Here is a 60948-nt window from a genome sequence, read left to right on the forward strand (position 1 = left end):
TTTTCAACAATTGTTGCGTCTGGTAACATGGACCTTCAAAACATAAGTTTGTACAAAGACCCCTCTCTTTACAACTCTTTCCAAACAGCATGTGAACCAAGATAAATATGTTAAAAGTACTTACCTTTCTCTGCAGCTCAGAAATCGACTGACTCATCAGATGGTTCTGTAGAAGAGAAAACTCATTAGTGCAACCGGCATAAATCAAGCCGAAACAAGTATATAAAAGTGTAGCATACTTTTCTCGCCCGAATGTGTTTAAGGGCGGTATCAATCTGTTGCTCTAAGTTCTGTAGCTCTTTAAGACTCATGGAGTCTAGATCCTCCCCCAAATAGTTCCTGGTGAGGTTAGAGAATTAACAATTGTTTATGCACCTCAAACATTTTTTAAGAAAAATTCTGAAAAAAATGCAGGCAATCAAGTCAGTACCTATGGTTTCTCTGTAGAAGTTCAACCTTTGCCTTGAGCCTGTTATACTCCAGGGTCCAGTTCCCCTGTGGAGTTAATATTTAAGTCAGTATTGAACTGACTTGCCTACTGAAGCTCGCTTAATGAACATGATTGTTCATTAACCTACCTTAATAATTTTAATTACTCTTTTAATTAGTTCAATTCAAATCAATAGTAGAAATCAAAGTACAGAAATGGAACCTGAGAAAATCACAACTCTAATGAAATTGTAAGGCCCTACCTGTGAATCAAGATCAGTTGTAACTAGTTGCCTCTCTGCATAAGAATATCTCTCGTAGCGTTCAAGTATCTTTTCCATGCTGTTGCACAACAACATGATATTGCTGCTTAGTAAATTTATATAGTGTTTTAATAACTGATGTACGAATTCTCTACAACATTTTGAAAGAGAAAACTTGACAGTATATGAGAAATTAGGAATAACAATTTCCAATTTTTTTTTTCCTGAATCGTATCTATGAAGGAAAAAAAATCAGTTCAACTATTTCTTCCACCATTAATCCATGCATAGTTTGAGATTTGAATAATTAACATATTATGTATATCCATGAAGATTTCGATGCTTATATATCTTCTACCTAAAGATTTGAGCATCATTCTTGTTTCAGATGAACATTCGAGTCACTGGATCCTTGACAAGGACAAACAGTTGACCCAGAATATTGTTTCACATATTGACAAGAGAAAGCTTGCAACTGTCTACATTTTCATTCTACCATAATGATGTTGGATTATGGAAGCTAGTAAACCATCAGCATAGCTGTCTGTAGAAGAATAGCTATGCGGTTCGAGCAAAACAATCTACTATCAAATATGATAGATGTCAAGATTTCACAACCTAGCTAGCTATGGTTATTTATCAAAATCAAAAGAAATGTAAGCAATAACGGCGTCATAACTCATAAGTAACAGGTTTCAAAAAAGCCTGCTTCCAAACACAGAAGGCGTATCAAAGGAAAATAGGGAAAAAAAATTCCCCGAACAAGAAAACCTTGCACAAAAATCAAACAGGCAGAAGCAAGATGTAATGCAACCAACCCCACCGAGATGGTTATGCGATTGCTTGAATTCTGTGGTTTAGAGGCATGTATCATATTTGATTTCATGTTTGACATAATGAAGCCTTGACTTGCAGTTCATCAATCCATGGATTACTATAGGAATCGCCTATAATAGGGTTTCCCCTAAAAAATGCAAGGCAACCTAGTATGATCGGAGATTAGAACTTAACCATTATACAACCTGGCTTTATCTTTACATATGTTGTATTCCTTAACTTGAAATGAGTTTTAGATCATGGTTATATAGTCTACTGATCAGTCCATGATTCTACGTGCAGTATCAAATCTTAAACTGCAAGTAGGGTTAATTATCTCTCTCTGAGATGCTTTCTTTCTTTCTTTTTTAACGTGTCATGAATCGTGTTTTTGGATGATGTAGCAAATGCTAATCCTAAGCCTTCTTGTGACGTCGATGTTAGATCCATTTCTCCATTGGTCACAAAGGGACACCATCCAATTTATTTATATATAATATTTATGTTTCTTAAAACGTGCTTCCTTCCCTCAGAATACAATACACATATCAAACATGATACGTTTGCCCTCATTCATTAGGTTTATAAAATCAGACCTTATACGGGCACAGAGGGAAAAAAAAAAAAACACAGACAAATCAGGCTCTTCAATTCCCTGATCAATATATCCCCCAAGTATGGGCGACTACATATTCAAATTACAGCTGTGGCCCGTAGCTTTTATGTTTAAAGGAAACATCAAGCTGGATATCAGAAAAATAACACTAAAGGAAAAAATACCAAGTAAAAAATAAAGAAGAGTTGAGAAGATTAAGTGACAGCCAGCGTCATAGCTAACCTAATGGCGAAAAATCCCCTAACATGTACGATTTCTCCTTTATAGTTTTTGTTAAAAAAATTCAATCAATTAAAAAGATGACATGTTTTATCCTAGGATGTTGCACCTCCACCTTAAAAACTGTCATAAAGTAGAGGGAGAGGGAGTAGTACTCCTCCAGTCAGATAAGGACACACCACCACCTTACAGCCATCTATATCAATCTGGACAAGACTTGAGAACTCATGAAGCATATGTTTACAGTTACTTTTACGGATGAAGCATCACAACGAGATAACTCTGCATGAAGTGGCTCCATCTCTCTCTCTCTCTCTCTCTCTCGCTCTACACACACACACACGCATATATAGAAGTGAAAATAATAGCACAGTTATTCAGTACATTATATATTACCAAATCCTATCTATATACACCAAAATTGATGCAGGAAGCAGCAAAACCTATGGGTATTTATGGCTTTAGTCTTGGCTTGGCCAAGATAACGTAGAGGAGACATAGATCAAGAGATTCTATGGAAAAACCAGAGAAAAAGAAAATCAGAAGTTAGACAGAGTGGTTATATTATACCAAATCATGTCACAGAAGAAAGAAGAAAAAAAACAAGCAACAAAAGCCCCCGAAGAAACCAGGAAAACGACAGAGAGAGAGAAACCTAATCAGGATATATGCTAACTGTGTGATAAGGTATAAATATACTCTATAGAAGAGAAGAAGAGAGTGAATTTAGTACGTACCAATCATCTGTGGAGTATTCAAAGAGCTTTCCTTTGTGAGAGAAGACAATCAAAGCAACCTCAGCGTCACACAGGACTGAGATTTCATTTGCTTTCTTCAACAATCCAGTTCTCCTTTTGGAAAATGTTACCTGCCGGTTGATCTTGTTCTCTATTCTCTTCAACTGAACCCTACCTCTTCCCATCTCTCTCTCTTTCTCTAAATGCCTTAACCTTTGTTATACCTCAAAATAACCCAACAACCAAGACCCAAGAAAAAAAAACAGACCAAACCTGAACGCAAAGAAAAACAAAAGATAGAAAGAGAAAGGAAATTATAAATGTGAAGAATTTTCCCTGAGAAAAGCATGCACATATGTAGAGTGGAAAAAATGGGATGACCAGATGTTGAATATATAGCGGTGTTCACTGAAATTGGCAGGAATGGGCAAAACCAGAGTGGTTTTTTGAATACGCGTTGTCGAAATGTCATTGGCCCAGGACTGTCCTTGCTAGCCTCAGCAGGCCTACATCATTTTTCCTTTTCCTTTTCTTTTCTTTTACTGGGCGATGTCAAACCTGTTCGGACTTCGGACTCATTGGAATTAGCATTGTTTTGTATCGTTGGCTTCTGTCCACCCTCACATACTCTCCCTTTCGTATTGGCAGCGGCAAGTTTGCTAACACTAATTAAGTAATTATCATATGATTGAGGACCTTCTTGTTTCATGAAATCAGCGACAACTTCCTGGTGGTGGTGATGGGAATTTTAACAGGAATATGATCGATACCGATGGCACAAATGTATCGCCATTTTAGATAATTTGGAAATTCATATTAGTAAACCCCATCTGAAACTTATTTAAATCCGATTCTAACGTTAACGTGTGTGTGTGGGGCAATATATATATATATATATATATATATATATAGAGAGAGAGAGAGAGAGAGAGAGAGAGAATTTATATTGATGAATGGTGACTAACTAAACAAACCATTAAAAAAAAAAAAAAGATATACTATTTATTATAATATTTTTCTTCTTTGTTTTTTAATAAAAAATATTTTTTTATTTTATCTTTAAATATTTAGTTTATAAAAAATAGAGTTTCGTTATTTATTATGATTTGCTTTATATATGTTTATTCTAATCTCTTGACTCGTGTTATGAATTTAGTAGATTGATCTAATTTGTAATTTTTTTAGTTTATTTTATATTAAGCTGTTTTAATTTTATAATCTGGATCGATAATTTTGTGGGTTAACTTGAGTTGAATTTGGTTATTTTATTATGTTCTTTTTTTTATATTAATTTTTTTTAATTTTATTTTCTTCAATACTGAGTTCATTGAGATTTGTGCTTATAATTTATTTTGATTTATTTGATATGGGGTTATCCTAGTTTTATAATCCGAACCGTGGGTTTGATAGTATAATCCTAGTTGACCCAAATTATTTTTTATTTATTTAGATAATGAGTTTGACAAGTTGACTTAAGTTATTGTTTTATCATTTTTTTTCATTGATTTTTTTTATTTTCATCCTTAAATATTAGATTGGTTGGAGATTGAACTTCATAATTTTCTTTAATTCACTTTTTATAGGGTTATCATGGTATTATAACTTTGATCATGAGTTTGACATAATGAATTTGGTCATTTTTTATCTTTTTTTAATTGATTTTTTTAATTTTATTCTTCGACATTGAATTAATTGAGAATTGAAATTTATAATTTATTTTGATTTATTTTATATAAAACTATTATAATTTCATAATTTAGATCATGAACTTGATAAGTTAACTCAAGTTAAAATGGATCAATTTAATATGTTGTTGTTTTAATATTTAAAAAATAATATTTTCTTGAGTTTTTTCTAGTCAGACTATATTTCTATTAGTTGTTCGGATTGCTTTTAGACACATTAAGCCAATTAATTTATATTGGGTCAACTTTTACATGATAAAAGAAATTTCTACTAAAAAAATATTAGCAACATTTAAATATTTATTTATAAATTGTCTAAGGAATTTTTTTTGGATTCGAGAAAACTTTATTTACTAAAAAATATATTTTATAAATTTAGGTAAGCAAGTAAAATTCCAGCTATTTCAGATTCTTACAAAAAAAAACATATACCCTGACATTTTTTTTTATATGCCGAAAAAAACCAGTCAAAATTAAAATGCTGGGAAAAAATTACTACGAGGTTGAAGGGAATCCTAAAAAATTTATCATGGTAGGTGAATGGCAAAAAATATATTTTTATAACTTTATAACATATATGGGTTGAAGTTGAACTGCATTGAAGTTAATCCAAATATTTTTTTATACAATTAATCTTAGTTTTGGGTTTCATTTTGTATATATCTGAATCTAACTTATGTAAAAATCGGACTTCCTATTTTTCTAATTCATTTTTATTTAACTGTTTTCCTTTAAAATGGAAATAAAATAATACTGTTCAATGGAAATCATACTATATAATCAAATCTATGCCAAAAAAAAAACAAAGTTTCCAAAAAAAGTCAAGGTTCAGCAGTGCATGGGCAAGTAGAAATTTTAATAAATCCAAGAATTAAAGGAACTAAAAATTAGCTACTAAAGCATTCATATTGTGAACTGATCATTATATGTAGCGACAACCACCAGGGCGAATAGAAAAACCTTCTTTGACCCGCGTCTAGTATCCGGATGTAAATCAGATACTTACCAGAAGAGGATACAAGGGGAAGGGGAAGCAAGAAAGAGAGAAAGCACTACAAGTCTCCAACACTGGACATAGTATTTCCAAGTTTTGCATGGTTTCTTGTTCTTTTTCTGCATTTTGTCTGCAGATTGCTTTGCCTTCTCTTTCGCCATTCTGTACCTGAATATTTCGGTGTTTATTAATGATATTATGGTTTATAAAAAGGAAAAAACTGAACTTAAATCGAACATAATTTGGAAAGCTTCTTTATTTTGATTATCTTGGAGTTTTATCATTCAATTGGGAAATGTTCCTCTTACATTACATTCTTCTTGCCTAGCCTTGAACTAATCCTAACCATCTGCACAGCTGGGGATAAACTCTCCATTTCATGGAGAACCAATTCAAGAGAAATTAAAGTCTGCAGTTTTCAGGACAGAATTGCTTGCTAGCTTTGTCTTTTCTCCTTGACCCTTAACCCCCCATTCCCTGGAATGATTTAAATACGGCTGGTAAAGACGGTGCAAAAGCAGCCAGGAGACTGGAAGAACTGCAATATGTTGTGGAATTTAACCATGAGACAAAACACAAACACACACTTTCCTTCCAGGACAAAAAATTGATTTGTGATCTCCTGCCTAAATATTTATATGGTGATATTCCAAGATGCACGAGACCTAAATTTCTTTTTATGTAATGAAACCGAGGAAATTCATATATATATATATATATATATATATATATATATATATATATATATATATATATATATATATATATATATATATATATATATATATATATATATAATTACTTGCACTAGTTCTCAAAAAACAAACTAACTCTCTACAAACAAAAAACGAACAGCTAAAACTTTTCGATCCCTTGAAAATAGGCAAAAAAGAATTCTTCTAATGACTCGAGATCTCCATGAAATAGACATCTAGATCAGTATCTCGACATATAATGAATGCATAGAGAACAAACATCTTCCACTAATTAATAAAGACCGCCAATTATATTCCTAATTAAAAAGCACACCTTGAAGAACAATTCATATTTAAATCATCCAAAGTTTAAATGTCACTTTGTCCATTTACGTTGTTCTTTATCCTCTTCAGCTCTACTCTTCCACTTCCCAAACTTGTTTTAACAATTCTTTATTTTGCTTTGATATTTTTGTGACTTAATTACTACTATTTAAAAAAAACCTAAATCTACAACAGTGCTATTCTTATAATGATGTAATTATAAATTTACTATTTAAAAAAAAAACTCATTGAACTAGGTGGTAGGAGAAAATTATCTTTTTATCATGACATAATTATTTTTAACTTATTATATGGAGTTCGATCTGTCATTTTCTTTTTTTGTTTTTACTTGGTAAAATTATTACTTTGGCCTTTGAATAAAAAAATCTAATGTCTTTTGACTAAGGGTGTTTTGATATTTTTATTTTTGTTAAATAGTACAATTACTTTGATGCTTATATGAAAAAAAAAATATAACTTTCTCATAAGATTTTTTTGGTCATTTCACATTGGTTTTGTTGTGAAAAAATCCAATCTCATTTTTTTTGCTATATTTTTTATTTTTACAAGTTTTTTATTAATATTTTTTCACTAATTTTATACTTTAAAATTAAACTAATTAAAAATTAATTTTTTTTTATTGAACTCCGGTCCAAGATTTTGCACGCCGTAAGTTTTAGATATTAAATCAGATTTAAGATTTTCATCTAAATTTATTTTATTATTTTTAAATGATTTTTTCTTTTATTATTATTTTTATATATATATTATTTATTATAGATTTGTTTTTTATTGAGTTTATCATGTTAGTAAGCTTAGCAAAATATCCGTTCAGGCTGAGCTGGCCAGGGGGGTCATGAGAACGTGAAAAGGAGAATTCTTGTAGATTGTGAGATATGAGATTCAAACCAAAGTCTCACGAGTTCTTATCACGTTTCTCAAACAGTAAGCCACTTTGGTCTGGATCTGGCTTTCCATGGTCAAATTAATTTGGGGTAGTGTGGAGGTTGTGGCTTCGGCTTTAATGATGGCACCCATAAACAATAGTGGAGCTTGTATAGGTTAGGGCCTGCTTGCTAGGGGGGTCGCAGGCTCGCAGCTGTGGCGAGTGAAAGTGTTAAAAGTGGTAGTGTGAAGGTCACCGAGGAGAGTGAGTTCTTGATGAGGAGGGTTTTTGTACGTATATTTACACCGACGATCGAAATCGTTTGATGTAACTAGAATTTGTACTGGTTTTCACTTCTTCGAAGGAAACTCCAAACACATCGGTGATGGAAATCCAGGCAATGGCCTTGACGCGGCAGGGTGTATAAATTTATATTGGATCCATGCTAGATTGGCTTTTATAATATGTTTTAATATTTACAAACAATCGAGTATTTTTACAAAGATGATACATCTTACTTTTTAAAAATACTAAACAACAAAATATGAAACTTGGAGATTCTTTCTTTACGTTTTGAAGGAATTTTCCATCTAATTTGTTCTTCTATTTTCTCTCTTCTTCCTTTTGAATTCGTTGTTTCCCTCCTCAAATAGAAAATTAACGGGTTCTGGATAGCAGTAGCAGTGGCGGATGATGACCAAAATATTTAGGAAAGCAATATCAATAGTGTATATAGTATTGTTTATAAATACAATATTTTATTTAAAAATAAATCAATTTTATTTAAATCACATGTACATATAATTTGAACAAAATAAATCTTTTTATTCAAATTGAACAAATACTTTACATGTCTGAGATTTTATTTTTAAAAACCAAGGTTTAATATATAATTCGAATATTTACTCAAGTTATGTAATTAAATAACCTTGTTTAATATTAAAAATGAAATTATAATTTTTAAAAGCACGTAAATCAAAATGTAATATTATTCAAAAACCGGGAGAGACGACTACCCTTCTATGTCTTTTTAAGGATCCGTTAACTAGGGCATACTCTAAATATGATAGATGATGGAACTAATGTTCATTTAATTATAGTTATCAAATTCAGCCTTACCTTAAGTTTCAAAACTTGTCTGGAATATGTGAATTGAATTTAATTTAACAGTTAGATGAATTATGTTGTTTGAACTCTTTTGAAAATAAAATTCAAATCATAAAAAAAAAACGTATAAAAGAAAATCAGAAAGTATTCTGATTTGCTAAAACTTTAATAAATTAATAATTGAATCAAAATTTACTTGTTAATTGAATTCAATTTGATATAGAATTTGATTTCAAACAAGTGCAGAATATTCAACTTGACTTGGGTAAAGTTGAGAGTTGAATTAATCATGTTTTTAACTCAACAACCATTTGACTTTACTATATTTTTTAAAGGCGTTCATAAATATAGTTAAGTTGGGTTTGAACCTATAATTATATCAATTCTAACCTCTAATATTTTATAAGTTCAAAACCTGATCCATTTAATTTTTTTAAAAGAATATAGCAGCATATATATAAATTCAAAAGATAAACAATAAAGGGATTGTTAAAATTAAAAAATTAAAGTGTAGGGCGAGAGATTTGACATGAGAGAGAATTTACTGTTAGGATTTTTATTTAAAATTAAATTAAATGGTACAGTAGAGGTTTCTTGAAATCAAGTTGAGACTTTTGATTATAAAAATAAAAGGAAAGGATTGGTAATTTTAATTTATTAAAATATTAGGCGCATGAAAGAAATTATCATTTAAATTTAGGGTTATACGAATTGAGTGAATTTCAAGAGAAAAAAAAAAAGAAAAAGAGAGAAAAAGATATTTATACTAAATGAGCAATATAAATTATAAAAATTCTGACTTATTATCTAACTTGTGAAATTCATATTTCATATTTTTTAATTTATTATTATATATTATTTTATATTATTTAATTTTAACAAGTTAAGTAAAATTAGATAATATAAATATTATCAACTAGGTAAATATTTCTTTTAACACCCTTAAAATTTATAATGTAACGAACCAGTCGCTTTCGAGTTTAAAAAAATCTTAACAGAGCATGATTTTACACGTGTACTTCATTAACCAAAGTCAAAGGTCATAGAAAAAGAAAAGAAAGAAATTACCACGATCCTCGCTGCCACTCAATCTTCTCCCTCATTCGCCACTCACCAATAAAAATATGGTTTAATCAGAAAAAACACCCATTCTCCGACTGGGTCCCCGTCCGATCAATCATTTATCGTCCAGATAACGGAGCTGAAATGGTCTGCCAGCGAGTCTGCATTGGTGGGAGGGCGGGCGGGTGAATACCAGGAGAGAGCAAGGGAAGGTTTCTTTTGCATTCTTAGAGGTGAAAGACGGATCGTTTCCAGACAACCTTCATGTTATCGTGGATACTGGTGTAGCACATGTGAGCACGATTGTACAGACTGGGACTTGCATGTTCGTAGAGGGCTAGCTTAAGGTCCCCCCCTGAAGGTACAAAGCAGAAGATTGGCTTAGCCGTTCGCTTGATGTGACATCGCTTTACTGTAATCTGCATAATCTTGCTCTACTAACATTGCCCATTTCATTTCTAAGAAAAGCAAGGTGAATGTAGTCAGGAAGGGACCTACTTGTGTTGTTGTGGTTAAAAAACGAAGAGAAATATCAATAGTTGAAGTTCACGAGTAGATATTGATGAGTAGTGTTTTGCAAAATGTCGATTGCATAAATGGTTTAAGCATGCTGGTGTTTAGTCAAATGAGTTTTTAGGTCTCTGGAGCTTTGTTTTTTTGGATAATCATCCAGAGTATATTAAAAAGTCATAAAACTAATAATTAAAATGAAATACAAGTATACAAAAAAATAAAAATAAAAAGACTTAGAAAAAAATTTGATTTACTATAGCAAACAACAAAGAAACTATTTAAGATTTTTTATTACATCATAATTTGATACCATCAGAAAATTTTAAGAGGTTATTTCTTATATAAGTAAAGTTTAAATTCAGATTATACAACCAAATAGCAACCTGATGAAAAATTATGAAGAAATAATCAAACAAACTTATAGTTTCCTTCTCAAAAACAATTTTGTTCCTCAAGAATCAAATACCCAAGTAGTACTACTGAAAATTAGTTTCCAAGCTGATCTTTGGAATTTACCTTGCACCATTTCGGCTCATTGTAGAAGCAGCGAGTCAAGTGTTCTTATTAAATAACATTTGATACTCCACCAATCCAAAACTTTCATCCAAACATTCTAGAAAAGTTATAGTGTATAAAAAGATGCTCTGAGGTTTCCAAATCTGAGTTTCAAAAAACACATGAAGCTTGTAAAGCAAGCAAAACATTTCGATGATGGAGAAAAGCTCTTATACTAACTTTGTCCTAAACAGTCAACCAGAGAAACACCTGAACTTTCAGAGAGAACTCTTTAATCCAAACATTAATTTCAAAAACTCTATCATTCGCAGAGGAGGTATTATTAATTAGGATGTAACAGAATTTAACTAATAAACTTTTATCAAAATTATATGACCATATAAGTTTATCATCTTTTTGGCTCATCGCCAATGATAGATGCATTGTTGCTTGGAGCTTGAGAAGATGTCTTTGGAGCTTTTTGAATAAGCATTGTGTCAAAGAACAATTTCAGACCAATAGTTTAAGCTGTTAAGTAAGATTTTAAGAAATAATTTATATCATTCCTTAACAGACTCCCTCATGTGAAAACTTTTTGGGTTTGAAACTTACATGAGTTCACATTACTTTATATTTGATTTTTATCAAATAAATGAGAATGGTGATATTTAAACTCGTAAAAACTTGGTTATTAGAGTTTTGATATCATATTAAAAAATCATCTCAATTTAATAATGAAAATTATTAAGTAAGATCTCAAAAAATGATTTATATCATTTTCTAATATATATATTGGTGCTGGTTATTAAATTAAACTACTGACGTTGAACGTTCTATGGTGCACAGATTATGGCTGGTACAGTGTTCTTCCTGCTAGCTATTTGTTGCATTCAATGCCTTATTTTAATTTCTCCCCTTCTTAGGAAGGAAATTTGTGAATATTTGTTTACTGGTGCTTATTCTGTATTGATAAGCACAATGATTTGTAAGGATTACAGACACCACCTATCTCCACATTAGTATGATATTGTCCACTTTGGACCTAAGCCCTCATGGATTTGTTCTTGGGTTACACCCAAAAGGCCTCAAACCAATGGAGATATTTGTCCATCTTTATATACCCTTGATCCTCCTCATTTTTAATCAATGTGGGACTTTGGTCGCATACCCAACATGATTTAATTATCCGGCGCTCTACATGTTGTTGGAGATGACAATGGACAATGAGAAAGGCTTCGATTCATTGACTACAATTATCCGGCGCTCTACGTGTTGTTGGAGATGACAGTGGGCAATGAGAAAGGCTTCGATTCATTGACTACTGGTTGTAAGACTCGTGCCTCGAAAGAGAAGTTGGGTGTGATTGAACTAGTAACTCGGTTTTTTTGGTATGATTTTCCTGATTGGATACGATAACCATGCATTTAACACTACATGTGCTCTTACGTCTTGTCCAAGGTAATTGGGATGCGACAAGGATCGATGGGAGGAATGCTTGTATCCCCAGGCACTGCCCGCACCATATATATTTTGCCATTCAAAGGGATGATGCTTTTTAAAAGATATTACTATCATTCAACATTTAGCCCAACTTTGAGCCTGGTTGTCATAAATTCTCGTATCAAGTGATGACCTCGGTCTTGGACTGGGCTCAATCCACACCCTATTTTTTCCAAGAAAAATATATAATAAATAAAAAGGTGCAAGATTTAAATTTAGTTGTTTTATATTCATAGTTCACGCATGGCATAAAGCACAGGGAGGCCTATCAGTTCTGTTGATTAGACCTCAACTCATACTATTTCATCATGGCTTCCATTTTGGAGACACAGCACCGTGGAATCGAATATTATGGAGATAGCAAGTACAAAGAACCTCAATTCTTATCCTACGCCTCACAAGATGAATTTGGTCCAGCCTTTAGATTATCAGTTGCATAATGTTCCCATGTATATGATGCTTTTACATGTGCTCAAGATAAATGGTGGACAATATCGATATCCACTATCTACGATTTTTCGGTGATTGATTTACGTATAGCTGTATGAAATATCTAATGTATTTGCAGAAGACAGGAGGAAACTAAGAAAAGCAATTTTGTCTCTGGAAAATCAAGTTTTCATAGATAAGCCAAGACACATAATTAGGATGGTATCATTTTAGAGATAAGGATAAGATGCCTATGTTCTATGGTTACAGTGACGGAGCTGTGAATTTAGAGTTGCAGGCCGCATGATCTGTGAGGATGAAAAGAAAAAAAAAATAAACCTTTTTTTAATGGTCTTATGGTGATTACACTATGTGTGTAGCTAGTACAACCACGCTTATGTTCTTGTGGATGACAGTTTTGCCGATCATTTTTCTTCTTCTTCTTCTTGTTTTTTGAACGACAAACATCTGGGTTGCACAAGAGATCATCATACAATAAGAAAAGGGTTTTGGTAGTCGTCCATCATTTATTGAAAAACTAAAGCTCATCCTCATGTGTCCCTATCGCCACATCATCTTCCTGTCTTATCTTTTTCTAATTTCCTGTAAGGAATTTGGACTGCTTATAAAGTTACAAGTACCAACGAATTAAAATTAAGTGCAGCAATTGGAGTTTGCAAGCCAGCGATCTGACTAGTATTCGCTGTGTGGGTGAGCTCAGAAGACAAGACATGTCCACCTTGTCCCCATATTGTCGCAGCTACAAGCACAGAACTGGGTTTTAGGGGACCTCCGATTGGGCCTTTGCCTCCTAATTCAGGACTTCTGATGGGCTAAAATGAGCCTAAGTTTAGTTAGGAAGGGCGTCCCTGGACAGTACTTGAGCAAAAACTTCGATTAAGAACCACTCGGGGGATATTATAACCCATCGTTTCCGATCAAATTAGGAAGTCCACAGCGCACCAGATTCTTGTATCATATTTTCGTTCATGCAAAGTTATTTGCAGGTGAAAAGGTGCAAGACCTTTAGTTTACAGGGCAAGAGACGAGATGGGACTCATGAAAGAATCATGGCCATGGAAGGTAACTTTTGGAATGCATGGTGCATAACAAAAGAAAGCAAGGAAACATCAACATGAATCTATCCAAGATTGTTTAGCAGTTGGCAAGGGGGATGAGGATGTTCGGCTAAGGTGAGTAGCGACAAGCATTCAGTGGCCCTGGGCAGGGCAGCATTGATATTGTAAGAAATTAATGGCCTAACGGCCCAAGTACATGTGGACGCTGTCCAATCAGTTTTATGCGCCTTCCTTGGTGTTATATCCTTTCTTTTTTTCTTTTTTCTTTTTATTAACAAATGTACTCAAGTCTCTTTATATATATCTCAACTACTTTTATAAATTCTAAAATTAATATAAATTTTTAGTGATTTAGAAAGAATTTAAACTTATAATTATTACAAAACAAATTCAAAACTTAACAAATTAACTTACCTTTAAAGTTTTTTAATGTTATACTTTGATTTAGGGCACAGATAATTTACATCAACATTGCCAACAAATATATATATATATGCTTTCCGGCTCAGTGTTCTTTGATTTTTTAGGCCTTTTTTACTTGCTTTAGGGATCATTGTCTAGGTAATTGACTAATTAGTTTTCCGGTAATTGCTTTAATAAATTCAAGTCCCCAACTACCTTATTTATTTTTTTATAAAAAAAAGTCAAGTGTCTCTGTTCACGTAATTTATTTATTTTTTTATAAAAAAAAAGTCAAGTGTCTCTGTTCACGTATGTGACTTAATTAACTGGATATCATAATTCTAACTGCCAAATCTAAATAGTATTTAAAACTTAGTGTGTACCCGAGCTACACGTGGGGGCAAACTAATTTGTTTTGCTTAAAAATGATGCTCATGTTACAAAAACGCATTTTTAAAAAACAATTCACGACTAAATTAATTTTGTTTTAATAAAATAATAAAAAAATAAATAATGATAGAAAATAAACTAATTTTTTAAGAAAAAATCACGATAACTTAGAAACAAATATTTTTTTAAAGAAGACAAATGATGTAGCATCTTATTTAGAAAAATCATCAATCTCAATTCTCAATCAATTAAATATTAAAAAATAAAATTAAAAAAATAATTTAATTATACAAAAAAATTAAAATTAAAATTAAAATAATAAGGATTAAAATTAAAATACAAAATAAATTATATATTTAATTGAAGGGTGAAATTAAAAAGAAAGAATAATTTAATAAAAAAAAACAAAAAAAAGAGAGAATGAAGATAAAAATTGACATGAATAATAAAAATAGATATAAAAGGGCCAAAAAAATAAAAAAAGCAAAAGAATAAGGATGAAATTGAAGAAAAAACATATATATCAAAGTAGAATTGAATGATGAAATTGAAAATAAATAAAAATTTTATATGAGGATCATGAAAAAAAATTTAAATTAAAAGAATAAGGATTGAAATTGAAATATTATAAAAAAAACAAAACCAAGCTGTAATTTTCAGGAAGAAAAAAGAAAAGAAAAAACAAATAACTTATATATGATAAATTACCCACCAGTCATCAACACGCATCATTTTAAATAAAAAAATACAACAACATTTCAAACAACATGATGAAAAATAATTTTTAATCATCAACAAGCATCGCATAAAGACCACAAACATTTCCTATACATTAGCTCATGTTACACATCATGCTATTTATTTTTTATTTATTTTTTATTGTTTTTATATAATTAGATTAAATTGATTTTCAAACTATATGATAAGCAGACATCATTTTCAAGAGATGATGAGGTCTTTTTTATCTTTTTTAAATCATGTGTATATATATATATATTCTTGATTAATTCTTGAACAATTAATATATTTTAAATACCCTAAATACTAAGATATTTAATTATTATTTTTTGAAGAAAGGGCAAAGATATCATTGTCTTCAATTCCCAAGCTTTTGCTAAATTGATAGTTATTCTAGGTCATTGTCTTCAATTCCCAATAAGCTTTTGCTAAATTGATAGTTATTCTAGGATTTGGTGCCGAAGCCTTAGATGGATTCGAGTGGTCGACCCAAAAATTTGTAATTTCTCTCTACGAAAGTCTTCATTTTGGAATAGCCATCTCTATACCAATTCTTGGTCCCAGGCCTAGCTATAACTACAAGCCACCGGCCTATTTGACGCCCAGGGTCATGAAGGGATATTTGAGAATTAGTCAATTTTACGAAGTATAAAACACGGTCTACGTAGTGCTTGGTATTATGACCTCAAACTATAACTGTCATGATCATCTGAGCTCAAATGGCCCCGTCTTGTTTTGGGGTGATAGATGACAATTGACATCTATAATATGTGCACGTCATGTTTGCTACTTTCTGTGGCTATCTGCACACGTATGTACTCGTTCCCAGAAGCATGCCCTCAACACTGAGATACGGGTTCTCACGGCTAAGAAATAGACCAAATCTGCAATGGGCTAACCCAGTATCTTGAAAGAACGAAAGCTGTTTGCATATCTAGTTCTTTACACTTAAAAATGTCACCCCACATTTTTCATTTTCCTCATTTTTTGATAACTAAAGCTCATCCTCATGTGTCCACATCGCCAAACCATGTTCTTATCTTATCTTTTCTAATTTTCTGTAAGGAACTTGGACTGCTTATAAAGTTACAAGTATCATCAAATAAAAATTGACTACAGCAATTGGAGTTTGCAAGCCAGCGATCTGACTAATATTCACTGTGTGGATGAGCTCAGAAGACAGCCTTGTCCACCTTGTCCCCGTGTTGTCACAGCTACATGCACAGAGATGGGTTATAGGGGACCCCCCGATTCGGCCTTTGCCTCCAAATTCAGGACTCTGGTGGGCTAAAATGAGCCTAAATTTGGTTATGAAGGGCGTCCCTGGACAGTGATGGTTCAGTACTTGAACAAAAACTTTGATTAAGAACAGCTCGGGGGATATTACCTGTCGTTTCCAATCAGATTAAGAAGTCCAGACCGCACCAGATTCTTGGATCATATTTTCGTTCATGCCAAGTCGTTGCAGGTGAAAAAGGTGCAAGGCCTTCAATGTATAGGGCAAGAGACTAGATGGGCCTGATGAAAGAATCATGACCATGGAATGTAACTTTTGGAATGCATGGTGCATAACAAAAGAAAGCAACGAAACATCAATATGAATCTATCCAAGATTTCTTAGCAGTTTGCAAGAGGGGATGAAGATGTCTGGATAAGGTGAGTAGCGACAAGTATTCAGTGGCCCTGGGCAGAGCAACATTGATAATGTAAGAAATGGCCTAACGGGCCACATACATCCGTTCAATCAGGATTATGCAGTTTCCTTGGTGTTGCTCTGGACCTGATCGCAATATCCACACAGGGTAACAGATGATTTATATGAACATCGACATAAAATATCAAATGTATGTGCTCGCTAGCTCATTGATCTTTGATTTTTGATACATTCTCGAGCTTGGTTCAGGGATGACGGTTTAGGTAATCGACTATGTAGTCATCAATCACTTTATTTATTTGTTTATTTCTTATAGAAAAATAAGTTAAGTGTTTCTGTTTGCGTATATAATTCAATTGCAAATCATGATTCTAACTGCCGAATTTAAGTAGTATTTAAAATTTGATGTGCCGAAGCATCAGATGGACTCGATTGGTCGACCAAAAAATCTGGAATTTCTCTCTAAAAGAGTCTTTAATGTTTGAAATCGCCATCTCTATTCCAGTTCTTGGTCCCAGGCCTGGCTATAACTAGAAGCCACTGGCCCATGTGACACCCAGAGTCATTGGAGGAAATTTGAAAACTTATCAATTGGAGGAAGCATCTACAACGGTACTAGAAAAGCAACAATATGTTGCCCTCCCAGCAAACGCGTGGTGTGATCTAAATCAAAAACCTTGCAAGTTGTAGAACTTGACTCTGAGATTGCTACAGGTTGTGTAATGGATAAAAACTATGGAGCAAGAATCACATTCTCAAAGGGTGGATTAAGAAAAAGGGAGCGTCCTATTTTTTTCCCTTAATATGTTTCAATATCTAAAAATTGACTGCAGCTTATGACCTCGAACTAGAACTCAAATGGCCCAGAGTTGTTTGGGTTGATAGATGACAATTGACGTCTATATTATATGCACCCCCCTTGTGTGCAGACTTCGGTTGGCTCTCTGCACACGGTCGTTCCCACAAGCATGCCCCTCGTATTCAACACTGGGTAATGGGTTCACGGCAAAGAAAAGGACCAAATCTGCATGGACTCACCCAGTATCTTGAAAGAATGAAAGTTGTTTACACTTCATATGATGATATCCAGCTCTTTACACTTGAAAAGGTCACTCCCATTTTTCATTTTCCTCGATGGTGGGACTGGAACTCGACAGAATTAGATTATTGTTCGGATTTTTTAAATCCTCAACTGTATAGAATGCATGATAAAGAAAGGGCATGGATGGATAATAAAGGAAACTTGTGTTTTCCTTTCAAGTGGCTGGACAGAAATATTTCTATCTTGACTGTGATCCACCAATGGATGTCTACTACAGGGATTATCATTCATCAAATTATGTCTTGATTAAAAGATGGGGTTTCCTTCTCTTCATGACCTAATAAATGATCAGAAACATGGTCGGTCAGTAGGCTTGCTTGCTTAAATCACAGGGGAGAAGGTAGAGAGAGTGACTAGTTCCTATATGACACTTGTCTACTATTCGAGGCACGATGTGATACAGACCCAAGCTTGCTTCCTTTCATGTTATTCTTCAACATCTTACAAGCTAGCCCCTTGAGGCTCTGTTCATCTTCTTACTGATATTTTTGCATTGCATTTGCATCCCACCGTGCATCATGTGATCTAGGAATTGATTTGCAAACCTCGATCACCCAATTTTCCCTCTCTCCATTATCTTACCCATATAAATATTAATTCCACCTTTTTTGTTCTTAACTTGCAGGAGTGTACTGATTAGTTAGGGCATTGTCAAAGGAGCACCTGAATCCCAAAGCGACAAATAAGAAAGTAATGAAGGAGACATCATCTTTTTGGCCACAGAACCCAGGGCCAGCAGGCACTCATGCCCCGGAATTGGAGCCACTAGGTCAGGGATGTGTACGGCCCCTCTGTTAAAAGACTCAAACCTCAACTCTCACAAAGAAGAGGCAAACTAGATATTGCGCTGGGCCATATAGTTGATTAAACTTACACCAGTCAAAAATGTCTTAGCCTCTTAGTTAAAGAGATTAATTAGTGTTCATATGATGTAATATTCCGAATAATTATGGAGTGACTTCCAAGCTCTCAAAAGAAGTGTGGGATCTACCGAATTCTCCAAATCTATAATGATGATATTCAGTTGAAGTGCATGGTCATGTATAACACCATAGCCAACATACTTGAAAGCCAATCCCCACTAAAACAGGTTAAAACCCTAGAATCCAAGGAAACACAGCTCTTTGCTCCCCACCATCCCCAACCAAACCTCTAGTTTTCACAGTAAGAGAAGGATAAAAGCATGTTTCTTTACTACGTACCCCAGCTCACTTCTATAAAGCACAAAATTCACATCAATATGGGTCTCTTCCAAAAACACTCTTCATCATGTAATGTTATAGACAGTGGCAAAGTGATTGATTGTTATAAATCTATACCCCCTACCACTACTCTGAGTCATCTCAAACCCATTCTCTCTATTCTACAATCACACATACCATACTCCCTTCTCCCGTAATTCTCCTCCCATAAATACCTTTCCATATCCTGTAACATTAACTTCCAAAATCAACTTTCACACCACATGTTCGAAAACTTCCAATAGTTCTCAAAAATGTCCATCACAGGACTCTCATCAGACCCTAGTAAGCCTTACAAGAAGTCCTTGCATCGGAGAAACAATTCTGATGAGCTTGATGTGTTTGAGGCAGCACGGTATTTCTCAGGATACAATGAAGCAGGTGCGGGGTATAATGGTGCAACTTACACACAGAGAATCATGAGAGAAGATCATAAGAATTCTTGGAGGGGAGGAAGAATGAGCCTAGATGTACCAATGAGAAATCCGCTACCTCATCATCTCCATCAACAGCCTCATACAGTGGAGAAGCAAATACTGAAAGAGAAGAAATACAAGCAACCAAGCTCTCCCGGTGGTAGACTTGCCAGCTTCTTGAATTCTCTCTTTAATCAAACAAGCTCTAAAAAGAAGAAATCGAAGTCCACCACACAATCAATGAAAGATGATGATGAGAGCCCCAGTGGAAGGAGGAAAAGGAGGAGCAGCATTAGTCACTTTAGAAGCTCAAGCACAACTGATACAAAGTCTTTGTATTCTTCTTCAAGCTCTGGTTTTAGGACACCCTCTCCTTATACACACCCTCCAACAAAGGGCTGCAAGGAGTCCAGAAGCTATTCAGATCACAAGCAAATAGTTTCCTTGTCAAAGCAGAATGGGACTGTGAAGTCCACAACTTTCCAAAATGAGATATCGGATGATAAAAAGAAGTCAGGTTTCTCTTGGCTGGAGGAGAGATACAAATTCGTCAATGATGGGTTTTCAGATCAGAAAACAACCAAGAATCGCGGTAACCAATATTTGGAGAAAGACAGGACTTGGGTTGATGAACATTATCTATCAGAGGAAAACGAGTTTAGGAAGTTCAATGAGGTGGATGATGGAGCTGAGAGTGATTCAAGCTCTGATTTGTTTGAACTGCAAAACTGTGACTTGGGTATCTACTCAAATGGTCTGCCCGTGTATGAAACAACACATATGGATAGCATCAAAAGAGGAGCAGTTCCAATTTCAAATGGCACCCTATGAAAGACAGAATTATATTTTGTGCATTTCCCTTTGTTGAACGGTTATTAATTGATGATATTACTATAAGAAGCTGTGAGAAGAATATTATTGCCATATTGTCATGTCTTAGATCTTGCTTTTCAATTTTTTTCCTCCTTCCTGTTTCAATTCCTTTCTTTCTTTTCATGTCTGTATGTACAGTGTGGAATGTTTATTTGTCTTTCTTTTTCTCTCTTTCTTTCGTGTAAAGACCACCATAGTAGTGGCTTCCTTAGATTGTGCCATGATCAGTGATTTTCCACTAAATTGATGGAGAAACAAAGCATGCATTATCAACCCACGTGGACTATATCTTTTAGCCTTTTGACTTAGGACTTAGGAGTTTGGACATGGAGCAATAATTGATAAAAGCATAATCCTGCCCCCTTTTAACCTCTTGTGTTTTAGGAAAGCAAAGGAAATTGATTACCGGTGAAAATGGCCATTCATCCAAGGCATGTCCTGCAAGCATCAAATGATAGTAGCCATCCAACTAACAGTTTGTCTTGGAGCTTCATAACTAAGTTCAACCATGCAGTCTATTTTGTCATACAGTGCATCGATCTCTCTAGCTTCATCACATCAGGAAATTATAGATTAGAAAGAGTACTGAATTAGGAACAAGGATTCTATCTGAATCCAAAGGATTTGGAATTTTGTAGCGTAATTAGGTTCTATATATGTGATCTGGAAGGACCTTTTATCAAATATGGGATCAGGAACATATAATTGATCAGATCGCCATATGTTTGCACTGCTAGCTACCATAATTTTAACTTTTGGACATCAATGGTAATTAAGTTTATAACTCAACTGCTGTCATTCATCATGTTTTCTCTCTTCTTTAAAAAAAGAAGAAGAAGAAGAAGAAAGAAAGAAAGAAAGAAAGAAAGAAAGAAAGAAGAACGTCTGTGCCTAGTTAAAGTAAGAGCTTGGTTGAGCTAGCAGCTTGGAGAGGGAAAGAGTACACAGCTGTGCAGTACGGAAGCAATAAATCCTCCCAATATCGTGCTTTATATAAACTGAACTCGAATTATTAGGAGATTGATAGATATAGGTTATATATTTCTGTCTAATCATCAAATGATCAGCAAGGAAAGGCATGTTTAGAGTGTTTCTATTAATTCTTTTTTGTAGCATTAGTGACAGAATCGAGACAAAAAAAGCCAGGCCCATTTAAGATTACAAGATTAATTTAGTATAAACTGGTCTCAACTTTTAACGCTACATTGATTAAGGAAAGCAAAAGGGAAAAACGTCATGAGGTGATCGCATATGTGTTAATCGAGCATGCATGCCAAGGCGTCGTCGAAAAAAACAAATAAATAAAAGGGCATGCCAAGGGAATATAGCACAGATTTTAATTACTCATGATCTGCATTAAGATGCGGGCAGATAATTAAACAAACAGAGAAACGTACGTATCATAAGAAAAAATACAGAGAAATTTCATGAGACTAAATAGATAAAGGGTATGTAGTTTATCAATTAAATTGAATCATATATTTATCGACAGCTATCTAGTTACTCATTAAATTGTTCTTGTTATTCAAGAGCAGATTGTCTTGCTGAAATAAAAAATTATTTATTTATTTTTTAAGTGCTTATCGAGTTGAAAAGCGAGGGTGTGTGTTCATGCATGCGCGTCCGAATATATAGGGCACAAGCTTGGCACTAGAGTGTAGAGGATGATGATGAATACTGAGGATAGCCTTTAGAAAGAATGATGCAGAGGAATGATGTCTAGGAGGCACCAAAGGATTAAAGCTCATAAGAAGGCATTATAGGCAGGAGTTAATGATGCATTGAGCATTGATGGGCCAGGTCATGGTCATGCAAAGCAGGTCACTAGCTAGCTAGTGGATGGAGGGGCCGAGAACGTACGTGCGATTTTCCTAAAGGATCGACAGGCATATAGTAATTAATTACAAAGTTGATGCACACACAAATCAAGATCGATAAAGCTAACAGAAACTGCTCAGTTTTCTTGCGGACAATCAAATCTGTTATCCTTTTTCGAAGTTCGGAGGGAAAAGAGCTTTCTCTTAGAGGTACCGACTACTGGCTCTGCTAATGATTTCGGTTTTAATTATACCTGAAATATGATATAGTGCGGTGATTTAACTTGATCTGTAGACGAACCAAGTTCCGAATGCCTACACCGTAGAATTAAAAAAGAGAAGAGAGGAGAGGAGAGGAGAGGATATACATATAGCTAGTGATAATATTCCTGAAGAAATATTGATCTACCCATTTGCTGTGTGATGATGAAATTCAAGTCACACTTACTAAGTTTGATGTTTGGCCATTGGTATGATAAAAGCTACAGGACCGCCAGATTATTTAGTGCACTGCAGAATCCAGTTATACATGAGATCAGCAGCAACTGCATCCTTTTGCATCAACATCCTATACAGAGAAAACCCTTTAGCCGCCAGGGACAAGCCGAAAAGCTTGACAGCAAATTTATCCTTCAACTTGTAAATGCCTTTTGAACATAACACCTGCAGCCAACAAAAAATGAAATGCTAGTCGGCATCATTTTGCACAAGTATCCCAGCAGCAAAGTACTCTTCAGAAGACGCTCCGCAATTCAATGTCTCTTCAGAAGACACCAATTGCATGTTCGGGCACTAGTTTTTCTAAGCATCGGTAAGCTGGGACTCTTATTCTCTTCACAGGTTAAAAGATGTTTTCTATAAATTTACATTAATTATATATTGATTTCTACATTGCCAAAGACTACCATTATTTTCCACCGTCCATGTCCATGAACAGCATTCACGTATATGCTGCATAGATGACCAGCGTAAGCCTCATAACTCCATTCGTCCTTTAATGGAGAGGCATGGTGATAGCAGTTTCTAACCCAACTCGGGGGTCCTTATTTTACAATAGAAGCCCGGCATTGAATTGGGCTAGCCCGTTAAAAAAGGGCTTTCTTTTCCCTTCTCTGCCACGCACGCTTGATGCCACAATTCGAAACATATCCAAAATGCTTTGATGTCGATGTCTTTTCTTAATGACTTGTAAGTACAAGCACAGATAGGGATAGGTGTCCATGACAGACGGGGCTCAACGGTGGTGGTGGCGACATGTTTTCCTTAAAAGCAGGTCCCCAGCTTTTTATCCCCTCGCAAAAGCTTTCAGACCTCGAGAGTGCATGCCGTTGAAGCCTTTAAGGGCACTTTGTTGCTTTAAACCCATTATTTCACATGAAAAGCAACTGGATGGTGTTGTTGGGATCGGGTCAAATTTGGTTCTTTCAGTCCACCTATGAAGTTTTCCCTGCAAACAGACCCATGGTATGCACCCGGTGCAGTCTCATTCAGTGCTAAATATGGTTCCCAACCATCTCATCAGACCCTCGAAAATTCAAAATGAAACGACACTTTTTTTTATAGTATATACGGTTAAAAATAAATTAAAGTTAAATTAGAATTAAAACATACAAACTCGGTTGTGTGAATTTTTATTTAGAATGAGAATTGGAATTGTTATTTATTTACAGTTTCACAGTAAAAAGTAGTTAATTAATTATGATTTTGTCTATGCTGGTTCTTTAAAAATAATTTACCAACAATCCCATATATGAAATCCCAATTCCACTAGAAGGGGCCATGTTTAGCCCAATTCTAATAAAATAATAGCATAAGATAAGATGCGGATCGTGTTTTTATGACATAACAGGGCCCGTTGTGAAATGATATGCTATAGTTTAGGGACGAACAATGACATCGAACCAAGTTCTCGGTCATGGTAAGGACCTGTGCAAGTTAATGATGAGAATTTAGTGTTATTTTTTTGGTTTTTAAAACATTAAAAAAACATGCTAGTGAAATAACGTAGTTCCAAAAAAAATAATTTAAAAATATTAAATAAGTACAATAAAAAAAAGGAGAAAAATAAGAAAAGAAATCTCAATGTCACGCTAAAATTTTATTTATAACACAACTGTACCATCAACGAAAACTATTCCGAGAGAGAGAGAGAGAGAGAGAGATTAGCCTTCGCTTTCATCGGTGCGCGCGCACACAGAGTATGAGGAGGATTTTGTCGGCACCCCATCTATGGCTTTCACAGCCCCTCTGGCAGTATCTGTCAATTTTATCTCGCCATTAATTGTCTCCATCACTTACGATCCCAGAATAATTACCTGATGTATTAAAGTTTAACGCCCTCGTCAGTTTTACCTCGGGTCACTCCCGTTGTAGATAAGTTTAGTTTCCTTGTTACCACTACAGGTTTGAATCAAAGGAAGGGATGAAATTTCTTGGGCCTGCCGAATGGAGACGAAATATCTGCATTGATGCCGGCAAACTAATTTGAAAACATTAAAAAAATCTGATTTTGAATATTTTAAATTTAGATATCGACACTGTTACAACGGGATCGTTATAGATATTTCTAGGCATGGGAGGAACAGTATTCTCTATCATTCTGGTAACCAGTATATTGTAAATTCCAGGGCGGCACACATGTATGCCGTTTGATGCATTTCGTCCCCTACGTTTCGATTTTATAACAAGAAAACTCAGTCAGCATCGTACAAGCTCGACTAGAAAAATGCAAATAATATCGGCGACGGCAGAAAAGTGTGTGTTTTGATCAGGGAAATACCCAATAGAATTCTGGCCTTTAATTCTTCGTAGCCAGTACATGAAATGTAGTGTCTGATCTCGCATGCTCGCGTATATATTCGAGGGCAGTTTGCAGAGAATGGACAAAAGATGGTAGTGGAGGGGAACTGGGAAGGGGTGGATGGCTGGGTGGCATTCAGGCAATGGTCCTTTGTAAAGTAGGAGTTGGTGGTTCCTGTCAGCAGAGGATAGAGAGCAAGGCTGGGTCACTCTCCGGCTCTCCGTCCCATTCCCAAATCTAACCCCACATCGGGTCTTCCTTTTGCAACTGGGACACGTGTAAGTTTAACTGAGGTACAAGTGGCGTACAGGGGTCTTGTCACACCTTCAACAACCAATCAAATATTTAAATCATAGTTGATTGTCCATCAAGGGGTGCACAATTCTGCAATTGCCCTTGCCTACCACTTTCTTGAACCAATGGCTTAAATATATGTATCTATATCTGTGTGTGTGTGTGTGTGTGTGGAGGTAGTGGAGGCAGCCGTCACTGCCAGCATGATACGTTCTTTCTTTTCTTTTTTTATCTTTTTCATTTTCAGTTATCGTGTACTAGTATTTTACAACCTTGTTTCGAAGGTATCTAGGTAATGGTTGAAGTTCAATAATTTTTTATTTAAAAATTATTTTTAATATTAGTATATTAAAATAATTTAAAAATATAAAATATAAAAAACTAATTTTAAATAAAAAAATTAAATTTTTAAAAAACATGATTTCAACTATGTTTTCAAACATTATCTTTATAACTTATTGGATAGGTGATTCATTCTATATGGTGAGCAAATTTAAATTTTTTACTAGTATATATCTTTTTTTTAATACTTAAAAAAATAACATAGTATATAAAATATTTGAAAAAGTTGCACAGTTTAGAAAGTCATAAGTGATATCCGTGACTCGTGAATCTCTCCAAAGTTAAAAATAGACCCACACGATTTACAATAATAAGAGACGAGAGGAGAAAAGAGAGAAAAACAATTAAAAAAAATCTTGGAGACACTGAAACTCTAATGACAACCCTACAAATATTGTTGAAAAGATATAAATGAGAAGAATCTAACGATACAAAGGAAGGTTGCAATGATGATCTGACGAGCCGTCCAAATATGTTAGGGCTTACTTGTCTTTCAAATAACTCGTGTGACATACCCTTGTGACCACTGGTGACCTTCCTTGATATTATTGAATTTGTCTTATCAAGATCTTTTCAACGGTACCAATGATGTTATTATCATAACTTGACATGACTCTGAGGTTTTTTATTTATTTTTTCTCTCTCATCTCTCCTTCTTGAATTTTATGAAGGAAGAGGAGAGAAAAAAATTGAAGACACACTAAAGCTCTAGTGACGACATCACCAATACTATTGGGAAAATCTGGATGAGACTAATCCAACGATACCAAAAAAGATCACCAATAATGATCAAAGTGTGTAACACAAGCCGTCTGAAGAAAAATGAGCCTTGACACATTTGGACAGCTTGTGTGACCTACTCTAGTCACTATTTGTAACCTTTCTTGGCATCATTGCATTCTTCTCATCTTTTCAATGATACCAGTAGTGTCGTTATCAGAGTTTCGGCGTGTCTCTGAGATTTTTTTTATTTCTTCCTTTATTCATCTCTTTCTCCTATCTTTTCATTGTAAATTGTGTCCACCTATTTTTTATTTTGGAGATAGCCTCGAAAGACATTTGTGACTCGCAAGTCGCTTGGTAACTCTCTAAACCATGTTATTTTTCTAAATATTTTTTATACTGTGTTATTTTATCTCTTATTTTAATGCCAAAGTACAAAAACACTCTTTTCAAATGAACAAGAAAAATCCAAAACATGACTCTTAATAACATGAATTTAAAATATATATGTACGACAAACAGAAAAAATAGTAAAAATTAACTATAAAAAAATAAGTTATTAGCACCATACTTAAGAGGAAAAGAAGAAGAAGAAAAGATTGATAGAGACTCATTTATTGCTTCTCTGTGTATACCACCCCACTACAAAAAAGTCATTGAAATAGTTTTAACATCATTGTAAAACATTGCACGATGAAACCAAAAACAGCTGCACACGTTGTTAAAACAATGACCCGAAAAACAAATCAAATAAAATATTATGAAGTTAATATTTCATGTTTATATTTTATTATTTAATCTAATTTAATTTAAATATAAAGTTTCGTTTGATAAACCTAGATTTGACAAAGAATAGGAAGTAAAAAACATGAGATAATTCTAGTCATTTTCAAAACTAGTAAAAAAACTATAGAAAACAAACAAAAAATAGCGGAGCCCGGTTTTCAATAAAATAAACATTGAATGATGAAACTGAAAAAAATAAGATTAAAAAAGTAAACTCGAATGAATCCCCTAAACATATGTTAATATCTCAAACTCGTAACCCATGAAATTTAAATTTTAACTCAATTAAAAAACTTAATTTCCAATTAATTTTATATTAAATAATAAAATAAAAAATATATATTAATTTAAGAATATTGCATTGAAATCCCGAGTAATGCCTTGAGATGAAGGGTCTATTTCAATGATTTTCTAAAAGCCACTAATTAACTAGAGAGCAACGTCTCAGGCACCTCTTAAATGATGTGAATGTCTCTCACTCACACGTGACAATTATTTTTTTAATATAATATTTTATATTTATTAAATATTGCCTCCATTCAACTTAATTTTTTTAAAAAAAACATGTTGAAATTATGAAATCATCCTAACAGCAGGTATTGTTTTTTAAAAGATAGCTAAGATATTGCATTGTGCTAAAAAAAATAAAAAAAGCTTATGAATATCAAGCAATTAAGTTATTTTAATATATTTAAAAGATATAAAAATATTTATTTATTCCAAATCAATCTGAAAATGTGCAAAATAGCATAACAAGTTAATTGATTTTATAATAACATAATAGTTATTTTATGATTTTAATTCACACTATGCTGTATCAAAGTTTTCAAAAAACCATTTTATTTGATTTTTAAAATTTTAACAATTATATATAAAAATAAAATATCAAATATTTTAATTAAATTACACAAACTGACCCAAACATATATAATAATAATGATAGAAAAAAAGAACCAAATGTCCCCGCGATTTCTTAGATGAATCCAATCCAGTGGCACTGAAGGAGCGGAACATGCATGCGACCCCACAGTCGCAGTGCACAGGGTGCATTTATTTCTCCTCTGAACAGCCCCGTATTGACACGGGGAATTAAGCTCGTATTTGAGCTGTAGCTTGCCAGTCAGACATGGATTAATTTGACGAATTAAGAGCATTTTTGGGAATGAAATCGTAATTCTTAAAATTTTGAATTTTTTATTTTTAAATTATTTTAATGTATTGTTATTAAAAATAATATTTTTAAAAAATATATTATTTTAATATATTTTTAAATAAAAAAATTTTTAAATCACATCTGCTGATGTAATCCTAAATAATTTTTAAATAGCTCATTCATGTTAACGGAAGATTTGAACTGCTGGGCTTCGAGGAACTGCACAATTAAGATGCTTGTATCATTTGATGATTAATTAAACAGCGGTCATAGCCAAACAACAAGAATCTATTAAAAATGAGTAAAAAATTTAAAATATTAATTAAATTAAAAAAACTAAACAGTAAAAAAACTGATTAAAATTTAAAAAAATAATCAATTTTATTTGATTTTAATTTTATAATTTTGAAATTAAAAAAATTAAACAGAACCAAATTCAAACAGAAAAAACTTAGAAAAAAATAGAACTAAATAAAAAAATCAGAAAAATTAAGTCAAATTGGTTTGAATGTATTTTTTTCATAAAAACTAAATAAAATCAAACCAAATTTAGTTAGTTTGAATTGATTTCGGTTCAGTTTCAGTTTTTTAAATTTTAATTTAATTAATTTTTACTAAAAACCAAATAAAAAATAAGGATCCCAATAATCTATGGAATTAAATAGCAAAACAACATTAATTTTGAAACAAGAGGCCCAGCTATAATACTCTCCTGATCAAAATAATACCTGAAAAGACAACGGAAGCACCATTGTATCTATCCCTTCGTCATCATAATCATATATACTTATATATGAAAAATCTTGGCAACAATTATTCTGTCGTAACTACAGATTTCTTTTGTTTTCTTTTCCATTATTTTTTTCTTGCTGAAAGAAATGCTTGCTGCTGCATGCTTCAAAGAGAAACAGCAAAGCAGCGTAGGGGCTTCCAATTAAAAATATATTTCCCATTTATTGCTTCGTTCGTGTGGTGAAGAAAAAATGCAATACCTCGTAGAAGGGCCATTCGCCCAAAATTTTATTTAATTTTATTTTTGTGTTTTTAAATTATTTTAATATGTTGATGTTAAAATTATTTTTTTAAAAAATATATAATATTTTAATATATTTTCAAGAAAAAAATACTTTAAAAATAAAAAACCAAAACAGTACAGCACAGGAAGCAGCTAATTAGCACATGGATCAGATAAAAAATAAAAGGATTAACATTAGACACTGCAATTAATTAGCAGTTAACTAAGCAGTGATAGTAGTTAACAAAAAGCGAAAACAAGAAGTGGGAATAAAATGAAAAGAAGGTGGACAAAAAGGGAATAACAAAGAGGGTCTCAAAGGCTACAATAGACCTTCACATGCCTCAGAGACCAGAAAGACAGTGAGTGTAGTGGTAGCGGTTGTGAAATCATGTTGACTCACAGTGATGGCGCATTTGCTCCAGCCTCTCCGTTATTTCTTTGAAAGAAAGAAAATTATACGTCTCACTCCCAATTCTATTCCTCAGCTGGTAAGTAAGAAAAAAGGCTACTTACTCGTTTATGTTAGCCCCTTAACCCTTTGCCCCCCTCTGTTTCTCTGTTCATGTCAAGAGGCAACTGTTGCAAAAGAGAGAAATTTGGAATCCGGCAACACCCCATTTCCTAAAGTTCTTCAAATGGGAATTTCCATGTCTTATTCTTTTTCTATTTTTATTTGAAAGCCGAAGTTGACCCCCCCCCTTCTTGCCCAGTTTCTTTTGCTATTTTTAACTTGAAAGCTGTTGAAATTTTCGGTTAGTTTAAGGGTGAGCTTTAAAGATTGATAAGGGATATATGTCGTTTTTTTTTTGGATTGCCGAGAAAGGTGAAAGGAAAAATAAAATTCGAGGAAGAAAGGTAAAAGAAATAAAAGAAACAGAAATCTCTGGCCTGATTCTCGAGATGGTTTTTATGTAGTTATGTTCCCGTACAAGAAACGGAAACCATAGGCATTAAGTTTCCTCTTTCTTATCTCCCCTTTTAAGTTCCGTTGTCAGTAACATCACTGCTATGTATTTATTTTTTCTTCTAATGATGAGAGACGTTCATTCTAGGAAGCTCAGTTATTGGGTTGCGTTTCCATTTATGTCTAATGCAATATGTTCTTATGCTTAAATGTTATTGCTCACATGTTTTTTCTGCTACTTCTTTTTTCCTGAAACAGACGCGCAAAATAAATTATAAGCTTGTCTGCTGGTTTCGTGAGTTTTGGAAAATTGAACTGAACTCGTTTTTCTTCTTGTTGTTTTTTATTATTCCCTTGATGCAGATGTTTAATAAATGTTCCTTATTGAGTTTTTAAATTAATCATTTTCCATTTGTACATACTGTCTGCAGTTATACATTTGTTCTCCTGATGGACTTCTGGAGTTATGCTTCAGAAGGAAAAGGCCTTCTGTTCTCTGATGAAATAGATTTATCAGCTGATGCATTTACAAGAAGTAGAAAAGCATCCATAGGATGTGATACTGAAGCGCTTGAGAGTGCAGAGTCTTTAGATCTTGGTTTCTCTGAAATCCCAAGAAAACCCTTTCATGGTAGCAAAACGGGTGCGGGGATGTTTGTTGGTAGCTGTGTTGGTATTGATTCAAGTAAACTAGTAGTAGGCTCTGCTAATTGTATGATTGCCTCCAATTCGTCAATGGAATCTAGGTCCAATCATTCGAATTCTCTCATGGAATCTAATAGTCAGGATTCATCACTATTTGATTTGAAGCTAGGGAGATTGGCTGATTGCAAAGATGCACAGAATAGTAGGTTTTCGAAAGAGAGATTATTGTTATCTTCAGCAAGTCCAACTGCTCAGGCAAAGCGTGCTCCAGTGGCGAGTTTGCGCCCCCGGATTTCCTTTTGCCAGGTCTATGATTGTAACAAGGATCTTAGTTCCTCCAAGGATTACCACAAGAGGCATAAAGTTTGTGAGGTTCATACGAAAACTCCTCGAGTTATTGTTAATGGCAATGAACAGAGGTTTTGTCAGCAGTGTAGCAGGTTGGTTTATTTATAGTTTTTTTTTTTTCCCGATCAATCATGGTCTTTATCTCAGTTCTTAGTCAAGACCATATTGTTAGTGTCGCTTTGCTTATAGGGTCACCAATAAGGTAATTTATGAACTTAATATGGCAATTCTACATGAATAATTATGGATGATTGTTGGTTTACTGGAAAGGGAAATAACACCACAAAATGGAATAAAAGTAGGATATTAGTTCACGCTTTGAGTTTCACAAGGCGATGGGGTTTTGGATTTTCAGTGCATATGTCGGTTAAACTGCCATGACAACTATGCATCAAGTATGATAAAAAAAGAAGAAGACACTTATGCATCAAGTATATGGCAGGTTTATTAGTATCCTCCTGTGTCTAATGTCATGAAAAATTTGACCCGATTCATGGCATAACATATGTTACCTATCTAATATGAACAATGAAGGAGCCCCCCTCCCCCCCCCCCCCTTTTTCGTGAGTAAGCTCAATGTCTTACTAATATGAATCCTGATATCTTGGATTATTCAGGTTTCACTTGCTGGTTGAGTTTGATGATGGTAAGCGCAGTTGTCGTAAACGCCTGGCAGGCCACAATGAACGTAGACGAAAGCCTCAATTTGGTACCCTCTCTGTCAAACCTCATAAGCTACTGCATCCATATCAAAGTATTTACAGCTCGTACTCTTGAATCAATCTACTTAGGAAACGTAATTCAATTTTACATTGAGGCCAAATGAACAGACATGAGCTTCTCTGCTTCCAATGGAAAAGTAGAAAAAACCAATTTTCTTTAACTTCATATGATGCTTCTTAAAGGTCTATGACCTTGAGAGTGGACATTTTTGCCCTATAATAATTTTTCAAATTTGCTAATAATCACTAAATATGCATATTCTTGAAAGTATTTTATTGGGACCATCTTTTCATTATTCCTCTGACATGTTTCTTTGATGGTTGATCTAATTCTTTGAACTATTTTATCCGTCACAGATAAAATTAAGGCTAGGTCATCTCTTAATGCTTGTCTTGTTTCACAAAAACTGTAAAAGGGCCTGTTTCAAAATCCAGGTTTATGTTTCATTGTTTCATGTATTTTTTCAGTTATCCTAGCAGAATCCGACACTTATTGTTGTTTGGTTTTTTAAATGACGTCTTAGTTCAATGACTAAGTAATCCGACTGTACAAATAATTCAAATAAGTGTAGATATGCAATTTTTATTTGTATAAAGATATTCTGAGGCTAATCTTTTTACTAATGTAACTATTGCTTCAAAAACATTATGCTTGCCTAACTGTTGAATTTCATTCAAATTTAAGAGATATGTTATCGTGTTTCTGACAATAATATGGATTGAGCAGGCACCAAATTTCTGGGGACTTCCTTGCCAAAGAGAACATCCTTTCTTTTTCCAAACATGCTTCCAGGAGGTACTTTTTGTCCACAAAGTTATGAAGAAGATAATTGGCGTAAGCATGTTAAATTGCAAGAGAATTCAATTTACAGCTCTCCATCGGCAATACCCATAAGAAGTGGGCAGTTGGTGCCAAAGTCATTCCTCCATTTGCATGGCAACAGGATACAAAAGACTTGTGGAATTTCTCCACTGGACATTGAGGACCTCACTATTTCTAACACAGCAACAGCTATTCATGAGTTAGCTGGGCTGTCGCACTCTAGCTGTGCTCTCTCTCTTCTGTCAGCAGCTGAATCACAGGACTTGAGCCATTCTGCAGGAAATATAATGGTCAGGCCCTTGGCCAGTCAAGCGGGTGGTGCTTGTCAGACCTTGGGTATTGCTAACAAATCTTTAGGGATAGGCTTTTCAGAAAAGTACGTGCCAATTGGAATTAATTCATTTGGAATGAATTTCATTGAAGTTGACAATATGGGGCCATTTGGGGTTTCTGGTTCTGGTCATGCTGCCGACCTTAAAGTTGAAACAGATGGATTTCTACATCAGTCAGATTTCTTGAACGCCAAGCATTGTGTTTCTCCAGAAAATGAATCTACTGTGGATTGGCTTCAACTGTCATCTCATCTTCAGAGGGTGGAGCAACAGAGGAACTCCATGAAAGTGAAGCATGAAAATGAAGATTTCTGCAGTTTTGGTGCCACTTATAGGGTGTGAGAGTAAATAACTTGGGCTCTCCTTTGTGACTTTCCAAGGTAAACAACGTAAGATGTGGTGGGAGATAGCAATGAATTGCAAGGATAATGTAGATGTGTGTTTTTTCTCTCTTTGGACCAAGTGTACTCCTCTCCTTCTTGATGAGAAAGTGATAAATCCAGCGTTGATGCAGAGGAGAGACTTGGTGGCATACAAGCATCAAATATAATCACTAACTTCATTGATGCAATAGACAATGAGCCCTTAGAGACTTCAGTTAGCGTTTGCAAGTACATTACTTAAAAGGTATATATAACACGAACAGTGTATGGATTTTCAATTATTGTGAGGGGATGCAAGTTTGATGTTGCTGGTTGCTCTAGAGATTACATATTTCGACTTTCATTTGCAAATACTATGCTGGTCGAGAAATTAATTGCTAAATTATGCACAACTAAGTATATCATTGAAGAATTGTCCACTGTTCATTGACCCCTTGCATTTTGAAGGGGCAAATGTGAAGCGACAGAAAGGGCTGCTGATATTTTAATTAGAAGAGATCATACACTTGATCCACTAATGTCTTTGTTCTTTATTTAATTAAATATCCTCCTCCTTTGGTGATGGGGATGGAATATCAGTTTGGTCAATGATAACTCCTGCAATTCTTTAGTCATGTGAATTGAATAAAAAAAACTATCCCCAAGCTCAGGGTTGCAACTTGTTCTCGAAAGTAGGATGACCTTTAGATGCAGCATGTCTTCGTTGTAAATGAATATTATGTTCAGGAACTTAAAAAACCGTTGTCTTACAGCATGTGTCCAGACAATTGAGGCCAACTTGTGTTGCCATTGTGTACAAGGTGGTCTCTGATCTAATGATGTCCCTAATGACGCATGCTAATGGCACTTGATAACTACTTATTAGTTCCATATTTTAATCTACTTGAATAATTAACACTATTCAGTCTTGGCTTAATCTTCTATACTGTGCGTCCATCGCGCTGTTAAGATTCGATTTCCAGAACATGTCCGCAGAGGTGTTTCTGGGTGTAAAATATATAGATAGCTTGCGTCTACTGATTCGGAACAAGGTGGATTGCGGATCCAATTAACAAATTTTTTGTTTCTTTTTTAACGTGACGAATGGGAACGTGTATCATTTGCCACGAATTTTGGACAGCAATCTAAAAGGTAGCTCAGTCCAAATAAGCAGCCAGTGCGTTCATGTGCATGGGTTCTGTATTTTAGGTCCAAGGTTTACCAGATTGAGCTAGCTCTCCTGCGCGAGCGCTTGCCAAAATATAAAATAATAACCTTCAGGGGGAGTGTGTTAAGCCAATTGGTAGGGTCTCGAACGGTCCAGCTCCGGCGTGGTTTCTCGAAAAGCCTTAAACAGACGGTCACCCACTAGGTCTAAGGACCGGCTGACGGTCTATGCATGTTGATATAGTTATCAGACTAGGTTTATAATCTAAGTTATAGGCTTATCAGTTTTACTTGTGGGTTAGAGGATATCTATTCCAAATTAATGTGATTTTAATTTTAAAAAACTAAAATAAAATTATTTTAAATAAAAAATATTTTAAAATTCATTCATTTAGGTCTCACTTGAGTTTAGTTCTATCAATTAGATGATAGATTGATTTTTTAGGTTACTTAGACAATAACCAAGTTAAATTCTAAAATATTTTTTTTAAAAATAAAATCAACATCATGTTTTATGTTTTGTATCAAATCCAACAAGACAGACACATATCGATAGCCAAGGACTGCAATATCTGATTATTTTCTAGTAGAAATTTGTACCCAAAAACAACTTATAAATTACTAGCCACATTAAAATATTCTAGGGAAATCACCTCTTTACACACAATGAAGCAAGTCCCTCTTTTATTGTTATTACTTCAGTTTTTTCAATTATTGTTTTTTAATTTTATTATTTAATAATTAATTTATTTTAAATTTATTTTAAAAATTTATTTTAATTTAATTTATATAAAGTTATTTCAATTTTAAATAAATATTTTTGTATTTGGTTGATGCTTAAATTTATAAATATTTATTTTTATTATTATATAACTAAGTAAAAGATTGTTTAAAAAATACATTTATTAAATTCAGTGAATTCCATAAACAGAGTTGCAAACTTGATAAGTTAAGTTATGAAATTTGAGTCAACATGTTATTATCTTTTTAATAATAATAATAAAAATATATCATTTTTATTTTTTTAAAACCTTCCCATATTTTTACTGGTAATCCTATTTATGTTTGAATATACAAAATCAATTAAATTATGTCAAGTGAAAAAATAATTTGAAAAGAAAAAACTCATAACCCTAGAGAAATTCATGAAACCGGTTGGGGGTTAAAATATGATGCCAATTTGATTTAATATATTATATTTTTAATATCAAAATAAGATATTTTCTTAAACTTTTTAAAATACAACTATATTTTTATTAATAATTCAAATTAACTTTAAAATCAAACATATCACATTGTTTAACGTTGTTAATGTCTCAAAGAGACAACAGCCTATCACTTTTTTTTTTATATCTTTCTTTTTAGAGGGAACTATTGACTCTTCAGTGATCATAATATTTGGGACACATTATCTTCCAGGAAAATTTGTTAAATTTCTATAACCAAATTTTATTTTATTTTCATCGATCACATAATAATAACAACCTCTTTTTATAATGGGCTGAAGCACTTTGTAGTTGGTCGTGGCCGTAATGGCACCAATTACATTAGCATAATAGTAACAATCGCGACGACTATATTGTACACCTTTTCTTAATATTTGTATAATATTACATGCTTCATCACTTTATAATTAGCATCTTCATATTATTAATTCTACATAATTAATTATCAATCTTTATGGAGTTCATTACACTGTTGGATTTATAAACATGCACTATTTCAAAAAAAATAATAAAATTGATTGCAATTTAAAACCATTTCCTCTCACCCACAGAAAACACTAAATTGAAATGACTTTTACCTTTTGCATGTATTTTGTTTTTATATCTCGAGGGCTTTAATATAATATTGCTCAGATTATATAAAAATATCAATTAATAATGAAACCACTTAAAATAATGTCGTAATATGCAGTGCAAGCTTAATTTTCTCAAATGATATTGCTGAAAACTGACTCCTATCTAACAATATTGGGAGTTGAGGACGTTTGCAAATAGGGTTTGTGATTAAGAAAATTATCCTCCTCCTATTTACTACCGTGACTGATGTTATTAAATAGATAATCAATTAATGATTTGAAGAAATGCATGATTGTTTTCATAATTGAAGCTATTAGCCTCCATGCTTCATGAAAATCAAAGTACTTGAAGTCAATACAGAGAGATTAGACAGCCAGTACTTCATGTAATTATTGTTACTACTACATATGACTCCATCTAGATCGAATTCTCAGGCAGAGGTTCTTTTAAGGACAACATTCCAGCAAACAACACAAAATAAAACGACAAGGTTAGAAAGTATGAGGCATGAAGCTAAACCAAGGACCTAGTTAACGAACTGCTCTCTAGATCCCTCTTGATCACGCCTCAGATTTCCTTTTCACATCTATCCCTCGATCGATTCCTGCAAAATATAAGCCCTAATTAAAAAAAAACCAACCTTGCAGCCAAACAATCCTAATTAATTAAGCAGCGTAGGAAAAACACATATTTTTCTATGTATTTATATAAAAGATCAGGAAAGAGATATTAATATCGTTTAATATTTATATTACCTGAATTAATTAATTCTTGCTGCCTCCAGATCCAGCACCCGTGTTTGGAAGGTACCTAGCCCACTATAGCAAAACAAATTTTTTTTTCAGAGTGCCAACAAAGATAGATCCGTCGGAGCAGCGATACTAACTTGTAGCAAATTAAAGAGAAGCTTACATTCTTAGCTGCAGTGCTAAAAGCTTCTCTGTGTGGTATCTCAGGATTGGCAGCTTTGATGCGCTGTATCTCCTCCCTGGTACGAAGGCAAGGATACTTATTTATTGTAATACTAACAAACATGTTGAAAAATATTTGTGTGCACTGTGTTTTCCCAAAACTGATAATGAAATTAATTGGGTGTATATATATATATATATATATAACATTTCCATCGTCAAAACAGTGAAGGCTCGCAGGAGGCTTAATCTAGCAACACACACACACACAATAATTTGCAGAAACATGTGTTCAAAAAGAAAAATATCTTCTCTCTCTTACTTCATAAACCTATTGTAAGTAGATGGAAGTCGGTGTTTCTTCTCAGGCGCTGCAAAAAATGAATAAAAATTAGAAAGACAGAAAATCCATATAAATTTATGGGGAGAAGTAGCAAATGTAAACTAAATGAATCTATTGTTATACATTCAAATCAAATCCAAATTAAGTTGGGGTTCCTACGCTTTACTACGAAGGGTACTTTGGGCACCAGAGGTTCGCTAGAGGTCGAAGAGGAGGATGAGTATTCGCCTTTTCTGAAATCAGTGGAAAACCCTTGCGTCTCCTTGAATAGCAACTTTTCATTACTAGAAACTCCCTTCGCTGTACACTATCATACACGTAATTGTTAGAGGAACTGTTTGGGAATGGAAATAAATAAAGATTTAGCTTAAAAGTGTGAAAACACTCTATAAACCTTTTAAATTGATGAAAGAATAAAAAAATAATGAAAAAAAGGTTATAAACTTGAAATATATTATGATTGCTAATAAACTATATAATTGTTGACGAAACAATTATATTTTGAATTAAATTAAATAATTATTAATCAAATAAACTCAAAATAAAATTACCTTTATTAACATATCAAGTTTCAAGTAGTATTTTTTATGTATAAATATTCATATAATAGTATTAAAAAGTGTACTAGACAGTCGATCTTTCATAACTTTCATCTAATTTATTGCATAATAAAACCCTAGAATGATATACACCTAAGAGAAGGGGATATAAATCATTTCCTTCTCTATTTAATTACTTACAAACTACAGTAATTAAATATATTCATTTTAAGATGGCACGATTGCATGTTGTAAAGTTTTACCGCAGAGATCTAGCATGTAATTTACGTCAGGTACGATCATCCAAGAGAAAGAAGAAGGCGATTACCGATTTATCATGAGTATTTTATTTATAATGGATAGAAAAAAAAAAAAGAGTTTTAACATTCAACTTTATGATGGTGATGGGATCGTGTATTCAATTTAAACATCGCATATGTCATATAAATCTACCTGAACACTCAGATGGTGATCAATATCGAGGAAGTTCCCTAGGTTGGGAGGTCTGGTGCTGAGAAACGAGAGATTATTGCAATGACCACATTTGACCGTCACAGTGTCCAGCATCCTCTTGCATGGAATCCGGACCTGAACAATTGAACAATATTGGTAAAGAAAACTTCAAATTAAATTTGAGGGGGTACGTATGGCGCCGGTGCCACCAACAATCTAGCTATTATTAGGCTGCAAATGTTCAATCACCCATGAAATGAACTAGAACTTGTTGTGTAGAGTATACATGTAATAGAAACGTAGAGCCACATTTTGCTTTCAATGCATGTGGAAAGTTATTTGAGGTCATGAGGTAATTGAGAAGAATAGATGTAAAATGATACCGCAAGAACAGTGTTGCAGAAGTTGCAACGGACATAGGAAAGATGATCAGATGATAGAACATCTGTGTCGATCACTTTCTCTTCTAGGTTCATTGTCAGCCAAGAAGAAAGAACAAGATTGCAAAGTAGAGATGGTTGATTGCAGCGGAGGGTTTCTTGAGAGGCAGCAACAAGAAGTCTGTGGCTAGGGTTTGTGAGTATATAATAAGAAGTGGGGTGCTTCAAGAATGGGAAAAGAAATGGCTAAGCGTCAAAAAGAAAATCTATTGCTACTAATTGTAGTCACAGGCTGATGATAGTACAATTACCAAATCAATTAACCTCAGATTTAGGTAGATTTGGTCGCTGGCAAAGTATTCTTTCATTTTTAAATTAAAATCTTAAAGTTATTACTCATAAAAACTTATATCATGAGCTAGTATCCATAAAAATTAACCATCCTTGATATATCATAGCTATTTACAGAGCCGACGAAAAAAATAATTAACAAATACCAAATCAACAATTTCGTTTATATAAATATATCGTTTTATTAATGTTTTTTGATAATATATCGTTGTATTAATGTTGGTGCGGTTTTCCATGATGTTGTCGAACCAGTTCTCCACTCACTCTCCTGCCTCTTGGTTTCGCAAAAAATCAACACCACCGTCCACCATGACATAATTGAAAATTTATTTGCAGTAGTTTCTTGTATTGTGAAAGTCGGTGAATTTTAAGTGTTACAGGGTGTCATAATAATTATATTTTAAGGTATTTTTATTTAAAAATATATTAAAATAATATTTTTTTTAAAAATAATTTTTAACATCAGTATATTAAAAATATTAATTTTAAAAAATAATTTTTTTAAATATTTTTTAAATAAAAAAATAAATAAAACTCACGAATTCAAGAATGTATCTATCCTACCTCAAGCAAGAGCTCAAAATTTTTAAAGTAAGCATAATGGAGCATCAACTCAGGCATTCACGCTTAGCCTGAGGGTTATCGAAAATGGATCGATAAGGAAAAAGTTTTTTAGCTCATATATCGTGCACTAATCAATGATTAACTCTGGAAGAAAATCATGATGTTGGAGATTATTCTCTGTTATCGTTCATATTATTATCCCATTTCCTCTCTTGATGTCAATAATAACACATTTGTCCCCCATGAGGCACCCCTAGACATAATGCCAGTCTTGTAAAATTGAAAATTGAGATATCAATGATAACATATATTATTTTCTTTTTAGGGAAAAAATTAATCGTATTTTAATTACTCGTTACATGAATAAAATATCTCTCATGCTTAAAATCTTAGAAATAAAAACTGAGATTTCATACATATACAATTTTGACACGGGACTTCTTAATTAGAAAATATCTTTGTCTTTAATTATTATTTATTTTGCAACTTTTTGAAAATATATTTAAGTTCCAAAAATCCTAACCCCTTTTCTAAGTTTGGTGGTTAATTTAAGTTAGAACTCATAAATTAAGTGGTGTGGTATTTTTTTTTCAAATATATTATTGGAGATAGTTTTGGAAGACTTAAATTAATCACCAAACTACATCCCGTATCCTAAGTAAAATTTCAAGAAAATAAATTTTAAATTGGATCTCCAACGCATTAACTATTAAATTTGCATCCTTTTGTACGGGTCTATTTTCTCTTGAAATGCTGTCAAAATAAGAGTCCCAAGAAGGTGTGAAAGATGCAATATTTTACAATGTGTGGTCAATCTATTTATCTATTATAATATTGCCATTTATTAACATAATTAATAAAAAAGGTATGGTCACAGTTATAAAAATGTTAGTGCTCTATTTGATTTCTTTACTGCTTTCTTTCATGATTAATGTTTGGGTATTTAACCTTTTAATCAATAAGGTTTTCTTACAAAAACAACGCCTAGCATTATTTTATATATATATCATTTTTGTGTACTGCAACATGTAATTTAAATAATCGAAGGAATTCCAGATCGAAAAGATATACATATATGGCTGAAATCCTTCAAGTTTCAAATATTTGAATGGTGTTTAATTTTTTTCAAGTTCTTAATTGCTGTCAAGTTGTGTGATGTAAAATTCTAGTTTTGCTCAAGGATATCTCGAGTAAGTCAAAATTAAGTGGCCGAGTACACATAACCTGGCATATTATCAGTGGAGGAAGGATCTTGCGTAACTCCGCTGAGCGAAGTACGCTGTTGTCAAGATAGTACAAAATTAAGGCGGTGTCCATCCAAGAAGCATGAAGAGAAGCGTGATGGAGTGAAAAAGATAGTGAAGAGAGGGTAACCTGCATGGCTTCCATCTCTTGTGGGTGCAGTGCTGAACAAGGAAATCTGAAAGAGACAGATGCTAGAGCTCCTGTCACCCTCGCCCTAATAAATCAAAATAGGAGATGGGTTTTGTGTCTTTTTGTATGTGATGGGACGATTCCTCAATTTCCAAACTGGGAAACAAAGTTATAGGGACACTTGGTATCCTCGCCTTTCTCTGCTGGTATAAACTGGGTTTCTTCGTCTAGCTCTAGGTGTCTATTGCCCTCAAGATCTCTCCTTAGACCGATGTATAGTTATTCATTTCCTTGGTTAGGTTTTTGATTACCGTTGCAGTCTGATCGATACAGATCTTCGTGGGATGGCGTTGGTTCCATTCAACGAGATTCCCATGTCTTCCTTTGATTTCTTTAACCAGATTACTAGACCAGTTCACCCATATAGTTCTGTTCATTAACGGATTTAGCCACGAACATTTGATCTATTGCCACCCTCTCTCTCGTCCCTTCAAGGAAATTCAGATTAGACTTCTCCATTTCCATGTTGATCGTCTGATATGATCTCTCCTTTCCAAACCTCTGTCTCCTTTTCATTTCAAAAGTAGTTTACTCTTTTGAACAGGTCTGCATCTTTTTCAAATATTTTTTTAGCAATCGTTTTTTCTCATATCTAACATTAACTGTCCTGTAATTTATTTATTTTTCACTTTCTAGCACTGCTTTAGTTTTTAGGCAGTTAATTCGAAGTTCTCAAATTTGTATCTCATGTGCATTCCTCTCACAGTACGATCCAAGAGCGAGCAAGTGCATAATTTTTTAAGTAATTTTCTCATTAGGTGGTTTTAACAAAGAATATTTTTTTAGAGTCTTTTTTATACAGTTCTATCCTATTCGTTGTTATTATATTGTTTTCGGAGCATAGATTGATCCTTGATTTTACAAGTTTCTTGTTTCTTTTTTTTTAAAACAATAGATTCTATCGTATTCCGTTCATGTTAAATCAGGCTTTCCCCTTATCTTAGAGTATGATTAAGTTTCCATCGTCTAGTTTGCTATACCTCCTCTTGATGAGTCTTACTTAACCTACTATATCCCGTATATGTTTGAGCTATTTCCTAGAAAAAACACTAAAGGGCGTGTCTTTTTTCTATTTTATTGTAGATGGACATTGTTTATGAATAACATAATTATATAATTATGATCGTTTTATATTTTAAAAAATAATTTTTAGTACAAATAATTTTTTATATTATTTTTAAGTTTAGTTAGAGCAAAAAAAGAAAAAAGGGTTATTGAATTCCAATAATGAAAAAGAAGTTTACTGTTCAAGTCATTTTTAGCAACTAAAATGAGTTTTTTTTTTCATGGGTTTTGTGTGATGATATAGGTTTGATCATGGTATTTTGAAGTCTTAATATTTCATAAAAAAACATAAAAAACTAATCTAAATGGAGAGAAATAAATTTAATCTGGTTTCATTTTGGATTTTTGGACTCTATTTTGATTAATGAGTTAGTTTGTAAGTATTTAAAAAATATTGATAAGATTTTTAAGTTGAAATAACTTAAAATTAAATTTTTATAGTAAAAGACACAATACCTTTTTTTTGGTCGTAATAATAGTGGCTGAAGTTTAAACTTGTAAATGACACATTATTTATATGTTTTTTAATAAAAAATATTGTTTTTCCTTTTAAAAAATAAATCTAGGCACATAGGGCTGGGCTTTAAAGCCCACCCACGTGCCTATGCTTTTCCTTGCAAATGCCCAGGCATGATGGGCTATAAATCTTTATGCCTAGCTTCTTTTAGTTCTTTTATATATATACACTTGCATGCAATTGGAGGAAAATAATTTAAATTAGGCCGAGTTCATTATTTCACAAGTGAAGTCATAATACTTGGATTATTATTTTTTATTTTATTTTTTTAATTGATAATTTTTTAATAATATGTATTTTTTAAAAATAAATGTAAAATTAATGTTTCAGTTAATATCACTTATATATGATTTTTGTTTTTTTTATTTAATTTTTTTGGATATATATTTTTAAAAATTATTTTTTGTGCATTTAAATTTTAATATATATTTTTTAATTCATATAAAATTTATTTTTTGATATTTTATATAGATGAACTTTATTTTTAAAAATAAAAAAATATTTTCAAATAATATTTCTAACACGTACAACCTTGTATAATATTTTTTTCTATTTTATCTTATTTAATAAATTTAACATGTATATCTATTTTTATTATCATTTGATTGAATAAAAAAATTTATTTTAATAAACAATCTTAACAAATACAATTGGATAAATATCTCGTCACACAAAATTGAATATCTTGATTTTTTTAGTTTTATTTTTATTTATTATTAATAATATTATTTTTATTTACTAACATACATAATCATCTCTATTACATATAAGAATAAATTTTCTATATGTAACTAGATTTTTATTTTAACTATAAATATACGTTGAAAAAGCTTGCACATTACAACTTTTTTTGTTAGAGAAAAAAATATTTAACTAAGGCAGGTCATAGCACGGATAAAATAACTAATTTACTCCATTCCATGTACAGTTACTCTTTTCGCCTAACATGATAAGATTCTCGATTACATTCGTTCGAGAAAAGAAATTTTAAATTTCCATGGTCTTAGAGTTCTATTATATATAGAACCGATAGTTAATTATTTTAGTTTGTTTTTTGACATTGTATTGATAATGTCTATCAATCTCGGTCCATAAGAGACCATGTAAAACAACATTGATTTTTTTTTTTTAATGGATCAGCAATATTAACTTCTTATTATATAGTCCCTGTTCTCACTTTGATCACGGTGTTAATTAAGTCGTGTCAAGTATATATGTAGAGACAGGCAGAGCACGTTTATTGTCTCGTAAATTAATAAAAAGAGAGTATAAACGACTATCAGAGTGTCAAGAAGTCTACTGATTTGGATAAAATGTCGTGCTATATTTATTATAGTGAGGGTTTTTAGAAGGACAATTTGATTATTAAGGGTACTGGGAGGTAAAATTACAAATATAAACGAGAAGGTTAGGCCTTTGATTATTTATTTTTTGATACAAATTAATGCAGCACAGGGACTTCCAGGCAACGAGGAGGTCAATTTACTCCCTGGCGTACGTAAAGAAAAAGGAGGCTGATTGATAGAGGCACCAAATTAAGATGCCGCAACATCACTCTTCCTTACTGCACGTGCTCCCATCACCATTTGCTGCTGGGCACAATTTTTCAATTAATTAACTTCGACTGTATGTCACCAACAAACCGCAAGCTCTCAAGCCAGCTGTTGCGAAACCATTCACCAAAATAACTTGTCATAGAATCACATCGATTTAAAAGTTTTTATATTAGATAAATAGATATTAGTTGAACAGACATTCAACAAGGTCGTTGTAGTATAGTGGTGAGTATTCCCGCCTGTCACGCGGGTGACCCGGGTTCGATCCCCGGCAACGGCGATGTTTTATCTTATTATAATTAATTTTTTTTGTTTCGGAAAAGTTATCTAGCTAGCCAGTGGAGGGAACTTGTGATTTTCACTCCCGCCACTAAAACCCTCTCTCTTCCTTTGCGTCAAAATAATTTCGCGTTTGACTTGGCGAAATCTAAAGCAAAAGGAGTGGAAGAGGATCAAAAGGAGGAGGAGGTCTTTGATTAATTTCAATCGTATCTCTCTATAACGGTGCCTCCGGGGACAAGAAGCACTAGAGCTCTTCTAGGGTTCGTTCCTTTTTCTGCAGATTACTTCAACTGATGGATATTCATGTTCCGATCAAATTCCTGATATTGGGTGGCAGAAATTTCAAAAGAATTGTTGCCGTCACACAAAGACTTGGCATGGAAAAAGATTTTCATGCAAGATAGATGGCATATATGTAAGTGAATCTGGTTCCTTCCTTGGAAAAAGATTTTCATGCAAGATAGATGTAAGTGAACCTGGTTCCTTCCTCAAATCAGTTCAATTTTGAATTTGCATTTGTTGCAAATAATTATTGCTGTAGCAACGCCTTTATCATGTTCTGATATTCATCTTGCGGAAACTTGAATAAGCTTGGCTCACATCAAATACAAGTCTCTAACCCTAGTAGCTAAAATGCTTTAACGCTCACGCTAGTTACATTTGGCGGTATTGGATGTTACAAAAATCCAACTTCATAACCTCAATTTTCAGTAAGCTGGCATCTCAGTGGCTCGTGTTGTTCTTCTGCTTTCAACTCGTGAAATTATTGACTCTTCCTGATTACTTCGTTATTGTAACTAGAATTTGTTTATACCTTCTTGATTGCTGGGAAAGATACAGAAAGGTTACGCTTATTTTTAAAAACTTCCTTCTCTTGTGCATGAGAAATGTAGGTTTTTGGTTTCAAAAATACATTTGTCTAGAGGTTAATTCGAGAACTGGTGGCAAGTATAAATGAAATTGCAGAACAGAACCCATTATCCCCAAGCTTCCGCAATGGGGCCTCTAGAACAGAGCAAAATAACCGATCCCCAGAAGCGTGCACACATCCAGATCTACTACCCTACTTGCCAAGATCACAGGTTAAGGGAAAGGGACGAGAAATTGCAAACAAGTTCTTTGCAGTAGCTAACATCTTTATACAACACTGCTTATTAGCATTTATTTTCTGCTAATCTATTCTTTGCAGTAGTTCGCTTTTCCAAATAAATTCTGTATGGTATAATTTTTTTAAAAAAATTAATCAGTCTGGTGAAGTCTTAACCTCCAGAGATTGAAGATTTGAAGTATTTTTTTATACAATACTGCTTGTTAGCATTTATTTTCTGTTAATGGAACCAGATATTATAGTGGTAGTTTTAAATTAGTGCCTCCTTTCACGATCGTGAGAGGACATGGTTTGGATGTAGTAATTGCAAAATCAAAAACTTATGATCGACCTGAAAAACCAAAAATGCAAGAAAAACGTTACAAACAGAGAAGCAGATATGATCGACCAACCAGGTCCAAGCCTTTCTTCAGCCGAATCGATGTATTTTTCCTGAGTTTTGAATTGATAAAAATCCCCTTAGGCCGCTTTTAGGATGACCCAAAATCTGTTTGTGCAAAGTCTTTGAAGCATGCTCACTTGTGTTTTCTCCTAAAATTAGAGGACAGCATCACATACACAGTGACCTTTGAAGCCCTGGTGCAGGTCCCTCAAAATATGAAGTAAAGAATGCACTTTTGCAGTGTAGAAAAGCCATCGCTTTTTTCTTTCTTGTGTACACGCAAAGAATCTCAATTTGATTGCCTGTTAGTGCGCTCTTGTTCACAGGAAACTTCTGCCTCTCCAGGCCTGGCGCTCTCAACACGCAGTTTTGGTATTTTTTATTTTTTAAAAACTATTTTTAATATAATCATATCAAAATACAAAAAAATATTAATTTAAAATAAAAATAATTTTTTTTTTTGAAAAACACTTTAAAACATAAAAAAATTCTATAAAACTATTGTTTCCAAGGGTCCAAACGAAATCAGATCCTTGATAGCTGGTAAAAACGCCAGCCTGGGCCATGATTAACTAGTGGGGCTCCAAGTTCTTGAAATTGTTCAGGCACGCGGGCCCAACTCCAAAACCAGGTCATTATTTTCACCTAACGAAACAACTGGTTAAAGTCCGAATGCCCTTCTGTCGAGTTTCAATTCAAATTAATTCTGCCCAAAAATCTCATCATCTCAAAATTTAAATTCATAAGGAGGAAACAAATTGTTGGCCCACCATCGAGTTTTAAAACTCGCCAGTCATCACAATCATTCTCCAAACAAGTGTAGAGTCATTGCTAAAAATTCAATTTCAAATCTGATATCATCTAAAGCTGATAGCAATGTAGCAGAAAAGGTTACACCCAGCTAAGCACTAGGAATGCTCTCAAACTTCAACTCAAAAGGGTAAGAAAATTTTGCAATAAATAATAATGATGGACTACGACTAGACCATCATGATAAAGGTACAATGAAGCAGCTACCAGATTTAGTACTAAAAAGGCAGACAACACGGTTTTGAATACTCTACTTTGAGGTACTCTTTGAAGATTTTTCCCCTGAAGAATTGAGTTCATCCCAAGCTTCAATCCAAGTGACCATGGCATCAGCTAGCTTAATGAAGTAGGGATCGACCTTGCCAAGTTTCTCCTTGACCTGCTTGGCGAGTTCAATGTAGCATTGTTGAACAGTGACGCATTCCTTGGGAAGAACTGCAGACTGGAAGAATGGGATCAGGTCTTCCTGCCAGTAGATACCCTTGTACTCCTTTTTTAGGTTAACGAACGGGTTGCTTGCTTTGCTGTGCCAGATGTAGGGCAAACCAGTCTTGACTCCCCATCCCATGTGGTCACATATGACCTACAAATTAAGTAAATACAGTACATGTGAGTTTAACCATTCAGAAAATATTTCTGTATCCATAATACATAGAATGCCACCATTGTAGATAGCAACCTGTGTGGAATTAGGGTAATAAAAATGTAATCATTCTCAGAGCATAGAAGCCTCTGATCTATAGGACTTCTTTCATGGCTTTGTATTCAATGAATAGAAGAATGATTCAAGTTTCAGTTCAGCACTAAGGAATCTTCATTTTCTTGAGATACCCAGAAGTTCAGAACAAAGTCTAATATTAGCATTTCCTCACTCACAGGACATTGTGAAAAGTAGTTTGGATGAGATTGCGATCAACAAGACCTTGATAAAAAACAAGTCATGATATGAGATAGAAATTTCATAGAAATTGCACCTTCATGCACCAGCCAGCCCACATGTCGTCATAGCGTCCAATTGGCTGGCCATCACCCATGAGCCCAAAATACATCGCAGGTCCAATCAATTCACGGTTGAATCCCAGATTCATACCGCACATCGGGAAAAGGGTTCCCTTAGGTACTGTCAGAACAGCATCAACATATCTGAAATGTAAAAGGAAATGAATAAATAAGGTAAAATCCCCAACACTGTTAATCACATGAAAAGAAGTATGTAACCATTTTAACTTCCAGTTGACATCTAAATACCGTGTATTTCTCTCACGAGGCTTCACAAGCTGGGTGGGAGCATCATAATCGGGGATATTAAGCCAGAGGCCATGAGAAACAGCAGTGGGAGCACCTTCTCGAAAACTGAAAGGATATCCACGAACAAAGTCTGCACCTTCTCTGTACGGATCATAAAGAGTGTTAAAGAAATATGGAGTGGATGGGCTCAGAAGGTTTTTGATGTGCTGCTCGAGTGCATTAATCAGTTCACCCGATGGATTTTTGGCAACCTGCATATAAACATAGAAAATAAGAAAAGCATGAGATATTTCACAAGAAAAATAGGTTAATCAAAATAACATGTTCATGGACTTCATCAAGCTATTTACTCGTTCTCTTTTGTTGTGATCACATTTGTATTCATTCATTTTTCTTAATGCTAGCTACCAGAAGATAGATTAAACATGCCATCAGCATTGTACTCTATTGACAAGAAAAATGATGAGCCATGTGGGCATCATAGCGAGCCAAGTGCTTGTAAAGACAAAAGCACTGGCTTTCTGAGATGCCATTTTGCTATCAGATCCTCTATCATGCATAGAGACAATATCCAGTCTTTTATTTAGGATGCAAAAAGCATGGCATTGTCTGAAGAGGACCTTGTGACCAGATTTGCATCATGCAGTCAAAATATTCTTCTTTTGGATTTCAACAAGGCCTAAATTGAAGAACTCATTACCAATGGTTTCATATCTTGCAGCATGACCTCAAATTCTAACCTTTCTATGTGAACGGACGGATAGTCAATGAAGATCTAGCTCAGTGTTGAAGATTTAAATAAACAAGCAGCATTTTATGCTTTTAGCTAAAGAAGCAAGAGGACCGATATCAATATGGCAAAGCGATTCTTGTACGTTTAAACTGCAAATGCTGCGGTTGAAAGCAATCAAGATTTATAAAATGGGCCCACTTAACATTCAACAAGACACAAACAACACCCAGCGGGGGAAAAAATCACCATAAAGTTCAAGATCCAGACTTTCAAACCGGAAGTACAATACTCCACCAACACCACAAAATCCCATCAACACTCCTATATCTCTTCTCCAAATATAGCTCACAGGAACACAGAATCCCATGAAAAAGAGGATCCAAAAATTCCAAATCTACCATTATATTACAAGCTCCATAACCCATAGATCAAATAAAAGGAATGAATAAAAAGTCTTTCATAATTCAGGACACCACAAAAACTGAAACAGATACTACTGAACTAAACCTTCCAGAGCCACCTGGCCGAAATTGAGTCAACTTAAGCAAAAACCGACACTAGATCTAAAACCCTTCATTAAGCAGATAATTCAGTAGAGGGTATTCAAATATGAAAGAAAAATGGGGGGGCGGCGGCTTACAAAGCAATCATCATCTATGGTGTAGATATACTTCTTCTTGGAGACCATGTAACCAAAGCAGCGACAAGCAGAATCCTTGAATGAGATGCAAGAAGCCTTGGGACCCAGAATCCTATTAATATCATTCCTATTGTAGAGCTCATAGTCAAAACCATCAGGGACCTTGATGATCTTTGATGGATCACCATCTTGTACTATAATCAAGTGATATTGCTCAAAAAAAGGCCTCCACATCTCCAAGAAATCAAGGTTTCTAATAGTGGGTATCACTATATCTAGCTCATCTTTCAAAAGGGGAGTGGGTTTGACAGAAGATCCTGCCATTTTGTGCACGGACTACAGAGAGAGAAACGGGCTAGAAGCAAAAGACTAGAGCGCAAATGGACTTCAACAAGAAAAGCGGTATCGCGCCTAAGGTTGTCTCCGATATATATGGAGAGAGGTTCTGAAGGACAACGGGTAAAAACGTAAAAAGCTCTGTTGCTCATGTAGAATATCTTTACATTTAGGTCCCTGGTCTTTAGGAATATTTTGGAGACGGTTCAGGTTCTTTTGACCTGATAAAATATTAAGTATCCAGTGTAAAATTAAAAGGCCTGAGTTTTTAATTATGCATGATTTCATTGTTCATCTTTTTATGGATGGATTTTGTAAAAAAATTTATTTTTTAAATTTAATATTTATTATTTTTTTGTGATTGAGTTCTTAATTAAAAACCAATTAATTTTGATTTTTTATAAAATAATGGGATTAAAAGAAGAGGGACCTAAAAAATTTAAAATAAAAGTATTATTATTTTTCAAAAACATGTTTACACAAAAAAAAAAGGGAGCTTGAGTTGCTGGAGGCGTAGGGGTTCTTCTTTTCATATGTGTAGAATATAAATGGCAAAGTCACTCAAACATTTTTTTTTTTAATGGAAAAAGTAAGTGAAAATCAGTTAAATATACAAACAATTTGTGAATATATATATCTTATAAATCGGGATGGTGTTGAATTAGTATTATACATTTTACAAATGCTGCATGGTTTGTAAAAGAGCTCGGTTTTTACTTGCAAATAGTTACTCTTTGACTTTAATCCGAATGCAGTACCAGGAAAAGAAAAAGGAACAAAAAGAAAAAATCCTGCAGGCTGCAGATTCAAGGAACGGAGAGTGAGTGGTGGCAGTCGTCTTCTTTAAACCAATCCTGTCGGCTTGAACCCCACCATCAATGCGCTCGTCAACATATAGTACCAAAACACGGAGGCAATCAATGTCCATGAGGACAAAGCTTGGATTCACATCATAGGTAATGTTGCCGTAGTCACCGGCGGCGGACCCTGGGTTTATAACAACGCCCCCCTCGTGTTTGTAAGCCGTGAATTGATGGGCATGACCGGTCACAAGAATGTCCACATCCAGCTGCCTCTGGAGCTTTGCTCGTGAGTTTCCATTTCCATTTCCTTAAACTTGACCACAAGGATTGGCTATACTTAATGCGCCCATCAGCTAACTAATCTACGATTACAGTAATGAGGCCGTCAGCGTGCTGGGCTTCAGCTTCATTACTAATCTACAATTGCAGTAATGGGGCCGTCTCAGAAAAAAAGTGCCATGGGCTGGTTTATTAAATTAATTAATCTCTCTATTCGGAGGATTATGCATGCTATTTAAACTCTTGGGCTGTTAATGGTCTATTTAGTCCATTTACTTTATATGCAGTACAGATGAAACACGAGCGGAAACTGCAGGCCCATAACAGTACAGTCTTCATTTTCATTTTCCTTTTGTTTTGCAACCTACATTGCAAAGTTTGAGGGTGTTTTTTTTTTTAATTTTTTTTAAAATTAATTATATTTTATATTTTTATATTATATTCTTTAATGGGCTGGTATAAAAAATAAATTTAAAAAATAAAAAAATATTATTTTAATATTTTTAAAAGTAAAAAACACTTTCTAAAGATAAATAAAAACATGTATTTCTAATCAATATCATAGCAGTTTCACCTTCACGCATGTTAAGATGAAACCACATGCTTTGCTTATTCAATGTGTCACCTGCAATATGTGTTCTTTTTTATCTTCCTCTTTTCGGGCCTTCAATACTTTGACACCCTTATGGGCAGTCCATTACGTGCTTCAACCCTAGGAAATTTCACAATCTCTATTCCCTCGGATTCCTCCCATCTGCAACCAGAAAAAAAGAGATCTCATTAACTATAACAATAACAATAATAATAATAATAATAAAGAAGGTAAGAGAGCAATGAAGGAATTTATCGGTCGAGAGCTGAGCAATAGAATTAAACTGCTAAAACAAGGTAAGCCAACCTGTATTGTGTGACGAAGTAGTGAAGGAATGTTGCGATTTTAACCATGCCCAGTTCCTTTCCAGGACATAGCCTGGTTCCTCCTCCAAAAATAAAGCAGTAGTTGTGATTCTCCAAGCCATTATCCTGCCATTGCATTTGACTGAAATTTTCATTCAATTTGCACGGAGCGTCACATAGGAGGGAAAAGAACTAGAGAATACTTCTTACCATCCATCTCCATGGATTGAAGGTTGAAGGCTCTGGATAGAGGATTGGATCGAAGTTGATCTCTCTCAAGGAAACATACAATCTCCATCCTTTTGGAACAAGGAACCCTGAAGATTTCCGTGTACTAACATTACTTTACGGACATACAAGAGCGTGTATTAATGCTGGTAGGAAACAAGGACTCATCAATCAAACGTATACCGTTCAGTTCGATATCCTGATTTGTCTTCCTCAGTAGACCATTGACAACTGCAGCCAGCCTCGAGGTTTCAAAAATCACCTGCACCGAAGGAGACCATAAAAAGCTCAGACAAAAATTTTGTGCATTCAAATTCCAAGTAGTAGGGTGGTGCTGCTCATTATATTCAAATTGCTTACAGCGCGAGTAAACCTCATGCCCTTGTAGTCATCCCAGTCAATTGGATCCTCTGGCTTTCGTCTTGCTCGAATGGCTAAATGTTCTTCCTGGCTGAATTAATCAAATCAAAGAATTCTCATGACCAAGTACGATGATGACATAATTTTGAAGCCTGATCAATGTTAAAATATCGGGCTCACTCTTAGTTCTTGGAGAGCTTTGGGGTTATCATGGACATACTTAAGGGCCATCATTATAGTAGTTGAGACAGTTTCATAACCCGAGTACAACATTGTTATAATTTGATCGATCATCTCATCATCGCTCAAATGGTATTTTTGATTTTCACAGCTCATGATTTGGCCAAGAATATCACTGTGGACTACTGAAGAACCTCTTCTCTCTTTAATGAACTGTCTCAACATTTTGACAACCCTTGTTCTTCCCTGTAAAGACAACAGTTCCAACATGTAAAAGTTAATTCTGCTGTAACCTGGGGAAAAAAAATCGGTGACAGGATGGGATTAAGTCTTCAATAATGAACCTGCAATCCAGAATGATATGCAGTGCCTGGAATGTTGATGGCCAGTGAAATTGTCCCTGCTGCTAGCTTATCAAACTCTGATTTGAAATTGTCATAAATCACACTCGATTGACTGTCAACGATCAGCTTGAAGGCAATGACGAATGCGAACTGAAAAAAGAATCAAAAAACAGAAAAAAGAATCAATACACCTCGATCTATTTATCAAAATCAGAAGTAGTGTCATGCAATACTGGCAATATTTTATAAAAAATCGCCTGAACTTCAACTATTGACCAGATCTCAATGTAAGAGAGTTGGTTTTGCCGTCATCAATTGAAGATTGAAATTCTTACATTACAGTGGAGAGTAACATATATACCAAAACATTAAAGCTTGCATACACAAACCTCAACGGTTCTGTCCTGGAGATCAATTGTTTTGCCTTCCCAGTTGGCAAGAAAGGATCTAACAGGCTCATCGATGTTTAGCAAAAGATGGTCTTTGATCATGGTAGGGTTAACAAGGGAAAGTAGCGACCCTCTTAGGTATTTATGAGCAGAACCAGTCACAACACCAACGTTGTATTTTCCTAGAATATCCTGCGAAGACCGAGGATAGCCAGGAACTAACCCTCTGGTTTCATTAAGAAGGATATATCTGTTGAGCTCTGGATCCGTGCAAATAACGGTAGGGAAGGCCAAAACATGTGTCCTAAATAAATTTCCGTACCTGTCGAGACAAAAGAGTGTCAGCTAGATAAAATTCCTCCATAATTAAATAATAAATCCCAACATTTAATAAAACTTAAACGTTGCAAGAACGAAACTCTTAGCAGATGAACTTTTTTTATTCCAGAAAGAGATTTGCAACCTCATATTCAGCAGAATATATCACTACAATAGTTCATTTATATATATATATATATATAAAACAAGTTTTATTAGACGAAGTCTGCCGAACGTGTGATGAATGATGACTAATCAAATTTCAAAATTAAATTTTGTTAAGCTCCAAAACACTCTAGAGAAATTACCAGGGCGATCAGTTTCTGAATGGAATAACAGTTAAAAGGGGTTTCCATTCAGGGAAAAAAATGGACCCTTAAGAGTTTGAAATTGTTTTAAAATATTAAAATGTTTTACGGTGAGATAGTGGTGGTGGTTACCTAAAAGAAAAAATAATAGGCGGTGATAAGATGAAAATGATAATAAAAATAGTTAGATGATTAGTTATAAAATATTTTATGTAACTTCATGAGTTGAAAATATTTATAATAAATAAACTAAATTTAAAAATTTATATTGATAAATTTTTTTATAAAATATTTTAGGAGAAAAATTACATATGAATTTTTTTTTTTTAAAAACACATTCCGGAAAAATCTAGAAACATTTCCCTTAAAATATTTTATGCAAAACTAACAAACCCTAAATGGAATAATTCATCTAACGGTCTGACTCCCTTACTCGTCATCATCCAATTTCTTGAAAATGAAGATATAAAAAAAGAAGAAAACTTTAAATTATTAAATAACAAAATAACGAAGTAAATCAGTGAAGGTACTCTGCTCGCTACAGGCTACTTCTGACGTGATAGAATTACTATAAAACACTGGGTTTTTAGTTGCAATGAAATTTTTGCGTGTGGATCATCAAAAAGGAAGACAACTTCATGATTGAACTCTCTGTCTAATATCCCAACAAGAAATTTTGGACAGGGAAAATCACACCTTGCTCTCTGTTTTTTCATGAAATCAGGTCCATGCTTTAGAAATTCTGCGGTCTCACCAAAAAGTGGCCACCCCATTGTCCCTGGTGGCAACCCTTTCCTTGCATACCATATCTCATTCCATTTCAAGGCAAAGTAAAAGCAGACAGATAATCCTACAAAAAACCAAGAAGCCAGAACCAATAGCACTGCCATTGATGCTCCCAGGAAAGTCTCAAACACAATCAAGAGAATGCTGCAAATTGTTTGGCTAGCTCGGATGTTTCGCTAGAGGTGCAATATGGGGTCTCCCTGGACAAGTATTTCAAGACGACACAGAAGAAAAGAGAGCCGACGATATATGTATCGGCCAGGCCATGCACCTAAACTGTTATTGTTCTTATAATGGCAACAAAATTATACAATTCAGTGCTCCTCCCTTTCGCACCATGACTAAACGACAACAATCGGTTTCTAGGAAATGTATTGGGTTGGCTAATTAATGCTTTCAGTGCATGGACATATTGACAGGATTTGGTTTACCAGAATTAGTCGGGAATTCCAGCTCATTTGGCCATGCATAACTTTTGTCCTTATAATGGCAACAAAATCACACAATCCAGTGCTCCTCCCTTTCGCACCAAAAATAAACAACGCCAACCTGTCTCTAGGGAGTATATTGGGCTAATTAATGCTTGCAATGCATGGATACATTGAGAGGATTTAGTTACTGTTGATGATGGGGCATAATTAATAATAATAGGACCCAAAAAAAAAAAAAACATTACAGCCGTTTGGGCAACCTAAACATCTGGAATTTTTCCAGCTTGTTGAGGAATTCCAGCCCAAATGGTTGGAATAGAGCCCAGATAACTAGAATTTTCATCACGGCATAGTCTGTTCAATTCTGTCAAAACATGTCTTTTTATACATTTTTTTTTTTGAGTTTTTAAAAGTCACTCACACAAACTTTAAAACGCAGTAAAACACAATATACTAAAGACAACAATTAAAAAAATAAAATTAAAACAGAATAGAGTTATCACATGAAACCTTAATTTATAATTTTATTAATGAATATTACTCTTCAAATAGTTTATCTATAATTCTTTAAATAAATTGGATAATTAACCTAAAAAAACTAAGAATTTTTTTTTAAAAAGCAATAAAAATCCTTGAGGAACTAGAAAAATAAAATTATTAACTAAAATATTCACTTTCCTAAACTAAATAAAAAAATAACTAAGAAAAATAATTTTTTTGAAAAACCTTCTTCATTAATCTCCTCAAGTTTGAGAGATTAGTTGATCAAGTCAAGAATTATGTAAGGGACATGTTTATGGCTTAAAGTAAAAATAAAAATCTTTAACAATAAATTATTTTCTTTACAGATAAGCAAAAAAAAAAATTTCCATTTTTTTAATATATTTTTTATTTTTTTTTCTCTTAAAAAGTCAAAACCACCTCAAGGGTTATCCAGTATATACTATAGAAGACATGATGAAAATGATTATATTTTTCTTTTTGTCGGAAATTTTATTTATCCAAGACAGAAGACAGTTCCATCAGATGTCTAAGGTTTTGTGGGCCCAATTAGAAAAAACCCTCAAGGCCCATTGGTCCATCATAGGAGTAAAAACAAAATTTTACTAATACGATAAATTTGCCTTGTGGTCGTTGCTAGGGTTGGCCGGTGATAAAATTGTTTGTGGTCGTTGCTAGGGTTGGTCGGTGATAAAATTGTGGCTGTATTAGCAGTGGCACGATCAATCATTACAAATCTGTCACTTAAGAGTGGTTTGGAAACGTGTTTATACTGTGTTTTTTAATTTTTTAATTTAAAATTATTTTTTAAAATGATTTTAATATTAACAATAATTTTTTTAAAATAAAAATATTATTTTAATATATTTCAAAAAAATAATTTAATCTCAAGATGCGGTGTTTTAAAAATATATATTTTAAAATTTTTTATTATTATTTTTATTTAAAATTAAAATTTTTAGATGTTTTTATATTGTTTTAATATATTAATATAAAAAATAAATTTTAAAAAATAATAATAAAATATTATTTACTACTAGCTAATAACAGAAGATTTCAACAAGAAGTTTGATATTCGAAAGACCATCTGGAAAAAAGAAGAAAAACCTTTCCAAGAAAGAGGGCGAGAGAGAGAGAGTTTGACTAATAATAATAAGAGTAGAAACAGAAACAGGATGCCGACCCTGACGAAGCTATACACGATGCAAGAGGCAGCCCAACACAACACTCCTCAAGATTGCTGGATCGTTATTGATGGCAAGGTAGGTAGTAGCCTTGGCATCCTCCCCTCCTCTTCTCTTTTCTCAAATTGTAGGTAGTAGCCTTGGCATCCTCCCCTCTTCTCTTTTCTCAAAGTGATGTAAATCTGTATTTATTATGCTTACATAAACTTTACTGGATTTGCTACCTCTATTGTTTTGTGATACGATTTCAATCTTAAGGGTTAAGTATTTAGATGAGCAATTTGTTATTTTTTCCTCATTGTTCTATAGTTTGGAGTGTTTCCATGAGGTTCAGAGTGTTTGGACGCACATGCCCTTTGTAACTATTGTTCCGTATGGGAAACGGATCCTGTATAGAAAATCCGTAATTTGCTACATTCAACTTTTTAACTAGCATCTATACTGAGATTTGCGCTATTGGATTGATTGTTTTTCTATTTCCTTCTGTTACATTTACTATATTTGCAAAAAAAGAAAGAGAAGTCAAATCCCCATTACTCGCTTGAATGTCCCATTTCATATTTCTCCTTTTGGAACCGTGTGGTGAAGAATTGAAGAAAACTAAAAGAAAAAGGCTTTCTACTCGTGTGGATGATTTTCAAATAGCTGTAGAATTTGTAGAGACAGCAAATGGTTGGCAGGGCTTTGCCTTCGCTTCTGTTTAAAATGTTTGGTCTGTATTCTGATTTAAACTGATTGAAACTTTTTCCCTTGACTTGAACCAAAAGTTCACATGTTTTCTTGATAAAAATTGGATTGCAAACATCTGTCGCTAGCATGCTTTGGAACAGTAGTCTGGGTGGCCCAATTTAGTTGCAGTATGCAGTTGGAAAATGATTAGATTAGAAATGCTTTGTGTGCTCTAACGAACCACCCTGTATCGACTACCACCGCTTCAACAACAACAGATAAAAAGCACTTGTATTTGTTGTAAATTTGTTGCACCTTACTTGCCTCCTAGATGTAAGCCCACTGACCAAGCATCTTTTACATTTTTTACTGCCTGAATTTTTCTTGTATAAGAGAACTTACTATCGTATCCTGTAACTTCATGACCCATTTGATGTAGGTGGCGGAAGTTGAGCTTTCATTAGACTTTACCAGCTGAGTTATATAACCAGTAATGCTATGTCTCTGTTTGTGCTGATAAAGGCTCCTTGGGTGATTTGAATTTTTTGGTCTGGTTGCTTTAAGAGGTTCTCTAGAATGATTAGATGCTCTCATTTGGGCTAATTCATCTTTGATAGGTGCTTGGCATCTGTTATCTTCCTTAGTTCCTTACATCTTAGAATGAACTTGTATGTAGTATATATGGTCCCTGTTAAATTCATTGCTATCGCATGCCGAATTTGATGTTTCTATGTGTAATTGCTATAGCGATCAGCAGTTTGCACTATGGAAGGTTTACCTTGGTCCCGTACAAACTAAAATTATTTTCTCTCATATGTGAATCTTCTTCTTATTGTTCTCGTCCTCTCTTTTTTATTGCTGAGATTGCTCATGGGTGTGCTGGGTCTGTCTTGACTTTGGGTTTGAGCCAACGAGGAAATTTTAGTTTGAAGTTACATGCAGATATCTTGTTGGGCAGTCATGCCGTCACATAGTTATGTGGAATTTGATGGTGTCAGGATAATGATAATGGCAACAAACATCAAGTTAGTGGTTTAGATTGTTTTATTTTTTTTACAGGAACAGTTGTGATATGACCAAATGATGCTTTGCGTTTGTTAGAAGTAAATGCTTTCTTGGATACTATTGATGACACCAGCTTGTATATATTTTTCTTTCTGCTGCTAGCCTTTTGTGCCTACATCATGAGTGTTCACTTTACCAACTAATTCGGAGCATGTAAAAGATGCTCCATATTTGGTGATTTACCATCATGATTTAAATGTTTCACCTGTGTTGCTGGCATGCAATGGAGTTGTGTACATGCAGAGTAGCCATTGATGTTTCTATTGCAAAGATCTAAATTTATTATCTATAGACTTATTTATTTTTGAATCACTCCCTATTTTGCCTTGCTTTTGAATCACATAGCAATTTGATTGTGTCCTTGAATTGACATTCTATTTTGTTATACCGAATCAAGAAATGTTATCATTATGTCTTACTTCTTAAAGACACGAAGTCATGGTCTTAATGTCTTTACTGAAGTCATTCATACCAAAAGTAGACATGAATTCCTGACTTTCTCCTCTTCTATAATGTTTACCTAAAATGTTTTTTTATACCAGGTTTATGATGTGGGTTCATATTTGGATGAGCACCCTGGTGGAGATGATGTTATCCTTGCTACAACTGGTATTTACTTGCATTTTCATCGTATGAAGTTGAAATTGCATTGTGAAAAATATCAAGAAGTATGTAATGACGTAGCATTATTGATATTAATTATTAGTCTAACACTGTGCAATGTTATTGAAGGCAAAGATGCAACGGATGAATTTGAAGATGCTGGGCACAGCAAAAGCGCCAGAGAGCTATTAGAAACCTTTTTCATTGGTGAGCTTGATCTGTCTGCCACTGTTATCCCAGAACTTGAAATCTCCTCCAAGAAACAAGCAGATTATACCCAGAAGCTCAAGGATTTGACAAAGCAATACTGGACAGTTTCTGTAGCCATTGCTGGTGTCTCAGTGGTGGTTGGCTTCTTATACTTACGCAAGAAGTAGAGGAGCTCATCCTTTTTTATCCTTTCTGCAGGGAACGCATTTTGTATCAAATTTTGAATAATTAGGGGGATGATGATTGAGAATAGCCCCTTGTTATTTATAAAAAAAATTTGAAAGACTGGGAAGACTACACCGGGTCTTAGATTGAAGCATGAATGGGGAGTGCCATACGCATGATATTATTGAAAGAAAGGGGGGGTAAATGACGTGGTTTTGGCTGTTTTTTCTTTTATTAGCACCTTGCTTCGTTTCTTTTTAATTATTGTTTACATTTAAACAGGTTAATTACATAATGCATGATTACTTGTTGCGCACTGCGCAGGCTTGGTTGCCTATCAAGGTCCAAGGCTACTTGGAGCTCGGAGAGAAGTTGAAGGCCTTGATGCAAGGAGGATGATTTTGTGTATGGTGCATCCTTAGTTGCTCTACGAAAGAGAGGAGCATCAATATGTTTTTTGGTTTGATGATTGGGTAATGAGACCATTAATTTCCTCTCTCTTGGGAGGATGAACTGTTTCGTACTTAAGATGTATCATATTTGTACATCTTTTTTCACATCCATGCCTCGTTTTGTCCAGCCGCTATGATACAGTTCCCACAGTTGTTCTAGATACAGCTTCAACAGGATGTTGCGGAAGTAAATTCAAATACAATTCGAACTTGTATAGGAATCCGAGCCCCCCTTTTTCAAAGGAGAAGGGGAGCCACTGGGGCTTGCGTCGAGCAGCAGAACCAGCTTAAGATCATGAAGCATGGTTTCGTAACCCCCAGTTTTGGAGTGGAGGAAGGGTGGGGAGTTTATATTATTTTTTATTTGAAAATATATTAAAATAATATTTTATTATTTTTTAAAAATTATTTTTAATATTAA

At 33.9% G+C, this 60948-nt stretch overlaps 7 protein-coding genes, 1 long non-coding RNA gene and 1 other non-coding gene across 11 annotated transcripts in view; 5 read left to right on the forward strand and 4 right to left on the reverse strand.

The window, feature by feature from the left end:
• The window catches only part of LOC105116136 (truncated transcription factor CAULIFLOWER A-like), a 5613-nt gene extending 2179 nt beyond the window's left edge, over positions 1–3434 (reverse strand). Inside the window, exons 1-5 of the mRNA XM_011013346.1 lie at positions 3081–3434; positions 693–771; positions 431–495; positions 240–339; positions 125–166 (exon numbers count right to left, since the gene is read on the reverse strand). Coding sequence (XP_011011648.1) covers positions 125–166; positions 240–339; positions 431–495; positions 693–771; positions 3081–3265 — 471 coding nt within the window. The 5' untranslated portion in view covers positions 3266–3434. The remainder of the gene's footprint in view (positions 1–124; positions 167–239; positions 340–430; positions 496–692; positions 772–3080) is intronic.
• Positions 3435–18438: 15004 nt separating this feature from the next.
• LOC105116143 (uncharacterized) lies at positions 18439–20883 on the forward strand. Its single transcript, XM_011013355.1, has 2 exons — positions 18439–18582; positions 18761–20883. Exon 2 carries the CDS (start codon positions 19631–19633, stop codon positions 20621–20623), a length of 993 nt encoding a protein of 330 aa, XP_011011657.1. The 5' UTR covers positions 18439–18582; positions 18761–19630; the 3' UTR covers positions 20624–20883.
• A 9076-nt stretch (positions 20884–29959) lies between these two features.
• LOC105116153 (squamosa promoter-binding-like protein 6) lies at positions 29960–34084 on the forward strand. 3 transcript variants are annotated; one of them, XM_011013365.1, is made up of 4 exons: positions 29960–30379; positions 30463–31587; positions 32113–32204; positions 32945–34084. In XM_011013365.1, the coding sequence occupies exons 2-4, from the start codon at positions 30953–30955 to the stop codon at positions 33712–33714; spliced, it is 1497 nt and encodes a 498-aa protein (XP_011011667.1). In that variant the 5' UTR covers positions 29960–30379; positions 30463–30952; the 3' UTR covers positions 33715–34084. The 3 variants fall into 3 exon arrangements, with proteins under 3 accessions (XP_011011667.1, XP_011011676.1, XP_011011660.1); XM_011013374.1 differs by having other exon boundaries at positions 29960–30362; positions 30934–31587; XM_011013358.1 differs by having other exon boundaries at positions 29960–30086; positions 30934–31587.
• Positions 34085–36998: 2914 nt separating this feature from the next.
• Positions 36999–39538, reverse strand: CRC (Plant-specific transcription factor YABBY family protein). The gene is made up of 7 exons (XM_011013384.1): positions 39333–39538; positions 38950–39084; positions 38117–38252; positions 37937–37985; positions 37616–37691; positions 37459–37521; positions 36999–37307 (listed from the first exon to the last, which is right to left on the reverse strand). The coding sequence occupies exons 1-6, from the start codon at positions 39423–39425 to the stop codon at positions 37468–37470; spliced, it is 543 nt and encodes a 180-aa protein (XP_011011686.1). The 5' UTR covers positions 39426–39538; the 3' UTR covers positions 36999–37307; positions 37459–37467.
• Positions 39539–45024: 5486 nt separating this feature from the next.
• Positions 45025–45096, forward strand: TRNAD-GUC (transfer RNA aspartic acid (anticodon GUC)). Its single transcript has one exon. It is a non-coding gene; the product is annotated as a tRNA-Asp (tRNA).
• Positions 45049–46380, forward strand: LOC105116179 (uncharacterized). The gene is made up of 2 exons (XR_840481.1): positions 45049–45513; positions 45810–46380. It is a non-coding gene; the product is annotated as an uncharacterized LOC105116179 (long non-coding RNA).
• A 1010-nt stretch (positions 46381–47390) lies between these two features.
• On the reverse strand, positions 47391–50462 carry LOC105116184 (alpha-1,4-glucan-protein synthase [UDP-forming] 2). The gene is made up of 4 exons (XM_011013405.1): positions 50020–50462; positions 48647–48897; positions 48373–48541; positions 47391–47981 (listed from the first exon to the last, which is right to left on the reverse strand). The coding sequence occupies exons 1-4, from the start codon at positions 50341–50343 to the stop codon at positions 47649–47651; spliced, it is 1077 nt and encodes a 358-aa protein (XP_011011707.1). The 5' UTR covers positions 50344–50462; the 3' UTR covers positions 47391–47648.
• Positions 50463–52006: 1544 nt separating this feature from the next.
• Positions 52007–55351, reverse strand: LOC105119329 (cytochrome P450 85A1-like). The gene is made up of 9 exons (XM_011017460.1): positions 55158–55351; positions 53836–54157; positions 53447–53596; positions 53103–53348; positions 52923–53009; positions 52746–52824; positions 52545–52651; positions 52336–52460; positions 52007–52191 (listed from the first exon to the last, which is right to left on the reverse strand). Exons 1-9 carry the CDS (start codon positions 55349–55351, stop codon positions 52104–52106), a joined length of 1398 nt encoding a protein of 465 aa, XP_011015762.1. The 3' UTR covers positions 52007–52103.
• Positions 55352–57218: 1867 nt separating this feature from the next.
• LOC105116190 (cytochrome b5 isoform A) lies at positions 57219–60685 on the forward strand. Its single transcript, XM_011013417.1, has 3 exons — positions 57219–57441; positions 59640–59706; positions 59830–60685. Exons 1-3 carry the CDS (start codon positions 57355–57357, stop codon positions 60075–60077), a joined length of 402 nt encoding a protein of 133 aa, XP_011011719.1. The 5' UTR covers positions 57219–57354; the 3' UTR covers positions 60078–60685.
• Positions 60686–60948: the final 263 nt, after the last annotated feature.

Source organism: Populus euphratica, unplaced genomic scaffold, assembly GCF_000495115.2.
Source record: "Populus euphratica unplaced genomic scaffold, PopEup_1.0 scaffold5.1, whole genome shotgun sequence".
Lineage (NCBI taxonomy): Eukaryota > Viridiplantae > Streptophyta > Magnoliopsida > Malpighiales > Salicaceae > Populus > Populus euphratica.

Excerpts from the sequence above, each read along its gene's own strand:
- LOC105116153 (XM_011013365.1), top strand. The coding sequence starts at position 30,953 with ATGGACTTCTGGAGTTATGCTTCAGAAGGAAAAGGCCTTCTGTTCTCT. Across the intron at positions 31,588-32,112 it reads TTTTGTCAGCAGTGTAGCAG|GTTTCACTTGCTGGTTGAGT; the intron begins GTTGGTTTATTT and ends TGGATTATTCAG. Across the intron at positions 32,205-32,944 it reads TAGACGAAAGCCTCAATTTG|GCACCAAATTTCTGGGGACT; the intron begins GTACCCTCTCTG and ends TGGATTGAGCAG.
- LOC105119329 (XM_011017460.1), bottom strand. The coding sequence starts at position 55,351 with ATGGCAGTGCTATTGGTTCTGGCTTCTTGGTTTTTTGTAGGATTATCT. Across the intron at positions 53,597-53,835 it reads TCCAGGACAGAACCGTTGAG|TTCGCATTCGTCATTGCCTT; the intron begins GTTTGTGTATGC and ends TTCTTTTTTCAG. Across the intron at positions 52,461-52,544 it reads TCAATCCATGGAGATGGATG|GATAATGGCTTGGAGAATCA; the intron begins GTAAGAAGTATT and ends ATGCAATGGCAG.
- LOC105116184 (XM_011013405.1), bottom strand. The coding sequence starts at position 50,343 with ATGGCAGGATCTTCTGTCAAACCCACTCCCCTTTTGAAAGATGAGCTA. Across the intron at positions 48,898-50,019 it reads CCATAGATGATGATTGCTTT|GTTGCCAAAAATCCATCGGG; the intron begins GTAAGCCGCCGC and ends GTTTATATGCAG. Across the intron at positions 47,982-48,372 it reads GGGCTGGCTGGTGCATGAAG|GTCATATGTGACCACATGGG; the intron begins GTGCAATTTCTA and ends CTTAATTTGTAG.
- CRC (XM_011013384.1), bottom strand. The coding sequence starts at position 39,425 with ATGAACCTAGAAGAGAAAGTGATCGACACAGATGTTCTATCATCTGAT. Across the intron at positions 39,085-39,332 it reads TCTGCAACACTGTTCTTGCG|GTCCGGATTCCATGCAAGAG; the intron begins GTATCATTTTAC and ends TCAATTGTTCAG. Across the intron at positions 37,986-38,116 it reads AGTACCCTTCGTAGTAAAGC|CGCCTGAGAAGAAACACCGA; the intron begins GTAGGAACCCCA and ends CATTTTTTGCAG.
- LOC105116143 (XM_011013355.1), top strand. The coding sequence starts at position 19,631 with ATGTCCATCACAGGACTCTCATCAGACCCTAGTAAGCCTTACAAGAAG.
- LOC105116190 (XM_011013417.1), top strand. The coding sequence starts at position 57,355 with ATGCCGACCCTGACGAAGCTATACACGATGCAAGAGGCAGCCCAACAC. Across the intron at positions 57,442-59,639 it reads GGATCGTTATTGATGGCAAG|GTTTATGATGTGGGTTCATA; the intron begins GTAGGTAGTAGC and ends TTTTTATACCAG. Across the intron at positions 59,707-59,829 it reads TGTTATCCTTGCTACAACTG|GCAAAGATGCAACGGATGAA; the intron begins GTATTTACTTGC and ends ATGTTATTGAAG.